Here is a 72089-nt window from a genome sequence, read left to right as displayed (position 1 = left end):
CCGAAGTCGGACGCTTAACCGACCGAGCCACCCAGGCGCCCCTGCCTTTTATTTTTAAATGGTCACACTGCCATGCAGAGAATGGACGCTTGGGAGCAAAAGTGACACATAGTTGGAGTAGGGTTTAATTTCAGGGACAGATACCACAACGTTCTTATATGTTGTATGTGGGATGCGAGAGTAGGACAGAAATCAAGGTTGACTCTTGGGGTCCCTGAGAAACCAGGTGGGTGATAGTATGATTTAGACGACTGGGGAGTGCTATGTCAGGTTTGAGTTGGTCGTTAGAATCCGAGTCTAGGTTTTGAGTTTAGAAAAAGTTGGCTTATCGTAGCCTGAGAGAAAAAGAAACATTTTGATAAGCAGAGTCTCTTCTGAAATAAATTCAGTCTCGGCAGTAGAAAGAGGCATATGTGGCCAAGAATTTATCAGTCTAGATCAAAAATTGCATACAGGTGGCCCAAGGATATGTTTTACTTGGAATTCAGAACGTTTTAAAACTTGGATCTCACATAAAAAATGCTTCTGGCTTCTCTTTAAAAATAGGAAGTCTAGGGAATACTGAGCCAACATTTCCATGTTTGGAGCTCTCTACTTTTCCACAGACTTTACTCTTCCTTGTTCTAGTGCTCCTGTTCAGACTTTATAGGAATTGGAAATCATGGCACTTGAACTAGATTCTAGTCTTCACTCTGCCACTTATGACTGTTTGATACCTTGTGGTTATTTAACTTCTCTGGGCCTCAGGTCCTCAACCATAAAATGTATGCTGTGACTAGCTCACAGAGTTCTTCTAAAAATCACATTAAATAATGGGGATGAAGGCATCTTATACTGATAATGAACTCTAAAACTGTGAAGTATTTTTTCCTTGGAAAAACAAGAGTTCTGGGGCACCTGGGTGGCTCAATCAGTTACGTGCCCAACTCTTGATTTTGACTTAGGTCATGGCCTCACAGTTTGTGTGATTGAGCCTGTGTCAGGCTCTGCGCTGACAGCGAGGAGCCTTCTTGGGATTCTCTCTCTCCCTCTCTCTCTCTGCCCCTTGTCTACACTCATGCATGATGCTCTCCTTCTCTCTTGAAATAAACTTAAAAAAGTAAAAACTAAGAGTTCAGATTATCAATTCATATTGGTAAATTGACACTTATCAACTCATATTGATAAGTTCTCAATTTAATGACTTAGGTATTTTAAAAGTTTAAATTACTTCTATAATAAAGTCAAATTTAAAATAAAACAGAAATGGGGAGGAATTCATTTCCCAAATTGAGGAGAAGAAATTCTTTCAGGGAAGATGTATGCATAAACTACTGAGAATGCTAGACATTTCGGTGGGACAAGGAGTAAAAGGGAAAGCAGAAGAATGAAAGGGCAGAGAAACAGGAGTCAGAAACCACAGATTCTTGTTTTAGCTTCATAACTTCTCTGTGTCAACTTAACATGTAGTTATAAAAGGAGTTCATCCTTCAGGAGTGCTTTACCTACATTATTTCACGTAGCACAACAATCCTATGAGACAGGTAGAACTATTGTCCCCATTTTATACAGGAGGAAATTAAGGCACAGATTAGTTCAGGAATCTGCCCATAGTTATGCAGCAAACAAGTGTGAGAACTGGATGAGTCACATCACTTCTCAGTGTCTCAGAATAAAATGTGAAGAGATGAAACTTTATTTTGTAAAGATTTTCCTAAAGTGCTATAGAGATGTATTCTGTAGACGCATGGATACATATACATGCCTACATACATCAGTATGTACATATACACATGCATCAATACATACAATGCATACATACATCAAGAAGCTGTTATTAATTCCAGTAAGGTATTGCAGTTCTATATAATTCATTTAGAATGCCTATGATATCTTAGAGGCTGTTCTCATGTGATTTATCAAATCTTAGTTACAAACTAAGTCATGAGGTGGCAGTTTATGAAAATAGATGCACCACTAATGAGTTGTTTAATATTTTATTTTAAACTTATTAATGTATGCATCTACTGAAATATATATTCAAAATGTTTCCACAAATACATTTGGCTAACACAACCTATAATTTCTTTTTTTTAATTAATTTATTTTAAGAAAGGGAGAGGGCACAAGCGTGCGGGTGGGGGAGGGATACATGCCCATCTTTATTTTAAGAGAGAGAGAGGCAGAGAGAGAGTCAAGCAGGTTCCACACTGTCAGCTTGGAGTCCCAGGCAGGTCTTGAACTCACGAACCATGAGATCACAACCTAAGCAAAAATCAAGAGCTGGAGGCTCAACCGACTGAGCCACCCAGGCACCCCCAACCTACAATTTCTATGCCCAGCACAGAGCTATGTAATTAGGCAATTTATGTGTCTTTGTTGTTGATGTTGAGGCTCCAAGCACGTTGTACGAATGAGATCTCACCTACTCAACCTCCCTGGCTTCCCCTTTAATGCTAATATGCCAATTCCTTTGGTAGTCCATAAATAAAACATGAGGCTGGGAGATATTGATCTGAGTTCTAAAACTTGCTCTCCTGCTTACCTCCTAAGTGGACTTTGAACAGTCAATATCTCTTTTGGGATCTTAGTTTGGCCACCTATAAAATGAGAGTTAGGCTAAGTGATGTCTACGTCCCTTTCCTCTTAAATTCTGGAATTTTTGAAAACTAGGTATAGAGTGAAATGGTGCCCTTTCATTGTTTTTGGCTAAGTATTGGTTGGATTCCTCATTAAAAATAAATGAGTCTCCAAGAGTTTCCAACAGGACTAGAAGAACAAAAGTGAACCATAGGTTAGTCGTTCTTATTCCTGAAGTCCATGGCTTATGCTTGACTGCAGGTCTTACACATTTTAATAGCCCTGTAGTTCTTCACTTGAATTGCTAGACTGAATGCAGACCAGGGACTCTGGCTGTGCAGGGTGAACCTTGTCTGATTGCATCAGCAGGGTGGACTGGGATGCTCGATTCAGTTCAGAGTAGTCATTCAGCAGTTCAGTGACACATAGAAGGTCATGGACTTCAAAGAGAATGCTGAACGCAGAGATGAAGGCCTGTGCAGAATGGTCCAGTTAATGATCACACTTCATAATTTCACGGTGTGCTGACTCTCCCAGACATTGGTGTTCAGGCTAACTTGTACTACTTTGGCTTGGGAATCAGGAGCCTTCACCTCCACATCCCTCACTGATTCCTCTGCATGTTTAACTGAGTGTTTCCTTTACATAATTTTTTTTTATGCTTAGCGAATTCAGCAAAAGAATGATCCACATTATGTTGGGGCACTTTGCTCCATGATTTGCAAGGTTCTTTTCACATCATTGGTCATTTCTCTGAGCCTGTGAGGTGCACAGGTCATACACAATGGCCTAGACCTTACAAGTAGGGAAACAGTCAGAGAGGAAAGAACTTGCCCTGTATCACATGGCTGGTAAGTGGCACATTTACTTTACATCTTTTATGCACTATGGAGGAACGGATATAATGTCTGCTTTTATAAGATACATTTCATGTCATTTAATAATGACCATTTCTTGCTCCCTTGTAGTATGACTGATGATATTATGATTAGTGTCCATCTGGTTTCCCTTTGTATACAGTGGTTTTCAAGCCATGTTCTCCTACAGTGGGTTTCAATAGGTCTCTTAGGGACCATCAGAGTGTGGTGATGGGGAGAGGGATTAATAGGTCAGTCATAAACACCATCCCCACTCCAACTGAAGCATCTTTGCCATTATTTTCTTTACATGGTGAACTGTCTACTCACAGAAAGCCAACCCCAAATTAGGTTAGTAAACACCTTATTTATTGTCTTACTGAGGATGATAGCCTGGGAGACAGTCTTTCAGATTGCTGTAAAGAACTGCTCTGAAGCTTGTTAGCTACAGGGGATTATATGTATGAAAAGGGAAAGGTGTAAATACTTGCACATCACATGATCTCATTTATTATGGTTGTAATCATTGTTCCATATAGACACAAGAAAGACCCTTAGGTCAGCTGAACACATTATGTTTCTATCACTTCTGATTGTTTAAAAATATTGTTTGTGCCTCTGTCTAACTGGTTTTCCAGTTCTTCCCTTTTTTTACTTCTCCTTGAGATCACTTGAGACAGTCACAGGAGGGTGACATCATCATCCACTGCAATTTTAGTGCACAGAACTTCTTCACTACATTGTGAACAAAGGCATCTTTAGACAAAATGTTTCAAAACCACAGAGTAATCATGTTCTTTTCAAAGGAGGCCATATTTTATTACAGCAACAAGCTCTAATTGGGTACCAGGAAAAAGCACCGGACTTTGGCTTCAGGAAGAGCTGTATTCAAGCTTCAACTCACTTGTTATAAATAAACCTGAAGAACCTCTTCAAGCCTTAGTTTCCTCTTGTGTGAAATGATAACAGGGAGGAAAAGAGGAAGAATTATCTCTGCACTTCCAGATCTTCTAGTTGGACTAAGAATCAAATTGACAGGAGACAGATTAACAGGAGAAAATCAAATTTAATTTTGTACATACAGGGAATCAATCCATATAGACATGGAATTTCAAAGACAGTCAAGAAAAATGACAGGTCCTCTCTCTAAGTTCTTTTTAGACAGTTGTGGGGGTTGTAAAGAGCGTTTCCTGAATCTGCTGTTTTTATTTTTATTTTTGTTTTTATTTTTATTTTTATTTTTTTTATTTTTTTTTTAATTTTTTTTTCAACATTTATTTATTTTGGGGACAGAGAGAGACAGAGCATGAACGGGAGAGGGGCAGAGAGAGAGGGAGACACAGAATCGGAAACAAGCTCCAGGCTCTGAGCCATCAGCCCAGAGCCCGACGCGGGCCTCGAACTCACGGACTGCGAGATCGTGACCTGGCTGAAGTCGGACGCTTAACCGACTGCGCCACCCAGGCGCCCCATGTTTTTATTTTTATTTTTTAACGTTTATTCATTTTTGAGGCAGGGGGGCAGAGAGAGAAGGAGACACAGAATATGAAGCAGGCTCTAGGCTCTGAGCTGTCAGCCCAGAGCCTGACGCGGGGCTCAAACTCACGGGCTGTGAGATCATGACCTGAGCTGACGTTGGACATTTAATCGACTGAGCCACCCAGGAACCCCATGAATCTGCTGGGTTTTGATTGCTTTTAACTTAAAATGATCTTCATGCCACAGTGGCTCAACTTGGGGTGTTCTGCCCTTGTCCTCTACACCTTCTGTATTAGTTTGCTAGGACTGCGATAGCAAAGTACCACAAATAGTGGCTTTAACAACAGAGATTTACTACCTCACAGTTCTGGAGGCACGAGGTCTAAAATCAAGGTGTCAGGAGGACTGGTTCCTTCCAAGGGCTGTGAGAGAAGGCTCTGTTCCAAGTCTCTCCTTAGCTTAAAGATGGCTGTACTCCCCCTGGTGTCACCTCACATTGTCTTCCCTCTAAGAGTGTCTGGGACCAAATTTCTCCTTTTTATAAGAACACCAGTCGTATTGGATTAGGGTCCACTCAAAGGACCTCATCATAACTAATCACGTCTTCAACAACCCTATTTCCAAGTAAGATTCCATTCTGAACTGGGGTTAGGACCTCAACATGTGAATTTGGGGGGTTCAAAAACAACTCAATCTTCCTTACAAGAGTTAGATGAGATGCTACATTTAAAGTGCTTTCCCAAGGACCTAAGCCATAATACCTATTTAGCAGGCATAAGTTTCCTTCCTTTTGTACAATGCTACCCCCATTGCTAACTTTTCTTCCAAACACTCCCTTCTGTTCCTCTTTGCTATAATCTTTTCTATCCTTACCTTTCCCCTTAGCCTCTATTATGACCTTTTAAGGCTACTCACCTCTACTCCTCATTTCTAGGAGAATTTCTGAATCCTAGGTTGAGGTTATATAGGTCCCAAGCTGCACCTTTCATGGGAGAGTATCCTAGGAATGAGCCCGAGACTAATTTTTCAAGATCATTATTGTTCCTCCGTTTTTCTTTTTAAAAGGTGGAGATTGACCACCTTGACCCCGATCACTGCAGCATCTGAGGGAGGCCCTGGGCAGCTAGAAGAGTTGTTGAGAATTCATTAAAATTTGGCTCATGGAAATGCTTCTGACAAAACTTCCCAGAGAGGTAACGTCAGAACTTTCTGAGAAAAGTTCATAAACATGTCTGAGCATGAGGGGGTGGTTTGAACAGCAGATGCCAGATTCTGAAGAAAGAACAGTGCTAATGGAACAAAAGTTCACTGGGGCAAACAAAGGAAGGGAAAATACAACTGCATTTTTTCAGTTCAAGTTTGTCTAAAACCAACATGTCAGAGGTACCTTCCACCAGTCTTTGGTTAGCTATGCCTCTCTTAGAATGTTGAAATATGGCTAACTCCCACAGCAACCTGGCATTCCCTCTGGCACCTGCACAGTGTTATTGACCAAGAGGATTGCTTTAAAGTGACACACTTTAAAAATTCTGTGGGTACTCATGGGTAGAACTTCTCTCCAAAGAGCTGTACACACAACAAATTGAAACATGAAAATTAGAGTGCAGTGGTTGGGCAGATTGCGGGCCTGCTTCTGGTTTGCTGAATCCACCTGACACATGTCAGACAGCTAGACAGAAGCATATCATTAGGAGTGGAGGAATTTTTTTGTGTGCTCAATGCAAGCAAGGAGTCCCAGGACAGAAAGGCAGAAGTTGATTCTGGGGTAGGTGCATTTTCAAGGTGACTGAACTAACTACACTGACAAATGTAAGTCTCCTGCTCCTCAGGCTGCTGTTTGAGAAAACTGGGTCACTGGATTAGGGGTTCCTTTTGTAAACCTGTCCCTGGTGTCTTGATATCAGTGCATACATTTCTAGATGTCTGCGGATGGGATTGGGAGCTTTGGAATGTCAAGGGGAGCTCCTTTTGATGAAGGGATTGGGTGGGTGGAGTTGAAGCTGGAGGCTAATCTCTTTATGCAGGTGTGTGTGTTTATGTCTTGTGTGTGTATGTGTGCGTGTGTGTGTGTGTGTGTGTGTGCATGCTGACCTGGGCTTGGCTAGCTCAGCTGTTGTTTTAGAAGAGAAAACAACAGTTCTTAATTCCCTAGAGCACCATCAACCATCAGCTAATGTTCCAGCTCTGCGATAGAGGTGGTCTTGGGAATCACAGTAGACCACCCACACAGAAAAGAAATGAAAACAATACCTAGCCCCACAAGCAGGTTTGGCACTTTTAATCTCAAAACATTCAGAAGCAGGAAATCTTTTGCAGTTTATGATCGTGAAGTCCCTGGCACAGGCATCAGCAGTTGAGAAGGAGTGAAGCTAGGTCAACATGAGGCTTAATAATATCAATAGTGTACAGCAATAACAATGGTAATGTATACTTTCCATCTCTCTTTGAAGAATTCTGTTTTCCCATGGAACTTTCTTGAAGACAAAAATGCCCTCAGTTTGGAGTGACTTAAATTACTGTTTTGACTCTGGCATTAGCTCTATCACTTTGTGCAGTTACCTTTACTTCTCACAGCCATGTTTTCTCATCAGTAAAAATGAGGCTACACAGACACCTGGGTGGCTCAGTCAGTTAAGCGTCCTACTTTGGCTCAGGTCATGGTCTCACAGCTCATGAGTTTTGAGCCCTGCATTGGGCTCTGTGCTGACAGCTCGGAGCCTGGAGCCTGCTTTGGATTCTGTCCTTCTCTCTCTGACCCTCCTCTACTTACACACTGTGTCTCTCTCTCTCTCTCTCAAAAATAGATAAACATTTTTTAAAAAATGAGGCTACACAAGGAAGCCATCCTCACTGGCTAATTACACAGATGTATGGATGGGTAGATGGATAGAGAGATGACAGATAGATAGATGACAGATAGATAGATATAGATAGATGATAGATACAGAAGAGTAATATCTCCCTTTTGCTTCAACTTTTGAAAATTAAGATTCTCCACTTTAATTTAATTTACAGGGTACTTTACTCAAATTACAATTGGGTCTTCATAATCAGCATTAACAAAACAACCACATTGGTTTATTTCACTGCACTAGGGCTTGGGGTAGTCACAAAGACATATGCAGATGGGCTCGCTAGAGAAGCAAGACCCACACCCAAGAGTCAGGCAGGAAGGAGCAATATTAATGTGTAAACTCACACTGATAATTTAAATATGAAGGTTCCTCACATATGTTATTGGACTCATTTCTAAACCCCCAAAGACACTATGCCCTCTTATGTCTCACTCCATAGACGTCTCCTTTTGTGCATTTCATAAAAGTTTTTGAGGAGTTGTGGTCTCTATATTACAGTACCTTCCTGACAAACCCAGATGATGATTTTTTTCCTGGCATCTCTCTTTTCAGTAAACACTCCTCAATGGTTCAGTGAGGTTTATTCATTCTTTTCTTCATATTTTGGAGAAAGCACTATGGCAGGAATAGCCCAGGAGAATGGTAACAACATACTTGTAGAGACTTTGGAACAGGAAGAGTTGCTATTTAAACATTTGTACAGCCTTCCTACAAAACAGAAAGTTCTGAGATTTTAAGTCTTCATGGATCCTCACTGTCTCTAAACATAAGGGATGGAAAATAGCAAAAGCTCTCCAGTTTCCAATTCCAAATACTTTATTCATGCCATCCTGTGCAGTATCAAAATAGCCAACGACAAACCCTTTGATGGCTATAAACCAAGTAAACACTGATCACAATCATAACTATGTGGCAGCACCCACATGTACGATGAAGCCAAAGCTTCTCCACACCCTTCCTTCACCTTTATAAAAGTGTTTGAGAAAGAAGATTGCAGAATGTAATTGTTTTCAAACCTTAGTGTTCCAAATGCAAACTTGTTCCAAATTTGGATGCCTGGGCCATATCTCCGGGAATTCCCATTCAGTAGCTTTGGGAAAAGGCCCACGAAACTGATTTATGGACAGGTATCTTAGGTAGTCTCATGCACGTGGTCTGGACATCACACTTAAAGAAATACCAACACAGCATCTAAGAGCTTAGGATTTCAAGTAAGAAAAGTGTAGATTTAAATCCCAGAGCCTGTTTTCCAGAGTGGCTGCACCAATTTGCCATCCCACCAACAGTCCAAGAGGGTTGCCGTTTCTCCACTTCCTCTCCAGCATCTATAGTCTCCTGATTTGTTCCTTTTGACCACTCTGACTGGTGTGAGGTGATATCTGAGTGTGGTTTTGATTTGTATTTCCCTGATAAGGAGTGACGTTAAGCATCTTTTCACATGCCTGTTGGCCATCCGGATGTCTTCTTTAGAGAAGTGTCTATTCATGTTTTCTGCCCATTTCTTCACTGGGTTATTTGATGGGGGGTGGGAGGGAGGGGAAGGTGGGTGATGGGTATTGAGGAGGGCACCTTTTGGGATTAGCATTGGGTGTTGTATGGAAACGAATTTGACAATAAACTTCATATATTGAAAAAAAAAATAAAAGCAATTTAGCATCTAAAAAAAAAAAAATCCCAGAGCCTGAAGTTCCTACACATCATTGGGAGTTGTTCAAACTGTTAAAGTTTTAGTTTTCTCAATGATAGAATAGAAATAATAACACTTAACTGAGAGTGGTCATTAACTCACCTTGAAGGGAGGTGATGTGTGCAGAGAACTTGGCTCAGTGACTGCCACATAGTAGGCACAAAATCAACAGTGGCTATTATTTGATATGACTCCTGGCCTAAACTCTGGCCACTTTTTAAAAAGTTTTGACTCCTTGAAGGATAACAAATTTATCCCCGAGTGGAAAACTAATAGCGTTGGGGTGCCTGGATAGCTCAGTTAGTTAAGCATCTGACCTCAGCTCAGGTAATGATCTCCTGGTTCATGGGTTCAAGTCCCTTGATGGGACTTAGGATCCTCTCTTTCTCTCTCTCTCTGCCCCTCATCCACTCATGCTCGCTCTCTCTGTCTCTCAAAATAAAGTTTAAAAAAAAAGAAAATTCAGTGTTATTTTTTTTTACTAAGATGGCAAAGTACAATAGCATGAGTTTATAATTTATTTATTTTTAATGTTTATTTATTTATTTTTGAGAGAGAGAAAGCACAAGCACAAGTGGGGAGGTCCAGAAAGTGAGAATCCCAAACAGGCTCCACACTGTCAGTGCAAGAGTCCAGTGCAGGGCTTGAACTCAGGAATCATGAGATCATCATGACCTGAGCTGAGATCAAAAGTCAGACACTTAATTGACTGGGCCACTCAGGTGCCCAGTTCTTCCCACCCCGGTCAACTCTATACAACCACATTAAAGAATATCAAGTTAATTTGAACATAAAGACATGATACATTTGTCCCTGAGGGATCTGTAATAGAAGCTGAGTGCTGACAAATGTCCTTTACACAGTCATCTGGGGGTATGTTGAAAAAGATTTTGACAGTCATCATAGCATGAGGTAGTAAACAATGTAGAACTGGGGACCTGGGTGGCTGTTCTCCTGGGGACATGGTGATAATACCAGTTCTGTCTTCTTCACAGTAATGTAAGAATCATATGAAGAAATGTAAATGAAAGCAATTTAAAAATTATGCAACATTAAGATAATAGGATAGTTATGATGAGGCGTCTGCTCTAAAATCCAGAAAACATAACACACAGAATAAATAATGGACCATTTCATAAAGAGAGCCCAGTATTAAGGACTGATCATAAGTCTAGCCACATGCCACCCACTGTTGACTGACTGGAAGACCAGATGTCCACATGGTAGAAATGAAGAAGAGCTGATTCAAGAATCAGATAGGAGGCCCAGATTTAGCTCATTTTAAAGTCGAGTGCAGATATCACAAGATTCTAAGAAACACCGCATCTAATTAGACATTTAAGAAAATACAGAAGGAGGGGCGCCTGGGTGGCGCAGTCGGTTAAGCGTCCGACTTCAGCCAGGTCACGATCTCGCGGTCCATGAGTTCGAGCCCCGCGTCGGGCTCTGGGCTGATGGCTCAGAGCCTGGAGCCTGTTTCCGATTCTGTGTCTCCCTCTCTCTCTGCCCCTCCCCCGTTCATGCTCTGTCTCTCTCTGTCCCCCAAAAAATAAATAAATGTTGAAAAAAAAATTAAAAAAAGAAAAAAGAAAATACAGAACGAAAATTTATTCCAAATTTTGTAGTTAAGCTGGCAGACTTTCTAGAAATAAATTTATAGTGAAATATGTATTTTTTTAAAGGCTGTAGTTTTAGGCAACAGCTCAATCAAGCAAGAAAACAAAACCAAAATTACAGACCACGTTGTTTACTAAATGAAAATTCTAGCCTTTATTATGGCTGTGGGACTTGGATCTCTCAGAGCTATCACACCTGGCTTGTTGAGCAATAGATACCTGTGGCACCATGAGTCAGATGGTACTTTAACTGGCAAGTCAGGAAAATCAGGAACATACTCCTAAAATGACGTCTTTCCACCTGTATAGGAACCCTTGCTACCCAGGAACTACTGCAGCTTAATGTAGATAGGAACGGGGAGGGAGGAGGGGGTAAGGGGCCCAGGACTGGGAGCTTCTCTGAAGAAAATGTAATTTCTATTGACAAACCTTCAGGCAATTTATCTCCACCTTCTGTGTTCCCTCAATACTTTATATTCATCTGTACAAACTCATTGGGTACTTGTTGTGATTCCCCCACGAGTCAGGGATATACCTGATTAATACAGTGGCATTGGGCCTAACACACAGAGCCCAGCATAAGGCTAATTGGGCACAATAGCATAGATTAAGAAGTATCCCAGGTCCAGAAAATACCACCAGTTGGTGGTAGAACATATGAGGTTCAGTGGAAACCTCCAGAACAAAAATACACATTAAATTTAGGTACAAAAATCAGGGATCTTTTACAATAAAGGGCCATGCAATCTGATAGCAGAGACAGCATCAAGGTCTATAAAATCTGAAGGTCTCCCTGTGAGGTAAAGAGGATTCATTCTGTGCTGGCAGAAGGTCAAGGACACTGCTCTGGTCTTCCCAGTAACCCTACCCAAAAAGATAAGTGATAACACTTGCTAATACAAAAGGCAAGCCTCAGTCCCCAATTTAGCACCTTGAATTCTGGCATCTGCAGGCACTGCTCTTTTAAGATGACTCCCAAATGTTTTTAGGGACCTCATTTGGTCAATTCTCAATCAGGAATTTCCTCGACCTATCTAGACAATTGGATTGTCGACTATTCATTTCTTTCTGAAACCCAGAACTATGATATTTATGATGTTCTATGGCAGCATTCTCTTCCAGTCTTCTTCTACTTTACAGGCAAATTTGTTTGCAAGTTTTCTTCCTTCCTTCACCAACCCATAATTATTTACCACAAAACTCAGCCTTTGACCCTCATCTTCTCTCTCTAAACAATTACCTTGTAAAGATTTAATTCACTGGCAGAACTTTAGCTACATCAGTGCTCAAGAGACTCCTTCACAATCTCTATCTCTGGCCCTGACTTGTACTCTAGTTGCAGATTTCCAAATGTTTGCAACACGTCTTTTCACAGATGCCCCATCGTCGACTCATTACCTCTCATTACCTCACACAAATTTGGGTGAGTCTCTCCGTTGGTTTTGGTTTTAACTTTCTCATGAGTTAAATAAAATGGTAGAAGAAATGTTTTTAGGTATTCAGTACAGCTTTCAAATTCATGGTGAATGTTTCTCCAAATGAAACCCACAAGTTTTCTAATGTCATTGCATTTTCTATCATTTTTATAATTGTATTCCTAATGCTCAGAGCTAAAAACACAATGGATATTCTTGCCAATATTCAAATTCTCAGACAAATCTTATTATTTTTACCCATTTCAGAATTTGAGTGGCTATGGTTGGACTAAACCAAGAGACATGAACATCAAGAGTCTCAGAAGGGAAAGTCTAGAGCCTGTTATTACCAAATTGATTTAAAACTCTACCTGACATATTATTTCTTCATAGGAGTCCCCAACAAGAGTTGAGGTCCAAGAAGAAAAGATTGACATTTGATTTAATTCTAGTCTCATATTCTAACTCAGTGCTCAATAAGTATTTGTCGAATTATTTCAGTTATCAAGTTCTAGGATGTATTCATCCCCAATTAGTACAGCAGGAGATTGCTTAATTAGACAAGGATATGGAAGTTTATACTTTTCATAGGATTGTGATAGAAGGCAAAAGATCAAGCTCAAAGTCCAAGAGGCCACCACAGAGAAAAGGAAAGAAAAGATCCTTTCAGCCTCTAATGAAGCACAGACTAAAGAAAATAGGGCTGCAACTATTGCTGGAAGGGCAGGGTCCTTTTGTGGTCTCCCTTGTTTTATGATCCCTAATGAGAGTAACTGGGCAATGAGTCAGGGTTATTAGCCAGAAGCCAGAGAGTGGTTGAGGCAGAGAGCAAATCTTACCCTGGAGTTTTGACACATTCCATGAAATGTCTTTCTGACCTCCTTGCTATCGGAATTGTTCAAGCAGAAGCTAGACAAGTGTGGGGCAAGGATGCTGTAAGGGGAGTCTCAGATGCAGAGTCTTAGATGGAATTGAACTAGTGGCCTTTAAATCCTCATCTATTATACTTTTTTTCCCAAACTACTATATTTTTAAAATGAGGCATGTTATTTATTGAGCATTTCATCAGGTACTCTCTCTATATATACATAATTATAGCCAACACATAACATTTTACTATGCACTCAATAGAGTTCTTTGTGTATATGTATTCCATAAATCTTCATACAAGCCTATGGAGAAGGTATTGTTTTAAGTTCCATTCTACAAATGAGGAACTTGAGGCACATTAAGGGTCAGCAAATTTCACAAGGATATTCAGCCAGTAAATAGCAGAGTTGGGATTTTAACCCACGAAGTCTGGTTTCTACTCACTACTCATATTCATTCTACTGCACTGCTGCTCTGAGCTTTACAGTAACTATGTGCCAGTGGAATTACTACTCTTTAGAGATGAGAAACAGGTACAGAGGTATATACAGTGTGCCTTTGATCACTGTGGAGTCTTCTCCAACGTCCCTGGTTCCCCTACATGGTTTAGTGCTGCTCCCTCCATGCCAGAGAACCTGCAAAAGCTTCTTATCCCTACTTCCAACCTCTCCTCCTCCCACTCATCCTTCAAATTGCTGCCTGATGTCATTCAAGCATCACCATTGGCTCCTTGTTGTCTGTAGCATCATGTTCAAATATGTCAAACCTGTGTGGCTTTTCATGACCTGCTGCCCTTATGTCTTGCAAACTTTTCTCTGACTCTTTAAAGTATAGACTCAATTCTCCCTCTTATTTTATCATTGTTCCACTCATTTTGTAGGTCTGGTTTCCTAGAACCAATAAAATGTCTTTGTTAAGGAATATATTTTGTTTACAAAGTCCTCAAATACAAGCTTCTTTTTCTGTCTCTGTCCAACATTCATTCTGGTCCCAAGGTCTCTCTCTCTCTCTCCCTCTCAGTCCACTCTTCCTCAACGTCACTACAGTCTTAGTTCAGATCCTCCTCACCTTCGTATGAATTACTTCTACATTTCTTGCTTTCTTTAATGCCAGTCTTGTGTTCCTAAAAGCCACTGTCAACAAGGCTGATTAAAAAGCCTTTAATTTTTGGTAGATAATCATTTAGCTTACTGGGCCTTAAAAGCCAGGCTAGGGATCTGGATAAGGAAATTTTTCATGTGGTATAAAATAATATTTGAAAAACTCATGCTTTCTTCTAGACTGTATAACTAAGGAGTGTGTTGGACATGCAAAGGAAAAGCAAAGGTACTTGAGAAAGGGCCAGACAAGATGTTTGTTGTTGTAGCTTCCTTTATTCCTCATCCCTGCTATGATTCTGTCTCTGGAGAAGGTTGGTTTGGTAGTGAAAAGCCAAGGGGCAGCAGAGCAAAATGCTGTAGATGGCAGGTGTTTGCACAAACAAAGCTATAAAGCTTTGGTTCAACCTGTCCGGGCTGACCTTTAAGCATGATGAGAGCTTCTGACTGTTATTGTAGCAGGACCTTACAGCCATCCCGCTGCAAAAAAAAAAAAAAAAAAAAAAAAAAAAAAAAAAAAAAAAAAAAATGCAGATTCTGGAATGGATTGAAAAATAGAGAAATCTTATGTGTCTTGATTCCATTTCCGATCTCTTATATTTTGTTTCTGTTTCATGAAGGCTCTTTGGCTTCCTCCACACCCTCAAAGTGGATCTTGACACTCTTCCTCAGATTTAAACTACTTGCCCTCTTTCTTACAGCTCCTGCTATTAAAATTATGCATGTGTTTCACCTTTTGTAATTACTCAGCAGTTCTTGAACGTTCTGGGGTGGGTGTTGTTTTATTATTTTGTTTTTCTCTTTGCTTTGCAGTTTGAGAAGATTCTATCAATCTATCTGCAAGCTCACGGATTCTTTCCTCAACCTTGTCCAGTCTCTGATAGGACCATAAATAGCATTTTGAGTTCTGTTATAACATTTTTTACTTCTATCATTTACTTTTGGTTCTTTAGAATTTCCATATTCCTGGGCGCCTGGGTGGCTTAGTGGGTTAAGCATCCAACTTCAGCTCAGGTCATGATCTTACAGTTCATGAGTTCAAGCCCTGCATCAGGCTCTGTGCTAACTGCTCAGAGCCTGGAACCTGCTTCGGATGCTGTGTCTCCCTCTCTCTCTGCCGCTCACTGCGTGAGCTCTCTCTCTCTCTCAAAAATAAATAAAGATTAAAAAAATTAAAAAAAGAATTTTCATATTCCTGATTACATTACCCATCTGTTTTTCTCATGTTGTCTGCTATTTCATTTCAAGTCCTAACATATTAATCATAGTTATTTTATTTTTTATTTTATTTTTTTAATGTTTATTTATTTTTGAGATAGAGAAAGAGAGAGAGAGATACAGAGTATAAGCAGGGGAGGGACAGAGAGAGAGGGAGACACAGAATCTGAAGCAGGCTTCAGGCTCGGAATTGTCAGCACTGAGCCCAATGCAGGGCTCGAAATCATGCACTGTGAGATTATGGCCTGAGCTGAAGTTGGAAGCTTAACCAACTGAGCCATCCAGGTGCCCCAATCATAGTTTTTTTAAAATTCTTTGATACTTCCAACATAGGTGTTATGTCGGAGTCTGGTTCTAATACTTGTTTTGCCTCTTTAGCCTGTATCTTTTCTTGCCTTTTGGCATATCTTATAATTTTTTACTTAAAGCTGGATATCATGAATCACATAACAGAAAGTGAGGTAAATAGTACTTTAGTATAAGGATTTATGTTAATCTGCCTAGGAAATGGACTCTTTAATGCTTGTTGCAGTTTTAAGTGCCAGAGGCTTCTGATTCCAGTCCAGTCTTTGTTTTATCTCCTGTCTTGACTTTGAGCTTCCCTAAGTACTCTTCCTCAGAGATAGCATATGTCTTGTAGCTCTTTTAGCTGTAATCCACTGTTATTATGCTGGAGCTTATTGGTGGTAAAATATGGGGGAGGGAAATCATTCCATAATCCTGTGATTAGATTTCAGTCTTTTAATGGGTCTTTGTTTCTGGCCATGACCTTCAGGAGAGTTGCTTCCTCTCCCCACCCACTCAGGTGTTACAGGAAGGCTAGAGGGGACTGAAGTGGGAGGAGTGTTCTCCCTCAAGTAGAATAAAGTTTTAGTAGTCCTTTATTCTTGAGAGTAGACCTTTGTTACTGGAGAATGCTTGTATATTTCACAATGATTATACTTCCTCTGCCCTGCCAGAGACAGAGCATCTTTCTTGGATCTTCGATTTAAGAACCCAATGGGGTACCTGGAAGTAAAATCTACAAAAATGTGGGAATTTACTGAAGACTGCAGCCCCTAGGAATTTCTCGTTCTCATGATAGTCTACACTCAGACTCTAGCATTTCATTAAAATCATCATTTAAGTGTTCCTATTAGCTTCGTACCTTCCAAATCAGATAGGTGGGTCAACTGTGTCTCTCTGAATTTATGTGTTTTTCCAGGGTGGTAGTTTTCCCTGTGATCTCGCCTTTCTGATGAGTCCAAGAAAAAAATAATTGATTTTTAATTTGTTCAGCTTATTGTTGTTGTTGTAAGGACAGGAGTGATGACTTGTAAGATCTTTCCATTGCCAGAGCACAAGCCAGAATTTGTTGGATATAGAAGGAATGTCTTCAGGAAAAAGACATGTATGTGCTATATGTTATTGAATGTTGCATTTAGCTTTATGCTCAGAATAGAGTGGAAACTCAACAGATTGTAAAGTATTAGTGTTGAGTCAACAGAAAGGGACAAACCTTCCTACATGTTAAGAAACTGGTATAATTAAGTTAATCACTAGAATCAGTGAATATTTCTAACCATAATAATTGCATAAGTCATAGAAGACACTTATACAATGCAAAAGCATAATAATATTTTGCAGTGTTAGGTGTACATTTTTGAATAAAATTACAACATTAATACCAAGTACATTATTATTCATACTGCTTATAAGTCTGAAACTCAAAAGGGCAACCTATAAATTTTCACCAAACAATAGCACCCACATACTGTATTCACATGTCTGTTCATTCCCAAGCACCATATTTTACATAGCTGCCTGGAATTTTGGCAGAGAACTTCCCAGATGCTGCCAAGATCATGAGAGAGGAAATGGGTCTTAACCTAGCTGATTCCAAGTTTCAGGAAGCAAGAGATCATGCATTTCTGAGTATTCAGTAAATGTAGACTTGGGGATGAGAAAAATGGGTGAGCAGGAGAGAATCTCTTCATTACTGAGACAGAATTCCTAATAAGGCATGAAGTACTCATTAGAATATAGCTTTATGTTACAGTCCTGTGTTCAATAATAAAGGAAACAAATATTTGTATATGGGTTTCTTTGGGTAGCTCAGCCTTATATCCCTATGTACATCAGCCTCAGCTCTTCCCTTCCCTTCCCCATCTACTGGAAACGCTTTTCATGGTATGACTCTCCTCTTGCCACTTAATCCATGCAAAACCTGTGCAAGTCTTCAGCAGAGCTAAGGCTTTGGGACCTTTATGTTTTTGTTTTTATTAAAGAAAGAGTTCCTCTACCATCAAAACCTAACCATTTTAGATTAGAATGGATCTTATGGTGTTGAAATAGGATCAGAGATACCAGTATGGACTCTTGATGTTCATACACACACACACACACACACACACACACACACACACATACACACACACACGTAAGTATAGAGGCGTATATATGCTTAGTCAGTATATATACATATATTTCTAAGATGTTAACATCAGGAGATGCTTGGGGATATGTGGGAAATCTTCACACTAGTTTTGCAACTTTCCTACAAGTCTAGAATGATTTCAAGATAAAAAGGAAAAAGGAAAGGAGGGGTGCTTGGGTGGCTCAGTCCGTTAAGCATCTGAGTTCAGCCCAGGTCATGATCTCGCGGTTTGTGAGTTTGAGCCCCGTAACGGGCTCTGTGCTGACAGCTCTGCTTTGGATTCTGTGTCTCCCTCTCTCTTTGCCCCTTCCCCCTCTCTCATTCTGTCTGTCTCTCTCTTTTCTCTCTCTCTCTCGAAAATAAATAAACGTTAAAATTTTTTTTAAAGGAAAATAAAAAGGCTAAAAAAGGTCATATGACATGTTAAAATGTTTAAACAAATGAAAGAACTTTCAACCTTTGCCAACTCCCCACCAGGTGTCATCTGTCCTTCCCCCCATCAATCGTTATGGTGGAAATTATATAACAAAGTTTCGGAATTCTATTACATAATTTCAGAGATACTTTTCTAATCCTTAATGGGATGAGTTAAGAAGAAGCCTAGATAAGAAGGAGAAACCTGGTTACAGTCTAAAAAGTGACCCCTCACTTCTTCCCTGTCGCATACATGGCTAGATTTCCATCAGGAATTCAGTTGAGTCCCAGAACAAGTTTGTTAAGCGGTCATTCTTTCCCAGCAGCTGTGGAGCAGAGAAGTTTGACTGTGGGAAATGCACAGATCTGACTTGAGACAGGAATTTCGGAGTAGATTTTAAAGGGAGCTTGTGCTCCCAAAAAAATTTTTTTTCTCAGAATAAAACAAAAATGGATCTCCTAGAAGTTGGAATGTCCCATACCTTTTGCACCCAAACTACAAGTTCAATAAATAATTGTGAATTTTATATTGGGAAGGAAATATATTCTAGCCAACAAGTCTGGATTGAAAATCAAGAATGTCTAATGAAACCCAGCCAGGTCAATAAATTCCAGATGCTGGTGTGCTGCAATCCCCCATATGTCCCTTTCTAATAACCACAAGTACCTTTTTCCTGAAAGAAAGAGTTATCAGTGTTGCTCTCTATAGGTGTAGTGTCTTCATTTTTCATTATTGTAAGGTTTTCCAGTGTCTTTTATTTGTCTTTTATTGATGGACATTTGCCTATCATAACTACATCACAATGCATGTTCGTGTACTTATAGCCTATTTGTACACATGCAATAAAATCTTAAATCCTACCTTTTATTAACTTTTGTGTAAATAAATATAGACTAAACAAGAAAAGCAAAACCTATTTACTGATAGTTTGCTATAGCAAGGGAGTCAGCCACTGTCACTTGCATTCTGATAGAGACTAAAAGGCAGGCACGGTGGGACAGCTTTGTAGTGGAGAAAATGGAAGGCTTCAGATGTGCTAAGATTGTAGACTATTAGCCTGCAGAAGCTGTAGGTGGGCCAACCAGAAGCGAGGTGGCAAATCATATGTGATTGGTGAGGGGTGCATATTTGACTTTCCCTGGTTGGTTGGAAGTTGGAAGTGGGGAAAATTAAGGAAACTATCAATTAATAATGAAGCCCTGGTCATTTGGAGTCAATTATTAGAGGAGTTATTGTTTAGCTTCCTGAATTATTACTAGAGATGGAAATAGGTCTTCCTACAAGTCTCCATTGTAATAGCAAGCTGGCTTTCTGGGCTGTTTATTATAGACAGTAAATTGATTTCCTGGGCAAGTTGCTGCAGGTTGTGTATCAGTGCTCTATTTTTATACATGGCCTGGCTATTGTCCATTTGTATATTCAGTCTCTAGCTTTTATGATTTAGGTTTGGTCATCTAATTTTCTTGAGCCTAAAGGCATAAAAATAAAAATAAAAATAAAAATAAAAATAAAAACGTCATCATTTTTGTGAAAGTTGAATAATATAATACATTGAATAACTATCTTACTCTGTGACACATAAATATTCTCTTCTTTATACGTCTTTCAATTTGGTAGATGCTTGGCCTATCAATGATCTTCAAGCAGCATTGCATCAAGTGTAGATGTTATTTAAACGTATTCCAGCATCAAATATTGAAAGGTATCTTGTTGTTCCTTCCAATCCTGAGAGTCCATGGCCGTGTTCTCACTTGTAGCATCTTTGTGTTCCTTGCAAGAATAAAGGTCCTTGGGTAAATTAATACATTTACCCAAGGTCATAAAGCTAGTTAGGATAACTAAACTTAAATCTAGGGATATCTGATCCCAAAGTGTGTGTGTGTGAATGTGGGTGTGGGTGTGTATTTTTTTTCTTTCTTTCCTGTATATAAACACCTCCCAACATTTTAGTTACATTCTTCCAACTTTCCAGACCACAGAAATACTTTTAATGTTATAATGTACCGATAGAAACCCAATAGAGAACCATGAGCTATAATAAATACTTTGAATACAGTCAACACTAAAAATGATTTCACAACTGAATTGCTGCAATAACTGATTAAAAAAATTGTTTTCAAATGTGTTCCTTCCAAGCTTATAACAGATGAAAATGGAGAATTCAAATTATTTCATATTTTGTGAGTACTACTGAATATGAAAATCATATTTTATATATATATCCATTAAAGTAAAGAGGAAAAAAATGAAGTGCTTAACAATAAGCTGATAGATTTGAATTAAGCTTTTTCAAACATCATCAGTTCATACATCTTGGAAAGATTATCACTATTCTGACCATCTTTTTTTTTCCCCAACATGATTTAAAAATTTTTTTTAACTTTTATTTATTTTTTGAGAGAGAGAGAGAGAGAGAGGGAAAGAGCACAAGTTGGGGAGGGGCACAGAGTGACAAGGAGACACAGAATCCAAAGCAGGCTCTAGGCTTTGAGCTGTCAGCACAGAGCCTGACACAGGGCTTGAATCCATGAGCTCTGAGACCATATCCTGAGCCCAAGTCAGATGCTTCACTGACTGAGCCACTCAGGCACCCCTCCAACATGATTTTTTTTTAAAAAATCTCTAGTTGTTTAATTTCAATTTGAGTAAATCTGATTTTTGCTTATTCCATTTAGTCACAGTGTGAGAGACTCAAGATTTTTTTTTAATGTATTATCCTTTTAGCCACAGAATCTATATTTGTGTAACCTAGGTATTCAAGATAAACATAAAAGACATTGCAGTTTTGGGGCGCCTGGGTGGCTCAGTGGGTTAAGTGTCCGAGTTCGGCTCAGGTCATGATCTCCTGGTCCGTGAGTTGGAGCCCAGTGTCAGGCTCTGAGCTGACGGCTCAGAGCCTGGAGCCTGTTTCAGATTCTATGTCTCCCTCTCTCTCTTACCCTCCCCCTCATGATCTGTCTCTCTCTGTTTCAAAAATAAATAAACGTTAAAAAAATTTTAAAAAAGACATTGCATTTTTTCAATAATAAAAGAATACAAAGTATCTTTGTTTTTTAATGTGGTATTAAACATAAATTATAAAAGGAAAATACTTCTCTCATCTTCATTTTGTAAGAACACTTATTAGCATTTCCTCAAGAAGGATCTTTGAGAAAATACTATTAGAATAGAGCTACAGGCACCAAGCACTCAGCATTAACAACAATTAGGATGCATTGGAATTTTCCAACCCTGTCAACTCTTTTATAGCTAAGATTTCTCTCTCCCTGTATCTGACCAGTTGTCCCAGAGAACTTGAGTTTTTAAAATAGCACTAAACTAAAAAGGAAGAGGCTTTCAGCATATTGAAATATTCCAACTAAAACATCTGCTTGTTTACATGTTTAACATACAGAAGCACTAAAGTTAGCTGAAACTCATAGCACTGAGACATTTCTCTATCTCATCATTTTAGAAGAGGATTTTATGCATGTCTCATCCATAAAAATTATACCAAATGGAATTATGAAATCCTTTCCAAGGCTTAGTAAAGCTTGCCACCTTGTTACTGTCCTTTCAAAAAGCCCAGGCCAGCTCTCGTCCAAACCCCATGGAATAAGCTGGCTGATGCCAGTCACCTCCCTAAAAACCTGAGGAAGACTGCAGCTCAGAAAGGTCTTTCTTTAAAAAAAATAATGTTTTATTTATTTTTAAGACAGAGAGAGACAGAGCATGAGTGGGGATGGGGCAGAGAGAGAAGGAGACACAGAATCAGAAGCAGGCTCCAGGCTCCGAGCTGTCAGCACAGAGCCCAATGCGGGGCTTGAACTCACGAACTGTGAGATCATGACCTGAGCCTAAGATATATACTGATATTTGCAACACAGATAGTATACATTCTTTTTGAATAATCATACATTTAGAAAACTTAATCATTTATAAAACTATTAAAGTAAAATACTGCAAAATTGAAATTGAACATCTGTGATATTTATTCATAATGTCCTAATGCGAAATATTAGTTTCTAAAGTTTAACTAGAAAAAAATTCAACCATTTAAAATTTGAAAGCAGAAATAGGGGTACCTGGGTGGTTCAGTCGATTAAGGATCCCAGTCTTGATTTCAGCTCAGGTCTTGATCTCAGGGTCATAAATCAAGCCCCATGTTGGGCTCCATGATGGGCATGAAGCCCATTTAGTAAAAGAAAAAAAAAAGCAGAAATAAATATATTCAGTTATTTTAGAAAAAAAAAAGCAACATACAAACCTAAAAAAAGCAGCCAGGAAAAGATAATCTCCACAGAAATTAACAGATAACTTTTTAATAACCAGTATGAGATAACATATCCATTTTTCTATACAAAAATATCTACCAATCTAGAATTCTATACTATTACTCATGAATATGATAAAAATAAGGACATCATAACAAAAAGAAAAATAGAGCCAGTAGATCTGTAGCTGGGGAAATATGAAAGGATGATCTTCTATGGAAAACAAAGTTATCCCAAATTGGAGGCTGTAGATACAGGTGGTAAGTCACAAATAAATTTGAAAAGGATGGGGGTCAATATAAATGAGTATTGTCCAATTAGTAGTAGTATTTTCTGAGTTTACAGCATAGACGGGATTGAAGTATATTACAACAGTGGTGTCTAAGTCAAAAGGATCTAAATGCAGTTAAAAATTTCTTTGCTACTTGTAGAACACAGATTAAAAAGCAAATGGGTATTAGACTTAATAAATTAAGGAATCATACTTGAATCTCTGAAAGAGTAATCTAGCATCCTTTTTAAAAATGTTTATTTATTTTGAGAAGAGACAGAGAGAGAGAGAGAGAGAGAGAGAGAGAGAGAGAACACATGGGGGGAAGAGGGAGAGGGAGAATCCCAAGCAGGCTTTGGGCTGTCATTGCAGAGCCTAACAAGGGACTCAAACTCACAAACCATGAGATCATGACCTGAGCAGAAATCAAGAGTCGGATGCTGAACAAACTGAGCCATCCAGGTGCCCCAGAATATCTAGTATCTTAAAGAAGAGTTAGAGAATACATAACTTTCCTGCTACTATAAACAGGAAAATGGAGTAAAAACTAAAAAAAAAATTCAAAAGAAGGGGACAAAGATACAATAAAAAGATTGGGATGAATTATAAGATATAGATTTAAACCAATTATACTAGTGACACAATTAAAACATAAGGATATAGAAGGAATGAAAGTGCAAGGTTGGAAAATACATACCATGCAACTATTAACCAAAAGAAAGTCAGTGTAGCTATTGTGATATTAGACAAGTAGGTTTTTTTTTTAATTTTTTTTTTCAACCTTTTTATTTATTTTTGGGACAGAGACAGAGCATGAACGGGGGAGGGGCAGAGAGAGAGGGAGACACAGAATCGGAAACAGGCTCCAGGCTCTGAGCCATCAGCCCAGAGCCTGACGCGGGCTCGAACTCCCGGACCGCGAGATCGTGACCTGGCTGAAGTCGGACGCCCAAACGACTGCGCCACCCAGGCGCCCCAAGACAGACAAGTAGATTTTTAAGGCAAAAGAACAGTCACTTGATATGATGTAAAAAGTCACTTGAAAATGATTGAAGATTTAATTCACAAAGAAGTTATAATAATTTTAAATGTGTATGCAAATAACATTTACTAAAAATACAGACTCAAACTATATACGGTACTATAAAAGCTGTTTAACAAAACACTAAAAATTCTCTATGAATATTTGAAAAATGTAAAAACTTGACCTAATTAACGTGCATGAAATACTATACTCCAAACTTCAAAAGGTGTGTTTTTTAATCCCTGAAAAAACACTTATAATAATTGACTATATTCTATATGATAGAGTAAATCTCAGTGAATTTCAATGGACTGACATCACAGTGTGTATCCTTTGACCAAAAATGAAACTAAAATAAAAATTAATAATTAGAAAAAGAGATAGCTACAATAAAAATTGTCAGTTTTTAAAATTTTAAAATGAACTTCATGGTGCAGCCATTATGGAAAACAGTACTTGAAAACATTAAAAATGGAAATACCTACCATATGATCCAGCAATTCTACTTTTGAATTTTTATTCAAAAAAATTAAGCAGGGGTCACCTGGGTGGCTCAGTAAGTTCAGTGTCTGACTTTGGCTCAGGTCATAATCTTGCTGTTCCCGAGTTCAAACTCTGCATCGGGCTCTGTGCTGACAGCTCAGAGCCTGGAGCCTGTTTCAGATTCTGTGTCTCCCTCTCTCTGTCTGTGCCCATCTCCTACTTGTGCTCTGTCTCTCTCTCTCTGTCTCTATCTCTCTCTAAAATAAATAAACATTAAAAAATTAAAAAAAAAAGAATCAGGATCTCAAAGAGATACCTCAGTCCTGCAACAGCACTATTCATAATATCTAAGATATGGAAACAACCCAAGTGTCCACTGATGGATGAATGGATAAAGCAAATGTGGTATACACAGATGAGGAAATATTATTCCATCTAAAAAAGGAAGGACATCTTGCTACTTGTGACAACATGGATAGACCTGGAGGACATTGTGCTAAATAAGCCAGCCATGGAAAACCAATACTGTATGATCTCACTTATGTGTGGAATCTAAAAAGCCAACTCATAAAAAAGTGGGGTGCTGCTTACCAGGGACAGCATGAGGGAGGGGGGTGGAATGGGAGACACTGATCAAGGGCACAAAGTTTCTGTTATATAAGATGACTACCTTCTAGAGATCTCACACACAGCATGGTGACTATAGGTTACAATAGTGTACCATACACTTTTTTTTTCTCAATTAAACTGTTGTTTTAATGGGTTTCAAAAAAACAAGAGAGAGAGAGAGAGAGAGCTTCAAATTAGCCCATCGAGCAATGAAATAAAAATGGAAGTTAGAACATATATTTAACTGAATGATAAAAAAAGTTCCATGTTTCAAAACCTAGATGATGCAGAGAAAGCTGTGCTTAGAGGAAAATTTTTATCTTTAAATTTATGTATTAGGAAAGAAGAGAGAAAATCAATGAACCCTAGCTCATTTATCTCAAGAAGGTTTTTTTTTTTCCCCTTAAAGAATAACAAGTTAGGGGCACCTGGGTGGCTTGGTCAGTTAAGCCTGCTTCGGATTCTGTGTCTCCCTCTCTCTCTGTCCTTCCCCCACTTGCACTCTGTTTCTATCTCAAAAATAAATAAACATTTAAAAAAATAATAATAATAAAAGAAAGAGTAAGTTAAATCCAAATAAAGCAGAACAAAAGATATAGAGAATACAAATATCAATTAAATTTTAAAAAATTATACTGCAGAGAGTATCTGAAAAATCAAATATTGGTTGTTGGAAAAGACTAATAAAATTGCTAATCTTTGGTGAGATTATCAAGGGAAAAGAAAGACAAGAAGGAAAGTGGATTTGTTTCACTTTAATGATTGGAAAGAAAGAGCCAAGTTAGAATGAAGGAAAGAATGCTATCATGGGCAGTGTCTTTTCAAATGCGGGTGGGTAAATGTTTTATATGTTTTTGCAAAGCAGTTTTTTATAAATGATCCACTTTTTCCACAGAGATTTACCATGGCAACTAGATTTATGACACTCCCCTTACAATTTTCAATTGCTGATTAAAAAAATAGTATTTATCCTCCCAGAACATTCTAACACATAATACAGAACATAATCTTCTCTTCTTCCTTGAAGTTCCATAAAAAGACAAGAATTCCCCAATTCTCTATCAAGTGAATTGAACTAAAACAGTTGAATTTCTCTTTATGCTCAGAACAGGCAGGAGAATGTGACTTGAGTTACTCTGACATGTCTTATGGCTTGTAATGAAACTAAGCAAATTTGCAAACATACAGGTATGGATATATTTACTTTTGTGCCCAAAGAATTTAAAGTATAAAAAGTGCTGGTTGCTTAAATCTTTAAGCAATAATCCAGATGTTGATATTTTAAGCAGAAACACTGGCTAGATCTTATTCTTGGATTTTGAGTGTTGTTATATTTCATGTCTAAGTATTCTAGAATTTGAACCTGACATCAAAGTAAATGGCAAGATATAAAAATATAATAATAAACACTGCTATCTTGCCTTAAAAATTTCTTTATTGGCTATCAGATCAGAGGCCCATTGCCCATTCTAATGTTCTAAATTTTCACAAAATGGTCCCAGCCATTTTCTCATGTTTAGCTGTTTACTACTTCTGGTCAGGAGAATCCAAAGGCAATAGACTATTCTGTGCCCCCCACAAATATCCCTGACAATCCTGGGATATCTTTGTTCCTGCTGTTCTTATATTTTCATGATGAAATCTTAATTGTCTTTCAAGGCTTCTCCATGAAGTCTTTTCTGAATTTTATAACAAGATGTGATCTCTTCCAATTATTTGCAACCACGTAACGCATTTCTTTTATTTCTTGTGTAACTTAAAAAATAATTCAGCTTCATCATTTGTGAAATTTTCTAATTTTGAACTTCTTAAGGATTGGACTGTGTCTTCCAAATATTAATATCCTCATTTGTCTAAAAAACTTGGCTTGAACTAGGTTGCTGCATAGTCAGAGCCCCGATTAAAGGAGACCATGATGTTTTGCGATCATAATTATCAAATTGTAAACATTATGTTGCCCCTGATTGAATATAGTTTCAGGCCTTTTTCCTTCTTTCCAATGTAGCTGCAATGATTTTATAAGAAATTAAGTCTGTGAGGAATGAGACTTAGCCAGATTCAAAGTATGATTTCCATGGGCTATAAATACTAAAGGCTGTATATTTTAAAATTATGCAGTGGTCCAAAGGGCTTGAACAGTACAAGGTTTTTTGACCACCAGCGTTGCTGAGAAATTGCCATGACTGCAGAAAGGGAATTGTATGCACTGCAGAGAAGTCTGGCAATTAAAGATGAAGCTCATACTGGTACTCTTTGCTCAGTGATTGTACAAACAACAGAACAAAGAAGACCCTGCTCACTAGAGACTTTTATCTGAACACCATTTGTATATTGCTGCAGCTGCACCTACCCTCATGTAGTCTGTCTAGCCAGAGGCAGGTGCCCCACCCATCATCATATTCAAAAAGAAAGAGTTAAATGCCAGAGAGAATCCACATTATAAACAATCATTAGTGGTCTATGTTGGGGAGTACACAGTTCAAAGTCAGTTTTTGGTGTCTTGGTGTGTGTGTGTGTGTGTGTGTGTGTGTGTGTTGTTGATTATTTTTCCTTCTAAATGGTGTCTTTATTCGGTTTCAGTGGTGGGTTGGAGTCTTAGTTCTTGCAAAGAACATTCATCAACTAATCCATGATAATAGCTTTGTTATTTTGTGCCAATGGAGATAGTCTTTGTCTTAAGAAGTAGGACAACAGTGTTAGACCTTAAATTCTTTGGTTATAGTAGCCCATTTCTCTCCCTGACAGTTTTACAGTCTGGAAAGTGTCTGCTGATAGTTGACAGTTGATGAAATGAATTAAAAGTCAACCAGTAACCCAGGTCCCTTGTTACCAACAAGGTAACCCAGAGTTAGCAACAGCTGGAAGTCTCTAACATGCCATGGCTGGAGGGACCAAGGAAGGAGGTGGCAATCTAGGTGCCTAGGGTCCAGGGTCTCCTGGAAGAAGCTGGAACCATAGGAAATGGGAACTAGATCACAGAAAAGAGACGGAGTCAGAGAGGCTGACTATGGCCGGGAAGGAAGAGGGAAATAGCTGGGTTCTCCCTTCCTACATTCTCCAATCTCCTATCTCCCATTAGTAGAAACAGTAGGAAGCCAGCTGACATATAGCCTGGTTATCACAATCTGCAAAGTTTAGCCTCCTACAATATCAAGCAGTACATGGGAAGAGGGAGGGACTGATCTAAGGGGATTGGCAAAGGAGGTAGGAATGGATGGGTGAGGGGTCGCATATTTGGAGGTATTTAAATAGTTCAGTGGCTTAGACTAAGGTAGCAGCAGAGAAATGGAAAAAAAAATAGATGATTTGAGGCATATTTACAAGAAAAAAAGAGCATGACTTAGTGACAGATTAGATTGAAAAGTATGGGAAAAATATATTGTGAACAATTTTAACCATTTTCACTGAAGGGGTTTATTTTGTATTTTCCGCAGAACTATAAAGCTGCCACTCAAAATAATCCCTGAGTGTTTAACCAAATTATTCCCCCAATTATTGACAAGCAAGAAAAAGTGGTCAGCGGTTGGTTGGACCTTAGAGAAAGAAGGAGATTGGCTGCTTCTGGGGTTACCACAGTTATTGTCATTGGTTATTGTTATCAGGAACCACAGGAGAAAGCAGCAAGTTATATAACCAAGGAACAGAGGATTTACAAAGTAATATATTTCCTGGATATCTCTTCAGGCTGAAAAGCGGTATTGTTTTACTGGTTACAGAGACCATCTCCCTAAAAAAATGAGAAGGATACCATAGCAAGCAGTTTCGGTAATAATTGCCAGGAGCGTGTGTGTGTGTGTGTGTGTGTGTGTGTGTGTGTCTGTGTATTAAGAACTTTGAGAAGTTCTATAAAGAGTCAACTAGGCAGTCCAAAAATAAGCTTCTAAATTCAAGGTATCAGAAGAAAGGTGGAGTCTAAGGTGTGGCTAAGGTATTCACGGGTCAAACACAAATGGCTCCAGACTTGTTTCATTCACTTGCCACTGCGTCTAAATGGAGTGGGGGAAGTGGAGCGAACAAGAGAGGTCAGGAGTCCCTAGACTCACCATCAGCAGCTATTGCCAGCTAAGTTCTTAGCAGAAAGCTGGAAACATGACATGAGATCCTTCCATTATTATTATTTTATAAATTTTTAACTATAGTAACAGTGTGAGCAAAAGATAATTGAAGCAATTTTATTAATAATAATCCAAGTGTGTAATGAGAAAGCATCTCTGTGGCCCAATGAGGAGACATTATTTAAGGGCTTACCACATCCAGGCCTTTTTACGCCAGCTCCTGAAAGGATGACAAGGAAATATAGGGCAAATTTCAGCACAGTTATGACAAAAGTCTTTCATTTTTAATTTTAGCAACATAATTTATTAGCTCTAGTAGCACTGAAGTCCAAGAAAATTCACCTTTCTCGTATATATTGATATCTCACATATACTGAAGCTTCCATGTACATTCATGGAAAAAATCTATGAATGTATGAATTTTTGAATCAGAAAAACTTAATATGTATGTATAAAGGTTGTAGAACTTGAATAGATAATTGTAATGTGGATATTATCAAACTAGAATGAATGAGAAGTCTAAGATAGACAAAAGAGATATTAAACAGTCTTCTCAGAAAATCCCCCAAATGCTATTCTAACCTGCACAGGATCTCTGAAGACCAACAAGATAATTATAGGAGATATATTTTTGTGCCAAGAATAAGGAAATAATTGGATGATCTACAAAGGCAAACAATTGAAAACCAGTTAGGAAATCAGGTGACTTCCTGAGTTGGGGGCCTGAAGAGCAGGGTGTAAGTGTCTGGATAAAAAAGATACGAAAGGTAAATTGAGATTGAGGTCTTTGATTTTGTGGAGGATATTAACATCTAACTTGCATTCTATGTATACAAAAACAATTGAACTACATTGGAAGATAATGAAAAGATTTACAGGTACAACCAGGATTTTGTATAAGATACTTGATACCTACTATCAAGAGTCCAATGAGGAACTTTGACATTCTAAACAAGCAAGAAGCAGGTCCTCAAATTAAAAAGAATTTTTGGACAGTCATTCAGGAAAGGAAATGAGGAAAGGGTGGGGTCCTCAGTAGATTCAGAATAATGTTCAATTCTCCTTCTCTGGAAAGTTCCCTGACTTTTGCCTTGGGTTTTCAGCTTTATTCAACTCCATAAAAGGCTAAGGGAAGTCATTTGTTCTGGAGCTTTGACAAACTGGTCAATGGGAGGAGGAAGATAGCAGAAGGAAAGGTGTAGAATATATTTATGAGGTCAGGAGGAGACTTAAAATGTCCACACTCTTTAAAAACCATTTTCCAATTTGGAGCCCTCTACCTTGTGATGTTTAGGCCAAAGTCTGGCATTTGTGCATCATCCTGTAGATAGCAGTTTGGCAATACGTATGTAGGATTATAAAAGTATTCAGTAATCTCATTTATGTAAACGCAGCAAAGAAAATTTAAAAGTAGGGAAAGGGCCATATGCAAGAAGATGATTACCAAAGTGAAAATGAGAAACAATTGAAATGTACAGCTGTAAGAGAATACTTAAGTAATATGTCCCATTTTTAATGGACAGATATTAGGTGATAAAACAGTAACTATGGAGACTAAGCAGAAGCATGTAAACTATTAATACAATAAAATGTTGAATGAAATGAGTAGAACACTAAATTAAAGGAATATTCTGGTTATAGCAATGAAAAAAATCTTCTGCCATGGACAGATACTGGACGATGGTAAGCATCTTTCTCTCTGTTGGCTTGCTTTTCTGCAGCAGCTCATAAAAGAACATCTATCATCTTGGAATTTTGGGGGCAGGGGGAAATCTGCCTTCTATTTCCTTCACCAATCCTTGCCTATGAGAGATGGGTGATTTATCTGATTGGTGATTTGGGGAAAAGAGGTCATCGCACATGTATAATCTAACATTTTCTCTTTTTTGGGTCCTGGCCAAGGCTCAGCCTTCAGACATTCTTTCTTCCAGCATCCTCCAGTGGGTAAGCATCTTGGGACAGGCCCTGCCCCTGCAGAGAATTCTTGACATTTTCTAACTCCACTGCCTATGACTAGGTGCATAAATCAATTCTATGGGGTAGAAATAGGATGTTCTTTTGGGCCCAAGATGTTCTTGATTAAGTATTTTCTAATCAAGCTTTACAGAAAAAAGCTGATATTTTTATTTATACGAGAAGCATGGGATATTACTTTATTTTATGATCTAGGTAGAATGAGGATATTATTATCACCTTCAAGAAAACCAGAAAAGACAGAGATGCAAAAATAATAAAACACTAGCAAACTCAATTCATCAGCACATTAAAATGGTCATATGCTATGGGCAACTAAGATTTCTCTGTGGGATGCAAAGATAATTCAACATATACAAATAAATAAATGTGACCATCACGTTAACAAAATGAAGGCTAAAAATGATATGATAATCTCAATAGATGCAGAAAAAGCATTTGACAAAATTCAATATCCTTTCACGATAAAAAATTCTCAACAAATTATGTATAGAAGGAATGTACCTCAACATAGTAAAAACCATAAATGACAAGTCCAGAGTGGACATCATACTCAATAGTGAAACACTGAAAACCTTTTCTCTAAAATCAGGAACAAGTCATGGATATCCATTCTTGCCACTTCTATTTAACATATTACTGGAAGTCCTAGTGCCAGCAATTAGGCAAGAAACGTGGACAAGAGGGAACCTTTTTTGTTGGGAATGTTGGCGGGAATGTAAATTGGCATAGCCAACATGGAAAATACTATGGTTATGTTGATAACTAAGATCGCTAAGTTATGTAGATCTTCCAAAGGGATGGCTCATTTCATTTTACAACATTGACAAATTATCTTTGTTAATACTACCAATCTCATCAGGAAAGTCTAAGTATTGGTGAGCTGTCAAGCTCATGGTGGCAGATACATATTTTACAAATTGCAAATGGCTATACAGTTTTATTTGAAAGTGCAAATGGTATCATTGGCAACAAATACTCTCAGTTGTTTTCCATGAAGTGAGGCTGTTGCTTATTTTTTCAAGAAAATGTTTGCCTAATACCCAAGTTCGAATAACCATAGTTTGTCTTTTAATCATTCTTTCAGGTAAAAATGGTGTCCCATGAAAAAAGCAGCTGGTTCAGTTTTCAACTCAAATAACCATAAAATTGCTTTTCCTTCAGACAGCTTTCACACTTTGGTATGGAGCAGAGTGCTTTATGCAAACTTCTCATTTCATCACGTAGAATGTGTACTAGGCTTTTAGCTAAAGGTTGAGGTTTAACAAAATCAATAATTCTTAGCACTTCATGAAGGATATTCTTCGATGAATGAATGGAACTGATGTGGCAGAGAAGAATACAGTGACTACAAATAAAGTTTGATGTCAAAGCATTGGTTCATGCTCATACACCGAAAGTTTTGTACCATCAGTGGAAAAGGCACACTAGTTTTGACTTCAGAAGACTGCTGAACAAGTCCCAGGGTTCTCCAGAAGACTGAACACCAAACTCTGAAAACCTATGAATTTAGGTAATTGTGCTGTAGAACTGGAAAAGATTTTAATTTTATGATTTCCTTTAACACATTGATAGGACGATCCTATTTGTGCAAAGATCCAATCTCATTATATCGGAGAGACCCAGTCTTACCATGGAGAGTAAATGTTGATAACAATACCAAAAGAAGATAAATGTAAATGGAAGTTACCAAGTTGTCTAAATGATTGAATAAAATGTGTTTTTTTTGTAATTATGATACTATTTGTTAAGAGGAATGTCTTCAAATACTTGATTACATTTCACTAGAACAATACATTTGCAAAATATTTTATAAAAATTCAATTTGAATGATCAATAATTCAATTTTTTTTACAAATTCTGGTAAGTTTTTTTTAAGTTTTTTTTTATTTATTTTGGGAGAGAGAGAGTAAAAGCTGGGGAGGGAGAGAGATTGAGAGTGAGAAAGAGAGACAGAGACAGAGAGAGAGAGGATCCCAAACAGGCTTTGCAATGTCAATGCAGAGCCAACATGGGGCTGAACTTACAAAATGTGACGTCACAACCTAAGCCGAAATCAAGAGTCAGATGCTTACCCAACTGAACCGCCCAGGCATCCCACATTCTGGTAAGTCTTACCTTTCAGTTACATATAAGTGAGAACTTTTGCTGAACCAGTCGCAAAGAATATGAGAAGATAAACTAAAATATATGTTTTCCCCATGCCATTATAAAGAAAAGAATAATAGTAGGTAAATTTCCTGAGTGACTATTATGGACAAGACATATAACTATTTAATACTAACATCAACTCAAAAAAATTTGGTACTCATAATTCCCAGTTGAAGCTGAGGCAATTGAAGCTTTGAGAGGATTAATGACCTCACCAAGGTCACAGAGTAGTAAATGGAAAAGACTTAATCATTAAGGTATATTTAAGTGTCATTGTGGACTCCAGAACTGGTTAGGGAGAGGTAAGAAGGCTCATGTCTAAGTGGGTGCTCCTCATTCTTAGAACTGTAGCTGGCATTACTATTCATTGGCACTGACAAGCCTCACAAAATCTAATGCTTGAGTATGTTCCCAGCAAGAGTCTCTCCTGAGAGGTTCTCAGGCACCAGTGTGTCTTTGATGTGATCTATGAGATGAGTCACAGTTACAGAAAGCCTGATGATGTAGGCATAAGGCCTTGAGGCTGGGCAGAGAGAGAAGGGCCTGATGTGAGCTTTAGAAATGATGACAGCTTTCACACTTGGTTAAGGATCAAGACTGACAGGGGATCTGGAAGGTAGTTTTCTGGGGACTTGGCAGGAAAAAGAAATCTCTAGTGACAAATGGAATATAACCTCATAATGTACTGAAAGATAATTCAGAGAACAGAGCTTACTGGGGAGAAGTTTCTGACTTATGACATCCATGGCCCTGCATTTCAGTGAGCTTCTTGCCTTTGGAGGTAAAAGGGTTGATCACTCATGCAGGATGCTGGAAGAAGGATTCAACATAGTCTAGATTGCACCATTGACCTCTAGGATCTCATTCAGGTCAGGCCTACATGGAAGAAAATTTTGAGCAAAGAGAAACTACTGCCTTCCTACTCATCATTTTCATTTCCACAAGTTCCCCTCCTGGTGGTCAGTTCATCCCTGGAATTATACAAGCATGTAACTAAGCAGGGCATTTCATCTTCTCTCCCATGCCTCTACCATCTCACAATGAGTATCTTAAAACAGAAATATAATACTATATCTTATACAAAGGATGTGGGAAAAACCAGACAGAAAAAATTATTACTGTTCTTCTTTGTTAAGAATCCATGGAACAAGGTATAGGCCAATGTTAAAGGAAAAGAAGAAAAGTTAATTACTAATCAAGAAGTCATTGAATACCTGCTCTGACACAGTTGTAACAGCTGGAAATACAGCAGTGAACAAAACAGAAAAATTCTCGGGGTGCCTGGGTGGCTCAGTTGGTTAAACAACCAACTTCAACCCAAGTCATGATCTCATGGGTTCAGGCCCTATGTCAGCTCTGTGCTGACAGCTCAGAGCCTGGAGACTGCTTTGGATTCTGTGTCTCCCACTCTCTATACCCTTCCCTGGCTTGTGCTCTCTCTCTCTCTCTCTCTCTCTCTCTCTCTCTCTCTCTCTCTTCTCTCTTAAAAATAAATAAATGCTAAAAAAAATAAAAACAACAAAAAAAGAAAAGTTCTCCATTTCTATGAAGTGTGCATTCTGTCGGAGACAAATGATATGCACATGAACAAATAAGCATATACTGCATCTATTGTAGATAAGAATTATGGATAAAAAGCAGATACGATGTTAGACAGTGATGAGGGTCTGGGTTACATGTTGTTGTATTTAGATTGGTCAAGAAGCATTTTTGAACAAGGTGACATTTGAGCAAAAACCTGGATGCAATGAGAGATGAATTAACCATGTGGATAGCTGAAGGAAGAGCTATGTCGTCAAATGGTATGGCAAATGCAAATGTCCTAGGTTGGTAATATGGATTTTGTAGGGGAAAAATATTTGTGGTTAACAGAGAATGAGTGAGGGAAAGGAGATGACATCAGAGAGGGAAGCAAGGGTCATATAATACAGAGGTCCTTACAGACAATGGGCCAAGGTATGGGATTGGAATTTTATTCCAAGTAAAATGTAAAAACTGTGGAGGGTTTTAAGCACAAGAAAGACACTTATGATTTGGGTTTTAAGATAATCATGCTGTTGCCTAGAAATTGGACTCCAAGTAGATGAGGATTAAAGCCCAGTGAACAATGAAAAGGTCTAATAAAACATCAGTAGTCTAAATGAGAGACTGTGGGGCTTGGAGTTAGGCAGTGAGAGTTAGATTTGAGAGTTAGATTTGAGATCAATTTTGAACTGCAGCTCACAGGATTCAATGATGGATTGGATATAGTGTGTAAACCAAAAAATGCAGTCAAGGATATAGCTAAGACTTTGGCCCATAACACTGAAGAGGCAGTCACACTTAGACTGAATGGAGAGACCTTCTTAATTTGGTTTGCTTTGGTATCAGGAATTTGGTTTTGCCCATGTTTTGTTTTGAGATTTCTATTCGACTTATGGTGGAGATGTTGAGTAAAGGCTATATGTCAAGTTTGGGGTTTTGGGGGTGGTGCCTGAATGGCTCAGTGGGCTGAGCATCCGACTCTTGGTTTTGGCTCAGGTCATGATCTCATGGTTTGTTCATAAGTTGGAGCCCCGTGTCAAATGCCTACTATGTGCCAGTTACTGAGCTCCACACTTTGTTAGATACTCTGACAGTCCCAAGGTTGAACTTGGGGTTGGCAGGTCCACAGCATTGCACAGAAACTATGATTCAGTTACATTCATCCGGATGCAGGGAATTAAAAGATTTGTGAGGTGCAATAAACCCAGGGGAAGAAAAAAAAAGCATGAATGTTACAAGTTTCTGAGGAAAAACAAGTCTTTATAAAAGTGATTTTCCTTTCTTCAGGGAACCTATAGCTTAAGTTTCACTGAGAGGATTAATCTTCATATTTTCTTTAAAGGATTTTTTTTTCTTTTTCCTGAGCTAGACTCCCCCACGGTGAAGTAGCAGTTTAAATTTTAAAAGATTAAATAATACAAGGAACTTCATCTCAATCTACTTAATTTCCTAGGATTCTTGGCCTAAATACTAGGCTGTTTTGTTAATGCCCAACAACCTAAGATCATGGGGCGGTTGAATCTATTTGTGCAGCCAGCTAAGCGATAGAGTAAAAAAAGACCAGGATTTGGATTCAGATGTTCTAAGCGTAAATCTTGGCTCCATCATTAATTTTGTGAATTTGGTGAAAACTCTCCCCCCCCCACCATCTTCCCAGATCTCACTTTATCTATTTTTATATGAGGAGATTGGTAATTATATTAGGACTCTTTCAGAAGCAAATGACAAAAATCTAAGTCAAAGCCATTAAGAAAATAAAAGGGGCACCTGGGTGGCTCAGTTGGTTAAGCATCTGACTTCAGCTCAGGTCATGATCTCTCAGTTTTTGAGTTCGAGCCCCATGTCAGGCTCTGCTGACAGCTCAGGGTTTGGAGCCTATTTCAGATTCCGTGTCTCCCTCTCCCTCTGCCCCTCCCTTACTCTCCCTGTTTCAAAAATAAATAAACATTAAAGTTTTTTAAAGAAAAGAAATAAGTAGTGTACTGGCACCCAAAAGTCCGGAGTTACAGCTATTTTTGGTGTGGCTGCATCTACGGGTTGGCATTACGTTATTAGGCACTGTTCCTCTCCATCCTGCAGTGCTGCTTTTCTTATAGAGATGACCTTATTTATTATTTATTTTTTGGCTTTATGTTTTTCTTTTTTCATCTAACAAATTATAGAAAAGGAGAGTTTTCCTCACTAATAATTATAATAAAGAATGAACAAAAAGAATGAAATCTCTTTGGCCCAACCTGGTTCATATGTTCTGCCTTAAAATAATCATTCACTTGATTAATGAATTTATTTACTAGCCACTACTTGAGTTATACTACAGGGTAAACTCTATGGTCCTAGACTCTATGATCTAGTGGTGAACAAACATAAAACTTACATAAATATATAAATCTCCTGCCTTCTTTGGGTATTTAATCAGAGGAACAGTCAGGCAATACACTAACACATGAATAAGTATACAGTATAACATTCTGCCCTTGCTGTCGTGTTAGGAAAAATGAAGCAGGACAAAGGAATAGAGTGATGGGGCACCATTTCAAATAGGGTGATTAGATAAGACTTTTCTGGTATGGTGAAATCTTGCAATTCTGAGAAAAGTGAAGCTCAGAAAAAACCAATAAATTAAAGATGCTTGCTTGTTGCGTTACAAGGATGACAATGAGACAAGAGGCTGGGGCAGAATGATTTAGGAGGATAGCGGTAAGTTACAAGGATGGGAAGACACCTCGGGTCAGATTTTATTTTAAATTGTTTGGAAATTCTGGAGGATTGTGAAGAGCAAAGATAGGAGAATTACCTAACTTATGTTTTCAAAAGATCCATCTTTTTACTATTTGGAGAATAGACTGTAGGGCACAGGACTGGAAGCAGGGAATCATTTGGGAGGTTCTTCTACTGGTCTTGGTAGGAGATGACTATGGTTTGGACTGCAGTAACAGATGGGGAGAAACAACCTGATTCAGGATGAAATTTGAAGGTAAAGTTGACAGGGTTCATTGATGGATTAAATCTCTTTCTTCAAGAGAAATATTAAGAACCATAATGTAGGAAGAATCCATCAGACACACCAATCTTCCTAGTGATGAAATGCAGATGGAAAATTGGATATGCACATCTAAGGGAGTCTTGGTTATTTTTCCTCTATATTCTATAATAATATTCATAACAATTATTACAGCTTTGCCAGAAATATGGAAGATACTGATGTTCAAAAACATTGTAGATATTTATACACCTATGTTTCTATCCTGTTGGGTGGTAGGATAGGCCATCTGAACAATACTTACAGAGAGTAATATAGGATATTTATCTAAAACAAACCATAGTGCCATTACTAGGAGGAGTGAATACTGGACATTAAAAAAAAAAAATCACAAGAGATGTCCAGTATCAAAAGATGTCTAGTGCCAAATTTTCTTAAACTCTAGAGCTTGTATCAGATCTTCCCTTTAATTCTCAGAGAAAAAGTTATTTAATCTTTGTAGATAGGGAAGCACCTACTCAAATTTCTTAATCTGAAACTTGAATCTTTGCATATGCCTTATCTTTATTACACTTTCTTTTCACTTTTGCTTTAAGTATGCTGAGTCGCTTAGCATAACTTATGTGTTTTGTTCACCACATTGCTTGCCCTTTCACCTGTGCACACCTTGCTCTCCACTGGGAATGCCTTTCTTTGTTTTGTCCTGACCATGCCTTGGTGCTTCTCTACCAGCTTTCTCAACTCTCTAAAGTTATTAACTGCTCCCTGCTTCTGGGCTTCCCTTAGCACTCAACACCAACAGTTTCACCTCTTATATGCATGCAATCATGGTATGCCCAGGTATTTGCTATTCAAGGATTTCTATCTCAAGTTAAAATTGCCAGATCACAGTGAAAGGAACAATTCTCCTAGATGTTTTGAAATTGGCTTTCTATAGTTAGTGGTTTACCAGTTCACACTTGTAAATGAGATTGAGAACCCATTCCTTCATATCCTAGACAACACTTGGTGTTTTTAGGTTTTAAGACTTTTACCACTCTGAAGAATAGGAAATAAATGGTTTTTCTCTGGTCATTAGTGGTCATTCAAGGTTTCTCTCACAACCTGAATTTGTATCCTAGTTGATTAATTTTTTATTTCTCTCATAATTTCTGTTTTTGAAGCCTCTGTGTATGGCCTTCTGGGCTATCCACTGCGCAACCTCTATGGTACATCATTCATGTAGACCACAGTGAGGATGGTATCATTCTGGGTTTTTGCAAAAAGGTGGCCCTGAGGCAAAGGCTATGTTTTCCTCATCTCTATACTTTCTGTTTGGATCAGAATTTGGCACAGAGTAAGCACTAACGTGCAGAGAGGACAGTTTCACTGATAACATTTCAACAAAATTGCTTTGCTTCCAACATCTCATGAGGATGTAAAAGAGTAAAGTTGCTGTGTCTAGACATTTTTAATGTTATGTGCATTTTATGTTTTATCATTTTTTTAAGTCACATCATCAGGAAATGTGCTTGTCTATATGATGTATTATGCTAACCTGGCTTTTTGATTCTGTAATATGGGTCTCTCAATTCTAAGTAGATATATTATTGTGAAAGACAGACACGGAGGTTGGTTAATATATGAAATCAGAGAAAAGACCCTACCCAATCAACTGTGCACTTGAAATTGTGAAGATAATGGCTCAGTTAAGCGTCTGACTTGGGCCCAGGTCATGATATCTCAGTTTGTGAGTCCAAGCCCCAAGTCAGGCTCTGTGTTGACAGGTCAGATCCTGGAGCCTGCTTCAGATTGTGTCTCCCTCTCTCTCTGTGCTCCCTCACTTGCGCTCTCTCTCACTCTTTCTCTCTCTCCCTCTCTCAAAAATAAATAAACATTAAACATTTTTTAAAAATAAATAGATAACGGTTTTCCTTTTTCCAAGAGAATTATGCCTGAAAAGCATAATCCCTTATATTTGTTCAGTGTTTTTGGTTTACAAAGGACATTCACATTATGTAATGTCATTTGATTTCTACTAAAACTCTGTGGGTTAAGTCACACACATGTTATTGCTGAGGTTGAGAGACATTAGTAAATTGGCTGAGGTGATCTAACTAATGAGACAAGCAAAATCTGATACTCAGGGGCAACAATGTGCTCATCTGTGTAACTAAACTTCCCAACTTGCTGTGGAATGTGACCACAGGAACACCATTTTAGCTAATGGGACATAGAAGTGGAAGCCTGTTGACATTTCTTTGTTTTATAACACATTTCTTTATTGTCTTTTCCAATACACTATTTGATACAAACAAAAGAATATATATGTAAGTTTTAAAGAATAATAATTATATATAATGAATACCTGTGAACCCTCTACCAAACCCAGGACTAGAACATAGCCAACAACATCCGTGTCTGTAAGCTCTTCACTGATCTCACCACAGGCCTTCTTCCAGATGTAACACTGTATTGAATTTTGTGTCTATCATTCCCAGGATTTTCTTTCTCAATAGGTTGTCTCTTATGTATATATGCCTTAACAATATATTACTTAGTTTTGAGTTTTATAAAAATGGTATTATACTCAGTGTGTCCCTGTGGGACTTTTTTTTTTAATCACTCAAAATCACATTTCTAAATAACATAATCATTGAATACATAAAATACTTTATATTATGTATGGCTGTACTTTTTTCATTTTCACTGCTACAAGATATTCTATTGTATGAATACACCACAATTTATCACACTGTCACCAGTGAACATTTGAAAGAATTCCAGTTTTCTTTCTATTAAAATTACTACATTGGTCAATTGTATTCATGTGTACTGGTATATATGTGATTTTTTCTAGTAGTTCGTTGTTATAGGAGTTTGGATGTTTAAATTTATAATATAACAGTATTTCAAACTTGGTTGGACCAATTGAGAGACTCACCACCATTGATCAACACTTGTATCATTAGACTTGTAAATTTTGCCAATCTATGGAGTATGCCTATGGCCTAAATTTGCATTTCACTAATTTTATATATAAGGTTTTTTGTTAAGGTTATTAATAAAGTTGGGAGTATTTACATATCTTTAATGACCTTATATCATTCATCTTTTGTGAAATACCTTTGCATGAGTTTTGGCTATTTTTCTATTGAGTTATATATTTTAAATTGATTTATTGGTGTTCTTTTTATATTCTGGATATAAAATTTTTGTTTATTATATGTTATGTCATGGTTTCTCCTCCCAATTATGGACTATCTTTTTATGTTCCTATCATGTTTTTGATGAACAGAAGTTCTTCATTTTAATGTAGTTGTATATCTCCTTTTAAAATGGTTTCCATTTGTGTTTTATTTAATAAAAAAATTCTGTAATTAATGGTAAAGAATCTGTTCAATTTTTTTTCTTCTGAAATTTTTTAAGTTTTTGTTTTCATATTCAAGTCCTTAACCCATATGGAATTCATTTTTGTGCTAGATTAAAAGAAAAATATCCATTTTGGGAGAATAAAGTACTTTAATTCAGGTCAACTTAGTTAAGAAATACTTGTCCAGTTTTCAAAATTTACCTTTTCCAAATTTTATATGTGTGTGTGTGTGTGTGTGTGTGTGTGTGTGTGTATTTACTTTTTCTTTTTGTGGGGAAAGAAAATCAAGACAAAAAGTCATAGAGATGATGAGAAAACTGAAATAAAATAATTAATCAATTAAAAACAAATGAAGTAAAATTATGATTTAGCTAAGGACTTTCTGAAAATTTCCTGTAGCAAAGGAAAATAACTCAGGCTCTGTTTTATAATCATTTATCCTCTTGAGAGAATGTTATTTTTAAGTAGAAGGCTGTTCTTTAATAAGTAATTTCTTTTGCATTAATGGCTACTTTGGAGGGTTACTTAAAAATAATAGAAAATGACAAGAAAAGAAGTTATTTTTCTAAAGAAATATGAGAATAACCTCTTAAAACTGCCTCCCTTTAACTCCTTCTCTCCCCTCAGCAAACAAACACATACCACCACCAACCAAAACCCTAAAACTGGAAAATAAAACCACAATATTAGAGAAAGGGTAATTAGACAACAATGTAATCTATGAAGTAGTTGGGTGTATGTTTAGCCAGAAAAATATTTTGAGCATTATTGCTAAAGGATGACATTGTCCAGTGGTTTACAACCCAGTTCATGCATTGGAGTCTCCTGGAAAGCTACTACCTGGGACTTCCTCTCAGAGGTTCTGATTGCCCTGATCTGGGGTAAGACCCCAGAAATGGGACATTTCAAAACCATAGGTGAATCTGATTTTGTTATGGATAAGAACCATTGCATGGGGCCAAGCTCCTCATTTTACAGATTAAAAAAAAAATCAATAGAGCTCTCCATAGCTCACTGTGGCTGATCAATGGTGGAACCAGTGCTAGATTCCAAGTTTAGTTCTCTTCCCACGTAATAATTGTTCACCCTGCTCATTATCTGGATAGGGTCTTTTTTTCTTTATTTTATTTTATTTTATTTTATTTTATTTTATTTTATTTTATTAATGTTACTTAGTTAACATGCAGTGCAATATTGATTATAGGAACAGAATTCAGCAATTAATCAACCACACTCAACACCGAGTGCTCGTCACAACAAACACCCTCCCTGATATACATCATCCATCTAGCCCATCTCCGACATCCCCTCATCATCCCTCAGGTTTTTCTCTATCATTAAGAGTCTCCTGTGATTTGTTTCCCTTTCTTCTTTTCCCCTGCCCTTTTCTATATGTTCATCTACTTTGTTTCTTAAATTCCATATATGAGTGAAATCATAAGATATTTGTCTTTCTCTGGTTGACTTATTTTTCACAAAAAATGGGCACATAGATCAATGGAACAGAATAGAAAACCCAGAAATGGACCCACAACTATATGGTCACCTCATCTTTGGCAAAGCAGGAAAGAATATCCAATGGAAAAAAGACAGTCTCTTCAACAAATGGTAATGGGAGAACTGGACAGCAACATGCAGAAGAATGAAACTGTACCACTTCCTTACACCATATACAAAAATAAATTCAAAATGGGTGAAAGACCTAAATATGAGATAGGAAACCATCAATATCCTAGAGGAGAACACAGGCAACAACCTCTTTGACCTCTACCAGAGCTACTTCTTACTAGACACATCGCCGAAGGCAAACGAAACAAAAGCAAACATGAACTATTGGGACTTCATCAAGATAAAAAGCTTCTCTACAGCAAAGGAAACAATCAACAAAACTAAAAGGCAGTCTTCAGAATGGGAGAAGATATTTACAAATGACTTATCTGATAAAGGGTTCATATCCAAAGTCATAAAGAATTTATCAAACTCAACAGCCAAAAAACAACCAAATTAAGAAATAAGCAGAAGACAGGAATAGACATTTTTCCAAATAAGACATTCAGATGGCTGACACATGAAGAAATACTCAACATCACTCATCATTAGGAAAATACAAATCAAAATCATGATGAGATACCACCAGGACAGGGTCTGTTGGTACCCTACATCACTTAGCCTTGTCTGCATTCACGGACACTGGACTTATCATTGGTGCTCAGTATTAATTGAGTAAATTCATATCTCAAGTCCAATTGCCAATACTGGCCATATTGGAAAAACCTGTCAATGGAAGTCTAGTATACAAAATGCCATGAGGTTTGCAGAAGTTCAGAACATTGAGAATGTTTTTGATTATTTTTGGACTCAACAAGCTATTCCCCATAACCCTAGAATCTACACTGACTTCTGTCAGTTTCCATGGTACCAGCTAACTGTAGAGATTTTAGGGCAGGCTGGGGACACATGGAATATGTCTAGGCTGGGAGAGGAGGGTACTACAGAAATCTTACGTTTCTGCCACATGCAGAGAGAAGGGAAAGTATCCACTACTGGATTTTATTAGGATATTAGCAACAGGTTTACAAATGGGGAATATAAAAATGGCATGGAGTTTTCCCTGAACCAGACACACATCTACATAGGAAGTGCTAAAAGATGGGGGAAATTGCATGGTTTGCAGAAAAATGGCATCCAATAAGGATGAGCTCACACAGAAGTGGGTGTCTACTTGGTATGATTTACAATCCAGACTTTTCCCTTCAGAGTTCTTGTCAGGAGCACCTACGCATTTTATCTCCTCTCAAACTGCATGGGCCTGGACCCTACCCTCAGAAATTTAAATTCTACAGAAAGAGTTGGGATTCTGTTGCATCTGCTCAAATAGTTTAGATCAAACTGACTGACAACCTTAGTCTCTCACCCATCCTGTTGATGTCTGAATTTCCACACAGAGTTGCAATCATTTGTTTACAAGCCTGTATCTTTAATATGAAAATTGCCCAGGGAGGGGTTACAATTAAGGCTTTATCAATTATTGATATTTTCAGATAATTAGTGAATGTGTTTCATCACTTGCTTTCCTCAGAGGTAGTTTTGATAATAATCATCACAAAAACGATAATGAATTTCTAGCCTACCGTCTGTCACTCTTCCACCTTCTGAGGAACACAACCACCTTACGCTTGCACAATACTGTACAATGGCTATTTTACCATTTAGTCATCTTTTGTAGCATGTCCCCTATTTGTGGATGAGGAAAATAAAGCACCTTCTCTTGGAATTCTCTTCTATCACCAGCCTTGATGAGGTAGAAACTCAGTTTGAGAGAAATAGGCCATTACAGTGGGTAGAGTTACTCAACTACTTGATAGATGGCCCAGAGGCACAATAGCACTTTCCCAGGAACGTACAGTGAGTCAGATCCTATCCTAAACCATAACTTCTTCCAACCATGACAATCTTGAAATAATTAGAAAAACAAGCTATTTTTTATTAAAAAACACAGTTTATTGAAAAAGAGTAATGCTTTATACAAATTCCCATTACAAAACTCCAAAATATCTATTTGTCTGTTTCCAGGCACAGAAGAGGAGTACAAAAATAGCAGAATTGGATAAATTCTGGTGTACCAATTCTGTTGGCCATTTTAGACTATCAATTTCTCTGTAGAGTTTAGCAACCAGTAGCCACATACATTTACACTCAGACATCATTAGGACGTATGTAAGTAGAAAGTCTCTGATTTATACCTTCTAAGAACATAGAGTTTCAGATTTGGAAGACACACTAAAATTTTCTGGTTCATATCCTCATATGATGCAGCCCTTTGGATAACTTCTCCATGTGGTTTCACCATGAATTACCATTCCCAATTCATTATGCCAGCTAATAGCAACACCTTGTATATGCTGGCCAGTTACTATAATTCAAAAAATCTTCCATATTTTGCCTTTGCTAATGCTTACACTCCTGTTTTACCCATTACATCTGCAAACTTGTGCTAAGTCAAGTCTGCATTACTGAAAGGAGAAGAGCTTAGCCACAAAAAGCATCAGGCCATACTGACTGAAGAAACTAAGACTTCCTCAGAATCTTTTCCATTTAGTAAGCTGAATTCCACTTTAGTGTCCCATCATGTGAGAGATTAAGGCAAGAAAGCCATTTCTTAAAATTTCTCTCTTTTCAGTGATTTGAAAAGCAACCCAAAACCTATGCACTCAAATCCTTAATTCTTTTTTCATAGAGTATTTTTCTTTTTACCTTATCAAACCATATTTACATGTATCCCATATTACTGGATCCCCACAACAGCCCTGTGAGGTAGGCAGGTCAGGAGTCACAATCCCCTTTTTACAGATGAGGCAATAAATCTAGGGCAGCAAAGTGCCTTGCCCAAACTCACGTAGTAATTGATAGCACCAAGATTCAAATCAGGTCTCCAGACACCAAAGCCAACACCCTTCCATTACATCATCTTGCTCAAGTGAAGTAGTAATTTCTCAGACAGGAACACGAAGAGCAATTGTTAAAATGGAACAGGGAACCAATAGCATGGCATACACAGCTGATAGAAAGGAAATGGACCAATAGAGAAAGGAAGGTGCTGGGCGATGTAAAGGCATTGTAGAGGTTGGGTTCAGTGACTTCTTAACAGCCAATTGAGCAAATAAAAACACTACTTAGGCATAGTTCATGTTCAAAGCATGAGAATGATATCAACTAATTGATACTCACACTGCCTCTACCAGCTGGTTAAGTATCATTATCTCAATTTGACAGATGGGAAAAAAGGAGAAAGATTAAGTGACTCGCTTACAGCTAGAGAGGGAATATTCGTCATCAGCTTATCACTACAGGAAGTTTAGCACTTCATTCAGACATGTGAGACATTTTTTTCTAGAAAGAAGTAAACTATATGATAATTACATATGAGAAAACAATATGGTTGAGGGGGTGTGGGGAGAAAAAGATAGTTTGGGGGGATATACAACTGTGAATAAGTAGCTTAAAAACTCAATCAATAAAATTGTGTTACAACACCTGGGAAAGTAGCACACAGCAACTCAATCAGACAAATATTTTCAAAGCAAATAAGAGTGTTGTAAGGCAGAGTACAGAAATCGTGTGGGAAGATCAACAGGAATATATCATCTGGTCATACAGAAAGATATTCTCCTAATGCTCTGATTTGTAAGAGATTCTTACTGACTCTAGGCATTAAATTGTAGGCATATAAAATGTGTTATCAGATTCAATATTAAGCTCAACCTAATGAAAAAAAACCAATAAAGACATGAAAAATGACTGATGACAAAGCACATAATGTAAGACTATAATAAAAATAATATAAAAGAAGCACATGAAAAGGGCACATGTGAAGAAGTGAAAAAAGTCATACTTGATAAAATAGATTAGGGCTTCTGTCAAAGACACTAAAAACTCATGAAAGAGGGAAAATGATACTTGACCTATTATCTATGTGTTCATAAAGAAGAAGAGAAATATACCAAATAAACTGCTTTTTTCAATCAACATAGAATTAAATATATTTTTCTTTTTTTCGATATACTTTAAGTATAATGGTACCAATATAATGATAAGAGCTTTTGTTATCGAACTTTTTATAGAAAAACATGTATATATACATATCTATATATATTTATGGAGCGCCCCCTCCCCACATTTGAGGTGATTACTCAGTGGGAAGCAGTAATAAAAATGGAAAAGGCTTCCCTCCTGTATTGAAGGAAAGGAGATAAAATAAGACTGAGCCATTTTTAGCAACGGGTATTTTTTTTTTAAATATCGGGTTTTTTGTTTTCGGGTTTTTTTTTTTTTGGTTTTTTTTTTTTTTTTTTGGTTTTGTTTGGTTTGGTTTAGTAATACCACAGTTCAGACTACAATAGTCAAAAGTCTAAGGTCAATGACAGTATTACAATGTCCATTTTCTACTTCTTTCGATAGTGCTGTCTCCTTTTGCTTCTGTGTCACACGTAGTCTTTCCCACTGGAAGGTGCAGGTTTTGGATAAGGCCGTGGCGTTGGGTAAGATGTTGTTTTCCGGGGACAGGAACAGCAAAGTAGGGCACCTCCCAGAAGGCAGAGAGAAGCAGCAGCCCAGCCAGTGAAGAGAGCCTGACCAAATTCATACCTAAAAAGAAAAGACAATGCATTTGTTTAATCAATGAACCATTGAAAATTTTTATAATATAATTAAGGATGGAAATCAGTATCATATCCATTTAATATTTTTCCAATTAAAAACAAATCCCCCATGATCCCTTGGGGGAGGTACTCTAAGGTTTATGAATACATACATATAAGAATGTTTACGTTACAGTTGTAGACACTTTGCAATAGTAGCTCAGGCAATATGGCATGCAACACCAGGTTAATCACACAAATATTTCCAAAGACTTTACCACATGTAGGAGACCTGTAAAGCATGTTTATGACTTGGACCATGATTCTCAGGCTAAAACTGAACAATTATGCTCTTGCCAAGTAGCAACCGTATCCTGTAAAGAAACTGCTAGAGAGCGATGGAGACTATTAAAATTTCAATAGTTGATCCTAGATACCTACATACACTGAAGTCAGAAATGTATGGTTTTCTTAAAAAAAAAAAAAAGACTTCTAAGCAATCCACAGACCATTCAGATTAGCTGATCCAGGTGGATGTATGAAGCCAGACTCCTGAGGAGAGGATCTGTGAATGATGGTGGACCACAGAGTAGAGGAGGGCTGGATCTAGAGTGATGAGGCCTGGATTCTCCACTGTTGCACTTTTGGCTAGTAAGTACCTTCACGTCCCAGCCCTAAGTTTCTGCTTCTCTTAAAGCAGGATAATCTCGTCTGCCTCAGTGGATGGTTTTCAGGATCATGGAACACCATGTAAATAACAAGTATACAGTGCCAAGCAATTTATGAAGTGCTTTCACATGCATTACTGATAAAATTTTAGCCTACTGAGACTTTGCAATTTCCGTCCCTATATTGTAAGTCTTAGGGGATGGGCTCCAACAGGATCATGATCACTGCAGTATGTGTTCTCCTAGATGTGGGTGATTACAAGAAGAGAAGCACACCTTATCTCTCCAATCACTGTGATTCTTCATCCATTCATCCTAGCTCTAAACAAACAATAATTATACCTTAACATCCTGACTTTGAATGCAGTCATTAGGCCTTAATGATGTGAACACAGTGAGACAAAGAGCCTTGTCGCTGATCAAAGAGTGTTGTTACATGAGAGCTAAGAATCAGCTCTGTTATTTCTACAACTTGCAATTTTAAGAAAAATGACCTTAGCAAAGCCAATTTTATAGCTGTTATGGAACAGAAAATTTCAAAGTAGTATCTCAACTTATTTTTTTCATAAATAAGTTATTTTTTTTTCTTAAATAAAATTAAACTGTTGGGATTGAAGTACTATTCATTAACCTCTACAGTAGTACTATTTTTTCAACCAATCATAAACAGTGTGTTAACTTACAAATAATCAATCAATCAAGTGCAGTAAGTATTGGGATATACTTCAAAAAGCAAATGTTAAATATGTTAACATCTTTATTGATATTAAAAGAATAAACAAGAAATAAAGGTCCAGTATATACTTGAAAAGTATAAAGCTTGGAAATGTTCTACTATTAAGCGAATTTTGTCATCAATATAGGCTGTTAAAACTCATTTTAACATCAGTTAGAGGCCTTTTAGATTATTTTCAAGTTTGACTAAAATTTCATAAACCTCCCAGCAAATCTGGGAAGTTACAGCACTAGTTGGACTTTGAAGAACATAAAAAGGGAATTCTCTCAGAGAACAAACTATTTTATGCATGAATAGAATTACCTGGCATTGACCGGGGTCATGGGATCATAAAATTCTTGAACAATTCTATTGCCATACCATGCTGTGGCAACTAAAACAGCCAGACCTACAGAAATTCAAAACAAAAGACTGTTAATCATTGTGGAACAATGAACATAAAATATACACCCATTACATTTATAAGCATTTTACAAGAATTGAATCTCACCAATAGTGCTGACATTTTTAATTTAGTCAATTTTAATTTAGACAAGTTTAACTGAGGGAGCCTGGAGATTCAGACATGATTTATTCCAAGTATTCTGTTAAGAGAGGCAAAAATATTAAGTTGAAGTTGGGCATGGTTTACACTCTTCATATCATCTTATTCACTTACAGTCCAAGGTCACAGGTACAAATAACACTTCATTGGGAAATAACTCAACAGCTTGGTGTCAGCTAAGATCTCCTTCAAAGATATTGTTACACATTAGTGTACTAAACTTTTTGATAAAGCCAATGTCCGTATTAGTATAGACAGTCACTTGCAAAAGAGAAGATGAAAACCCTTCTCCATTTTTCTTGACCCAAATTCGAAATTTACATTTCTACAGGACCAAAAGGAAAGTAAACAACTAGATAGCAGGGAAGAGCAGGACCTGTCTCAGTATGGACCAAATCCTACTGCCCCACTGGCCAGATATGACAGATTTTGTCTTGAGAACTGGTGAGGTGCCATATGCTAGATCGATTTATGTAGCATGCCCTCAATTTCTCACACACCTCCTATTTCAGTAATACCAGGGAAACTACTTACTCAACATAATTACTTCTATCATTTATAAGAAGTATAAAATATCTCAGTATTTCTTATCCAAAGAGATTAAGTAGCTTCTTTTTGCAGTGATTCTATAAAACTATCACTATAAACAGATTAAATATGTCCATGCTACTCCCTCCTTCCCCTTCCCCTTCCTACTCCCCGCCAAAATTGGCCCAATCTAATTGTCTCTAACACTTGACAGAAAACACTATTGCTTTTGGCTACCGAGACAAAGGCTACCGATGACAAGGCTCCGGAACCTGCTACCCTCACTACCATAAAACAGAAGCAGGGGTGTTGCACTTACAGAAGTTATAAGAAGGTAAGCGAAGAAGGGGCACTATGCAGTTTATTCATAGCCTTTGGGACCAAACTGTTGGGAATAAAATGCCATCCGTGCTTTTTCTGACAGGAGCTAATTTGAATAAATTCAAAGACTGATCCCTTTAGCCAAATCTTTAGTAAAGCCACAGACACTTCCTTCACTATTGGTAAAATCCACATATGATGCTGGGCTAAAGGCCCTACAAAGTCTTTTGTCAAAGAGAAAATGAGAAAAGAAAGTCTAATTCTAGCTCTTCCTAATGTTAGATTATATCACTAGTGTCATTTTAAAAAACTATAATAGACTACTACATATACTATATAAGGTATATACACTGTTTATAATTTATATAGTAGTCTATTATTTTATATACACACATTTATACATATTTATATATGTATACATACATATAAACAATCTTATTTAATATAATTCTTATTATAGGCTTAAAAGTTTTTTTTAATGTTTATTTATTTTTGAGAGAGAGAGAGAGAGAGAGAGAGAGAGAGAGAGAGAGAGACAGAGTATGAGCTGGGGAGGAGCAGAGAGAGGGAGACACAGAGTCCAAAGCAGGCTCCAGGCTCTGAGCTGTCAGCACAGAGCCTGACGTGAGGCTTGAAGTCACAAACTGTGAGATCATGACCTGAGCTGAAGTTGGACACTTAATGGACTGAGCCACCCAGGCACCCCTTATTATAGAATTTTATAATGGAACCGTCCACGTCTTCTTCTGGTACTCATTTTCTCAAAGGTCACATATGTAACACATCAATCAACACTTGAATGAAGCAACAAATACATGTATGTTGTCTATGGAAAACAAAACTTCATTACTTTATCAAGGCTCTCTCTTTCTTATCTCATCTACCTAATTTCCTGCCATTCCAACGTTCCACCTCTACTCCATTTGGCCTTTCTCTTCACTTCTCTATAGTACTTCCTATTTATTCTGGAATCAGATCTGTCTGCCTGGAATGTTGTCCTCATTTTTCTCCAAAAAACCTCAATCCCATCCATTGCTCACAGACCTGTACAATTCACACAATCTTCACGTACTCTCTCTGTCATTACTCCCCATCTCTGCTTCATAGTGTCTGTGGAGACACTACAGAAAATTTCTGAATCATATAGAATTGTTCCTTAGTGTTTGCCAAATAGAAAATACCTCTCTTCACCTGGAAGAGGTTGTAGCAAAACAGCCGGCACCTGGGACCTCAATGAACAGACCTGCCCCCCACCCTCCGCCGCCATGAGCACAGATCTCAAATTTTCATTTGGATCCTATCTGAGAGAGTGAAAGTCGACTCAAGGTTTCTGTGTCTTCGAGATCTTAAAGGAACCGAAATACATCCTTCAAGATCTGAAAGGAGCTTAAATAAATCAGTTTAAGTGCAACCAATCCAATAAACTCTCAGGAAACCGAAACCGAGGTCTCCAACTGTGCCAGAGACACGGGGGGCAGGGGGACGGGGCCACTCTTACCTGCAATGAGAAATGTCACACCCCCAATGACAGCCATCCGCATCTTCTGCACCTCATCGTCTTCCATGCACTTCATGCACTTCATGCCAACAGTGGCCACAAAGATGGCTATAAGTCCCAGAAGGATGCCAATCACCATCAAAGCGCGGGTTGCTTGCAAAGTGCCTGGAAGGAAACATTTTACAACATGGAAAAAGGAAGCCTAGGCCAACAAGAGGAGAATGAATGAAGGCCAAGTATATTCCAATATTGTAGGGAAGAGAGAAAAATGAACTAGGAGTCAGGACAGCCCAGTTCCAGCAATGTTTCTGCAGGTAACCAACAAAGTTTCCTCTCCAGAAAAAGAAACGCCTGGCTGGATGATGAGTAAGAAGTCCTCCAGCTCTCACATTTTATGTTTTCAATATGAACTTCAAATTCTCTAGAAAAATAATTAATGACCTGGTTGAATAGGTTTAGCAGAACTAATACATCTCTAATCCTCACTAGCAGAGTATTTTAATTCTGAAATAACAATCCTATGTATTATCCTTAATGTTAAACCATTTATAATTAACATGGCTTACAATATACTTTGGTAATAGTCAATGGCTTTATACTCCAGTCATCAAGCTTCAGAAAAAAACAGGTGAATTTAGAAGACGAGTAACGAATTTCTCAAAGATAATCATGGCTGAATAAGTAACATTTGTGTCTCCAGTGATTGGGCTGGGGGTGGGGGATATCAATGGCATTTTCTTAGAACAAAACCAAATAAACTTTGAGATCTTAGTTTGGAACATAGTAGTTTTATATTTTCAGAGATATCACCAGTGTCCAAAACGATTAAACTGTCAGGTTGTAAAATAGCAGACAATAATTTAATGTAGCATTTCTCAAGATTCCACTAATTTTCTCATATCCTGTTATTGTCCTTGGTGTACTAAATCATGAGCAAATAGATACAGTCGGCTTTGGGAGATTATACCAGTATGTTACCTAAAGAGTAAAAACCATGATACCATCACTGTGGAATGAAGGCACAGATTGAAAAAAAAAAGTTTCTCCCCTTCAACTTTTTCACTCACTTATGGGGAAATGACTTTGATTAATTGTAGATTTTTTTCCTCCTTCAGATAAAGATCTTTATCTTATTGACAGTGTTCACATGTGACAATTATTTTTGCAGATATAAATATTATTTACATTGTAACATACCGTGCCATCTTGGGTAAGCTGCTTATTATTCTTTGGGACCATGCTTCTATTATGGAAAGTGTGAATGACGATATCTCTAGCCAAGAAGTTGGAACACCTTACTTCTTGATGGTCTGCAAAAGTGGCTGACATGATGGAAAGGTTTTGTATCTCATTATCAGACTGATACTTAAGCTCAGTCTTATTACGTTCAAGGCTGAAAACTTACATTCCCAGCCGCAGTTAACTCTAAAGATTTCTAAAACATCATTCAATTTTAATGTTTTAATATTTATATCCAATCTCTGATAAAATCACAAGAATCAAAGGTATTTTATTTTACTGTATCTGAGAGATATTTTGGAAGCCAAGATAAATTTGTATTTGATTAAAAAAATTTAATGTTTATTTATTTCTTTATTTGAGAGAGAGAGAGAGAGAGAGAGAGAGAGAGAGAGAGAGAAGGAGCAGGGGAGGGGCAGAGAGACAGAGACACAGAATCTGAAGCAGGTCCCAGGCTCCAAGCTGTCAGTACAGAGCCTGAGGCGGGGCTCGAACTTGTGAACCACGAGATCATAATCTGAGCTGAAGTCAGATGCTCAACCGACTGAGCCACACAGGCGCCCCATGATTTAATTACATGCCAAAATGGAAACACCTTCCCCCCCTTACATATCCACGTCCTTATAAGCGTGTGTGGGCACACATGAACCCTACCCACACACTTCGCTTAAGATTCCAGGGTAGTATAAGAACTGCTGAATGAAAACACATGTTCCGTATGCATTTCCCAGGAACTGAAGCTGCTTATAAGATTAACGTAAATCTTCTTCCTTGGAATCACAAACAATCCTGAGGTAAGAGGAGGAAAGTACCAAGGATCCACTGTTACAGTGTGTCCTTCCTTCTCATTTCCCAACAATTTTTGTAAGGACAATCATTATGTAATAGAGAAATGAAAAGCAAAATAACTAAGTTCTTATACATAACACAAATTTCAGATTTGGTCCCAAATGCCACTGAGAGCAAAAGAATACCGGAAGAGGAAATACTGAAATTCACAAAGATAATCCATATGCCAGGAGGATAGGATGACTCCTGTCTGTTTGCCTGGCACTGTCTTTTTTTTTTTTTTCCAAGTTTACTTATTTATTTTGAGAGAGAGAGGGAGAGAGAGAGAGAATCCCAAGCAGGCTCCATGCTGCCAGCGCAGAGCCTGATGTGGGGCCTCAAACCCACGAACTGTGAGATCACGACCGGAGCCAAAATCAAGAGTTCGACACTTAGCCTACTGAGCCTACTCAGGCACCCTACTGTCTTGGTGTTAAAACTACAAGTCCTACCTCCTGAGAAGGACCTGAATCCTGGGCAAATGGGGACAGGGGGTCACTCTACTGGAGGATGACAGAATGTGACAAATAAAATGAGGTGGGTTTAGCATGGTGGTCAGAAGGCATAGATCATGCAGGGTTTTGCAATCTGGAGTATGGGGTTCGGTGTTTATTCTAAGTGTAATCAGAAGTCATTGTAGGGGCTAAAAGAAGGGGTGGCAGGATTTTTACCTTCAATATAGAGAGCATAGTTAGCAAATATTCTTACCATGTCGACCCTTAAATTACATGCAGCCTTCCACATCTCTCAGCCTCTTCTGCCTTTTTCTCTCATAAACAGTTTTCCAACCTTTATTAACCACTTTTATTGTTAAACTATGATGTCTCTCCAAGTTTTCCACTTTGTTTGTCTTGTAGGGCCCCCAACCTGACTCAGAGACTGTAATAATCATCCTGATCTGCACTTCATGTAAAAACACCAGGCCACCAGCCCAGCAGGTCTGAGCACTTGAATCACAAGGTATTCTTCACGGGGAGTCTACTGTGTCTCAGTCTCATGAGTCACACTTGTATAAAACCACCCAGACAGGGAGCACACATAGATAAACTACTCCACGTCTCCATCTGCACTTACCTGGAATGATCGAATATTCACAGTTTTCATCTCTAAGTTTTCCCCCTTCAAGTCCTCCGGGAAAGCACAGTTGGTTCATGCCATACCCATTTGATTCTTTCCCCTTATTTCACAAAGCTTCTAAGGGGGAGGAAACATTTTCTTCTGTTCATTACAAAACCCCCTCTGTTTTATTTCTTCACAGAATAATGAATTATTTGTACAATGCACAAAAAATAATGGCGAAAATAGAAAAAAAATTGCTTGGGAATCATATAAGCTGAATGGAACAGAGATCATGTTTCATTTTTAAAGATCTGATAAAGCAATAGTGTTATTTTGCAAAGCAGTATTTTTCTCCTTCTCTCTTTTCATTTATGTCTCCGCATCCACTGACTTGCACAATTTCTATGTTACAATACTGGATGCACATCAAACACACAATCTCATCTTGCTTCATTGGAGACATTTGGATGAATTCTTAACTATATTGATATGTGTGGGGTGGGGGGGTTGTTAAAAAAAAGGCTGAGAATCATAACAACATGAAAACTCACTAGTTAGGCATATGTAACAATGGATTACAAAGTCAAAGTGAGCAAGTGTTGTGTTACAAGTTATGAGAATTTTATGTGGAGATAGAATCTAAATTGCACAATTTTAAGCTGGAACCAGATGAATCCTTCAAATTAAGGTCTTATGGAAGCCTTTTAAGCCAGAGGTCTAAAATATGTAATTGTGAGCTCCTTGAGGTCTTGGGGCAGATATTTGTTCCATCCAAAACACTATGAACAGTACCTGGCAAGCTACATGGGTTATTCAACCTGTGTTCAACGAATTCAAATTAGAACATGTTTTTATTTTTTCAAATTTGCACTAATACAATAGAGAAAATACTCTGGTGTTTAGCTTAGTCTTTGATATACTCATGAGCAACGCCTCCTTAGTGAGCCTGGGTAGAGTAAAAATTCCCTATATAAAGCTAGACTTAGTTTCAATCATTAAAAGCCAGAAACTTATACAAGGAGGGAACAAATCATATTTTGTGCTTAACTTCTTTATTTTTTTAGCTTTCAAAATTTTAGAATTCTGCATTGAATGAGCTTCTGAGCTCATTCTTTCTTTCTTTCTTTCTTTTTTTCTTTTCCTAGTAGAATAATGATGAGCAGGATAAAGAAGTTGAGAAATCTTTGAGAGCCACAAAACTGCATTTTAGACCAGATAGATACAGTATAGCCTTGAACTATTAACTCTGAGCTGGCCTAATTGGATCAACTCTGGAAGCAAACTGTTCCTTTCCTGGCCCTTTAAGTTTAGAGACACCTCTACAATATTCTTATCACTGACTAAAGATGTCTGTGGGGAAAATGGTTAGCAAACATTCAGAAAGTTACACTATTGTTTCTCATCATTATTCAGCAGTAAATAGAGGAGGCAGTCTTTTAATTACACTTACCTAGACCGATAATCTTGAGATTAAAGACCCCCTAAGGGGTTCTCACCACTTTCGACCCGAAAGTATAATTTGAAAAAGTACTTACAAAGACCTCTACTTACAAGACAAGAAATGAGTGAGAAGTTACTGATCGACTACAGTTGGGTTAATCAACATGAGTGTAGAAAGACAAGTATAGACAAGTATGTCCATTTTTTTTAAAGGTTTCTTTTTTTTTTTTTTTTTTTTTTTTAAGTCTTACTATACAAGCAGCAAAGTCTCCTGTAGATACTTGGCATTGTATAATTGTGTATGCTATTTACTGGCCATATTGCTATATCACTACCTTACGCAGTATGTATCAAACAAAATCGATTTTCATTAAATCCACACCCTCATGTGGTCCCCCTTTGCATGAGTAGTTGCTTAATAAGTGTTAGGCAAGTAAATGAACCGACCATTGGGTGACTGAAACAAAAACGCTCTCTTCCCTGCAATTAAATGAGCTCATCACAGACTCACAGAACTATATACTCCCATGGCTTTTTCACTTTTACTCAAGTTCAAAGTTTCTCAAGAGTTCTCATTGTTATGATTTCCATTTTATTGACGCCTAAGCTGGTGGCCACTGCGTATGACCTCAGAACACTGCCACAGTCACTGAAGTGGTCTGGGAGGAGTAAGGACTTAGCACTTCTCAGGATGTCCTGAGTAGTCTCGCTATCTTTTTTGTTTGTTTCTTAGAGAAATTGCCTCATGATTGAATGTAAGCTTCCATATTACCAATTACCCATCGCTCCCATCAGGGAAACCTAAACTATGCCACTTGCTTCTTTGCCTTCAATCATGGCAGTCAGTAACAAAGAATGTTGGCACAGGCAGGAATCAACACTGGCACCTTCTAAATCATTTCAGCTGTATCCCTGGGAGCAAGAATAGGGCCTGGCTTACATTTGTTGAGTTGATGAATGAATCATGGATTCATCTCCCCATCCCCCTCGCTCTGCCCTATTTTATAAGTGGGAAAACTACAGCCCAGAGAGATGGAGTGGCTTACCATAATATACATAGCTACTTAGCACAAAACTAGAGTAAGCATTGAGAGCTTCTGATTTCAAGCCCAGATTTTTAATTTTTTTTTTACTTTCATCATTCCAAGAGTCAAAACTAATTCATGAAAGAGAGTCGAACACCAGTGGCCCCTTGAACACCCCTTGGTTGCAGCATGCATTATGTAGACTGGGGAAATGTGAGTACCTTCCTCTCTGCCTATGCTTTAAAGACTTAAAATCCAAGTCAGTGATTTCGTCTCTTTGATTGAGCCTGACATCATGGGGAGAGTGCTGGGAAACCTCACTGACAACCCATACTCATTAAGCACACCTACACACATGTGGGTTCATGCAAAGCAAGTGGAACAGGCTAGAGGAGCTTATAAACAAATTACAGAATCCCAAAGTTACATGAGACTTAGGAGAGTCTAGCCTAACCTTCCATTTGTCTGGTGCTTGGATTTTCCCTACAACATTCCTACAAAATGCTTACTTCTCTACTTGCACACCTCCCACACTGCAGCCTACTTGGACAGCCCAATCCTTTGGACCGCTCTCGCCACTAAAATCAAGCAAGAAGAAACAATGAACTAACAACTAAAATAGACACAAGCTCGCCAAAAGCTTGAGAACTGGATCAACACAAGGCGAGATGTACAGTTTAATCAGGAAAAGTCTACTGCAGCTGTATCTGGCACTCCTCATTGTATATGCCAATTCTCAGCTGCAGGAGTCATCTTGTCAATAAGCATCTCATACCTGGGATGGAATTGAAATGGTTTCGGCCATAGTAAAACCACAATACACAGTGTAACATTTCCCTCCCCCACCCCCCCCCCCAGGAAGTTTCTCAGTTACATTTTAATAAACTACTTTGCAAGAACCACATAAAAAAAAAGCCCTGTTGTATCCCATTTCCTATACTGGTTTCAATACCCTATATTCCTTTAGATATTTTATGAATGCCACATGCTTTTTATAGCTGACACTAGCTAGAGCAGGGGATCAAGGGCTTTTAACATGTCTGTTGTTACAAACCTTGATAAATTTCTCTATCTCCACCCTAAGATGCCAAGTGGGCTCGACTGGCAAAGAGAACAAGGTACAATTTCAGGAAACTTCTAGTTAAGCTATAAGCTAAAAGCACTTCCTGGAATGCAACCCTTTACAAGGGACACTACTTACACATAAGATAATCATTCTCTTCTAGATGTTACAAACTGTATCCAATCCAGCCAATGAATCACCACTACCCCAGGTCTCTACATTAGGTGAGGGTGAGGACCACAGCCCAGGCAGAGAAACAGAGACAGGTTCACTAGGCTTCATTCAAAGGCATCTGGTCAGTCATTGGCAGGTTGGGAAAGTACCTGTGAGTCAAGGCTCCCTCTTCTGGGAATCAGTTTTGAGAGAAAGGCCTCACCTCCACTTTGGATAAACCCTGGTTTCGACCAAAACAAAAAGAGGAATCTGATCTGGACTTAAATCATCAGGAAGCAATCTCTAAAATGTGCAGGGGAGTGTATTTAGTTCTTCCACAATAGCTTCAAAAAACCACAACTGCTATATTAGCAGGGAATAAATGGAAGTAAAACATTTTGACACTTTATCATGTATAGCAATGACCTACCTGTTGGAGTATTTACAACATGGATCAATTTGGTCATGGATTCTATTTGGTGGCTTAAGGAAGTAAAAGGAAACCTAGTTAAATGTGTTGAGAATGAACTGTTTTGATCAGAAGAATCAGAGAGCTCTCTGGAATTGCCCTTAAAACCTTCTCCATCTGCCAAGTCCTTAGCATGACATGCAAAATGCTTGACATCATCTCCTTACACGCATTCGTCTTTTCATGGGGAGATTCAATGATTACATAAGGGAGCGTACTTAATATACTTCTTATATTTGGTATAAAGGGATCCTAACAATATGGGAACTTTGAAAAGTTGAAACGAGAACACTCAAAACCACCATGCACATTGACGGACCAGGTGCTCAAGCTGTTTGAACAGATTCAGAACAGATTTAATAACTCTAAACTGTATGGTTTCTGACAAAACCACACACAGCAGGTGGACAGGTCAACAGAAGTAAGTTTGCATGATGACAGCGAGGCTTACCCTCAGAACGCAAAGGGGGCTGACGGGCAGGCTCGTTTGTCCAGGTAAAGACAGAGGAAACTTTTCTTCAAGTTAGTCCAAGGACATACGAGGCACACAGGTGCAGGACAACTAGTGGAGTACCTCAAGGAAGGTACTCCAGCCATGAATTGTTATGACCTAAGTAAGTGGCAATTTAATGCATTTCTGAAAAGGCACTCAAAAGCTTTTACCTAGAAAAATAAAAGTAAAAAGGCCATTCTATCATCCTTCTCCCCATCATCCTTAGAAATACATCTCTCAAAATAGTTCTCTCTGCATAACCCTCTCCCACTTGACCGAAGAACGGACGTGCGTTACACAGACATTCTTTTGAGGAAGACGGAAGCTTGGAGAAGACCTACTGTGTCTCTCACTACCTTCCTCCCCGGCTGAGTTCTGCCTTCCTCAACTGTGTCTCCTCTGCCACATTTTCTCCATGCCCTCACTCTTCCCTCCCTGTTATGATGGGAGCTTATTTAGAACTTTTCCTTCTTGTCACCCTTTTCCACCTGCCACCAGCCTACACTTTCCAAAATGGTATGACACAATCTGCCTCCTCTGCAGAGTCCAGCTTGAATGCAAACCCCGAGTCAAGGAAGAGAATGCGATGGAGCCTCCCCACACTTAGTGGATCTCAAAACTCAAAAGGATCAGAGCCTTCAAGCTCAAGTGTGGGTAGTACTCACTGGGTTGGGACAGTCCATGTAGGAATGTGACTTTTACTATGGAAACTCATAGTAAAGATAGATTTTAGAACCCTCACAATTCATCTAAAACGTTGGGATTGTCTAGTAATCGTAGAATCTGGAAAAGCTACCAGCCTCTGAACTTTTCAAAGCACAGGGTTTTCTTGCCCAAACCCAACCATTCTTCAATTTACACTGAATCTTATACAATGTCCAGGAAAGGCCTTCGATCTGAAGTTGGAGGTTGGCCTTCACCCACTCAATCTCCACTTCACTCTCAAGGGAATTTAAGGTAAAAACACACTTACAGGAGAAAAGTGTCACCCAGGGAGTTGGAGGGAAAATCAGAGCTGAGCCCAGGGCGTCTCTTTTCCCAAACCACAGTTCTTTTGCTTCCTCACCACAAAGCACATGATCAGAAGACCTGATCAACTTAAGTTTCATCATGTAATTACATCACGGAATCAACTGGTAGCCTCTACCCAAAAAAGGAGCCCCTGGGGGCCTGGGGTCTCAGGTTCACGGCCGTGGGGGTGGGGAAGGCACTCACTGTTCAGATTCAGCAAGGAGTCGAAGACTTTGCACTGTATCTGCCCGGTGCTCTGTGACACGCAAGACATCCACAGCCCCTCGTAGATGGCCTGGGCAGTCACGATGTTGTCGCCGGCGTAGGAGTAAATCTTCCATTGGGGCAGTGCCGTGCTGACGATGGAGCCGATCCAGCCCAGGAAGGCCAGGATGAAGCCTAACAGCTGCAGCCCCGCGTTGGCCATGGCTCGCTCCGGTGCCCGCGCCGGCTCGCTGGTGGCAGGTGCAGAAGGCGGAGCTGGCAGGTGCGCACCTGGGACTCCCCGGGGTGACGGAGCCGCGCAGAGAAAGTGATTGCGGGGAGCCTTGCTCCTGGTGCTGCCCCTGGCGAAACTGTGGGTCAGGGTCCGGTCCGGGTCGGCGCTGGAGTTGGGAGGCGAAAAGCTGCGCGGCTCTCGGCTCGGGACTGAGACGCCAACCTGCTGGGCGCCGCGATTTAAAGCGGCTCCGCCCCCGGCCCGCCGGCCGCCGCGCAGCGCCCCCTGGCGGTTTCAGGGCAGCTCACTAGGAAAGCTTCGGGGAGCACAGGAGCCCTCCTCGCTGGCCCCTGCGCCCTGGGCAGGAACGGTGTGGGGATTTACTGGGCAGGCTCAGGGTCCGGTGTGCTCCTGACTCCTTCTCTCTCATTTCTCGCCCCCCCTTTTTCCTCTTGTGAGACTTCTCAGGCTTTCCATCCATTCGATCTACATTTACCCCAAAATGACTATATGTGGAAATGCTAAAAATGCATAAAAGATGAAAAGCAGAGGCCTCAAGAGACCCCCCGTTTTCATTTTCAACTTTATTTTACTATCTCATTAAAAGGCATTTTCTGTTTATTCCCACAACAGTTCCCCTCCCTCACACACCCTTGTCTCTCTTTTGTCCATCTTTCTCCACCTTCTTTCCTCCCTCTGTCCCCCTTTTCCCTTCGTGGTCTCCCCTAGAATCACGTATTTCTGCGTGGGTTGTAGGAAATCTTTATAGTTTATAGGTTGGGAAACTGAGACCCAGAGAGGAAACAAGATTTCCCTATGATCACACAGCAAGTTAGAAGCACTTCCAGTACTTTCCACTACAGAGTGGTCTGATAGCGACCTGAATATATACCCTTTAATCTATTATCACCGTTACGAAAGTGCTGCCTACCCTCCCCCATCCCTACACACACACACACACACACACACATACACACACGCACACACACACACGCACACCAGTCTCTTTCCTACAGCAGTTTGTCTTAAAGCAGTGATTATTTCTTAGGGGGACCTGGCCAATGGGCACCCCCATCATGGCCCAAAGAGTGTTTCATCAATGAGTTATCAGGCAACTGTTCATCAAAGATGAGAGCATATAAAAGCCTTCCCTCAGGGGCACCTGGGTGGCCTGGTTGGTTAAGCGCCTTGGTTGGACTGGGGTGGTGGCCTCAGGGTTCCATGGGTTCAAGCCCTGTGTGGCTCTCTGCTTCGGACCCTCTGTCCCCCTCTCTCTCTGCCTCTCTCCTGCGTATGCATGCTCTCTCGCTCTCTCTCTCTCTCAAAAATAAATAAACATGAAAAATAAAGTCTTTCCCCAGAGAAAAAAGAACTGGGCTAGCATTCAGGAAGTCAAGGTCCTGGTTCCATTTTAGAATCCCCCTCAGGTTTCTGTCTAGCTGAGACTTCAGTTTCCCTCCACAGGTCTCTAAAGCTTCCTTCTTTGTAGTTACTCAGAAGTGACCTTGTGGTTTGGAATAATTAAAATGTTTTCCCAACTGATTTCTGTATGTGGTTTGAGTGTGGTAGGAGGAGAAGCTTCTATGATTTTAGTAAAACCAGAAGCACATCGGAGGCAGAAGTAAACATAGAAAACAAGGATAAAGCAAGAGGAGAAAACAAGATAGACTTCCATATTTACCATGGGAGCTGCCAGTTTGTCACAAGGAATGAAAAGTAAAAAAGAAAAGAAAGGCTCAGAGTGTGAATGAGAGGGATGAAAATGACTCTAACACTTGGGAGGTGCTAATATGGGGCTGTGCATGTGTGGGGGCAGGTGGTACCTGAGAATCTCTGTACCTTCTGCTCAATTTTGCTGTGAATGTAAAACTACCCTTAAAAAAGTTTTTTCAGGGGTGCCTGGGTGGGTCAGTCAATTAATCAACCGACTTGGGCTCAGGTCATGATCTCACGGTTCTCGTGGGTTTGAGCCCCGCATCAGGTCTGTGCTAACAGCTCAGAGCCTGGAGCCTGCTTCGGATTCTGTGTCTCCCTCTCTCTCTGCCCTTCCCCCTCGCTCTCTGTCTCTCTCTCAAAAATAAACATAAAAAAATATTTTTTTAAGTCTATATGAAAGTGAAACAACAACAACAACAACAACAACAAACCGAAACCCCATCACCCTCACTTCTACCTGGTTATCTCCAGACACCTTTTGAAGGTTTAAGTCCAAAGGACAGGTCTGCCCAGAAATTTGGGGACTAGCCATGAAGAGGGTACCACATGAGCTGGATAAAGGATTTCATTTGGAATAAGCCTGATTAACAAGTGAGTGTGAAAGTCTTCCAGACCCCAGGAAGGCTCTCAGTCAGCTCTGAAGGGCGGGACCACATCCATGTTGAGTCCCCAGAGTCTGGGCCTGCAGGTAGTAATTCTTTCTAGGTCCAGGTGGATGTTCTGCGGGCACCTGTGGGTGTAGCTGCAGAAGTATCAATCACACGTGATTTGTCTATCCTCCAGGAGTATTCAGCTCAAAGGAGGTTCTCAGAATTTGCTGTAAGTCTAGACCACTACCATGTGAATCATGATCTGTTTTGTTGTTGTTCCAGTGGATTCAGAATTAAAACTGTTCTTGGAAATGTTTTTTTTCTTTGTTGCTCAGATTGGATTAATGAAGACAAGATATGCGTTCAATGAATACACTCATGCTTGGGTCCTTTTAACCTGCAGGAGGGCCTGTTTCTATCAACCTACAGTTTGCAGGCAACCAGAGGTTTGAATTCTGTGGTCAGTATGGCCCCATGTTTTTGTTTTCATTTTGTTTCGGGGCTGTGTGAGGCTGATTACTTCACTGACCGCAGCCTTATTTGTGAGGTTGTGGTAAATGCTGTTTACTGCAGTGTGTCCCATGCCCATCTCTGGTATCCCTAATCCTGTCTAGTTTTCTGTCCTTCCCTCAGTGCACAGAGGTGAGATCATGGCTCAGCATAAATCCATCCACTTAAGAGGAAAAACAACTCACAAACATGGGCCTCTAATATATGAAGCATAAGCAAAAGAGGCATCACTGTGACCAAGAAGTTTCTAGAAAGGTTGGAGATGGCATGGCAAATGTCTTGGCCGGTTGAACAGGAAGATCTCCTCTGTACCCTTAGACAAATTACATCTTTTCTCCTCTCAATTTCCCTACCAATAATAATTAGGAATTGACTTCCAAAAGGTCACCCAAATATAAAGCTCAATGACCCTAAGGAATAAAAGCTGACCTTTGTGGGTAACATGCTATCATTACTAGACTTTTATATGCTCTGTCCTCTATTACCCAAGATCGTATTTGGTAAATGGAAGCTCTGGGATCCCAAACTACACACCATGGTCTGGAGCACAAGCCTTTAAGCACACTTCTACAGTAGTTCCCTGTGTAAATGAAATCCATTGAGGACCATTGGCTTTCAGGGCTTAGCCATCCTTACCCTGTATTTCTCCTCCAGTGAGGTGTTCCACACTGTGGCTACCCTCTGACTCCTTCGTGTCCTTTCTCCATCTCTTCTTCTGTCCACTAAAATCCACACCTGGGGGATCAGATCCTGTGGAAGAGGTGTTGCTGCTGAAGACAGAGGTCTGGACGAAAAGACCAAATAGACTGCTGGTTTACTCCATCCATGTCCGTCTGTACTGATGCTTAGGCTCAGCTATAATCCTGAGGACCGGAAATAAGTTCGAGAGATACACCAAGAGTGGAGAGTAAAAGTGAGACGAAGGGTCATAGAGTGCAGGCAAAGAAACACAGTCCCAAAGGGCAGCATGAGAGGCTCTCAGAAACTAGTGATAAGAGTAAGAAAGCCTTCAGAAGGGACATTTTCCCCTTAGTGGCACCGCATGGTAACACTGGCTTTTTGCACTTCTCGGGTTGTGAAAGCAGAATGGATGGATACATTTCTAGGCAAACAATCTGTTGTGTAATTATTCAGGGCTTGAGAGAGGAACCAGAGTACAAGTGTGAAAATTTAGCATGAATTTTAGTGTTAGAACATGAAGGTTCTAAAAACCATTGGTTCATGCCTGTCATAACTGCTAAAAACAGTCCTTTGAAACTTCTTTCAGTTTTTAGAGGGTAGCGAGGTGTAAGTGTTTAAAAGCAAAAACTTTTGGAGCACCTGGGTGGCTCAGTTGGTTAACAGTCCCACTTCAGCTCAGGTCATGATCTCACTGTTCATGGGTTCGAGCCCCGCGTCGGGCTCTGTGCTGACAGTTCTGAGCCTAGAGCCTGCTTAGGATTCTGTGTCTCCCTCTCTCTCTCTCTGACCCTGCCCCACTCTTGCTCTATCTGTCTGTCTCTTTCTCTCTCAAAAATAAGTAAGACGTTAAAAACATTTTTTAAAGCACAAATTTTTGAACCCTGGTTCTATTGCTTACTAATTGAGGAATCTTGGAACATTTGTATAACACACTTGGGCGTTAGATTTTTTCTCTTTCAATGAGTTAAACTTTATCATATTATGATCATTAAGCAAGTTTATATGTGTGCATGACTTGGAACAGTAGTTAGTACAGAGCAAGCACTTGAAATAATAGTTGTTATTTCACACAGAACAGACATATCTAATTTGCTGATGCTGCCAATTACAAACGATCCTCACATTTGTTCAGAAACTCTCTTTTCCTTGCCTGGATTCTATTAGAATCCCATTTAATGTCACAGTTAAATCAAGGTGACAGGATATGCAGGGTTTCTAGCAGCCAGATGCAATTTTGTATTTAGAAATGGACAAGGCAGCAACGAGAGGGATGGGGGCTTTGAATGAGATGTTCACGCCCCTTCTCCTGGCCCTGGACAGGTCCCCCTTCTGGTAGTTTCTATGACAGGGACCAAAGGCTGAGGGGCTCTTTCTGAGAAGGGGTGGGCCAAGAGCAGAGGGAGGACAGAGGCTTGGTACCAAGTAAGTATCTTGCAGATCAGTGTGGCTTATCAGATGTTTGGCAGCGACGGGTGTGGGGGGAGTGGGGGTGAATCCTTGGTTTAAGATTGTTATTAGCTCTCTGCTGCATCATGTGGAGATGAGCTCCTCCTTACGCCTTCCCCTTGCTCACAGCCTGGCAGTTCTGTCTCTTCAGAAAAGGGAAAAAAAGATGGTGGAATTTCAGCCATAAAATCTACAGTTTGAATTATAAAAAATTTATTTTGAAGCAAGTTAGTGAAGGACTATTTCCTTATTTTATCCCTTTGCTTGATTTTTTTGGGGGAAAGGTTTACTTTTACCCATTAGAGACACTAGAAACCCTCCACCAATTTCATCATCAAGAATCAAGGTCAAATTACTAATGATATTTTACTTTTAATCTGCATAATGTAATTCTAACTATGTTAATTAGGGTTCTCCATAGAAAGAGAACCAATAGAAGATATGTATATATCTATATCTATATCTGTTTCATCTATTTCTCTGTCTCTCTCTTTATTCTCCCTTGATATACATCCCTGCATTAGACAAGATATTAGACATGTTACAGAGAGACAGAGACAGAGAGGTACAGAAAGAGACAAAGAGATAAAGAGATTAATTTTAAAGAATTGGCGCATACTATTATGTGAAGTGCAAAGTTGGAAATTGGTAGAGCAGGCCAGCAGGCTGGAGACTCAGGTAAGAGTTGATATGGTAGTCTTGAGTCAGACATCTTGCAGTCTTGAGAAAAATTCCTTTCTCCCCAGAAACATTAGTCTTTTTTTTTCTTTTCAAAGTTGATTTCAACATTTGTTTTGACAGAGAGATAATATGAGAGAGCGAGACAGAGAGAGAACATGCACAGGAGGGGCAGAGAGAGAGGGAGAAAGGGAGATCCCAAGCAGGCTCCACACTATCAGCACAGAGCTCCATGTGGGGTTCAGCTTCATGAACCATGATATCATGACCTGAGCCAAGACCAAGTGTTGGATGCTTAACCAGACTGAGCCACCCAGGTGCCCTACTAGTCTTTGTTCTTAAGGCCTTCAACTGATTGGATGAGGCCCACCCACACTAGGGAAGGTAATTTGCTTTACTCAAAGTCTAGTGATTTAAATGTTAATTATATAGTAAAATATCTTTACAGCAGCATCTAGACAGGTGCTTGACTAAACAACTGGCCACTACAGCCTAGTCGTATGGAGACGTAAAATTAATCATCACAGTAAGTAATGCTGACTGATTATTTAGATTCTAAGGGCTTTATTTCTATGACCTCACTTAATAATCACAAAAGCCAATGAGCTGGGTAACGATCGCTACAGATGAGGAAACTGAGGGCTAGATAAGTAAAGTAGTTTACCCAAGTAACACAGCTGGACTAGGACAGAATTGACATCCAAATTCAATAGGTCTGGCTCCTGAGGCAAATACTTTATGCAGTGCACTCTACCCACCTGAAGCACATGCTTCTCTTCCACCACCTTTGTGACTTCCCACACCACCCAGCAAGTGCAATGACAGCCACAAGTTGAGCTCTCCGCAAGTCCCCAAATCAGAGTCATATCAGAGGGAATAGTAGGTATTTAGTAAGAGTCAGTAATGAAGTGAATGAACAGATGGATGAAGTCTCCAATCTTTATACTGAGGTATCTGAGGCACTACCACCCGACAGGAAGTAAAAACAGTTTGGGCTCTTCAGGAGATGATGGTTCTTACGGTGGTGATGGTGGTGGGGGGAGATCAAACAAAAAGAAATGACAATGTGATAAAGATGATAATTTTTAATACCTTGGCCTTTAGGATAAGACAGAATTTAAGGTAAGTCACTGCTTTCTCCCTGCCGTAGACATGATGCTAAACAAGGTCGTTAATCTCTCTGTGTCTCTTTTCCCCCATCTGTAACATAAAATAAATATACATAACTCAGATTGTTATAAAAAGTAAACAAAATCAGTTGGGATAACACCTACGAAGGGCTGAGCTCTGCCCCCAACACATGGGAAGGGTGTGAGAAAGGGTAGCTGCACTGGAAAAACCTAAGTGAGTGTCCTGTGGTCAAATGTAGGCAAGCTGTGATTTCATCATGCGGAACTAAATATTTGAACTAAACTCCCAGCTGCATGAGGGACATTTTGGGTAGAGGGAAGGATTCATACTACAAATATAGAACAAATGTACGAACATAGGAGCTGCAGCTCATATTTGGCCTCAACATGCATTTTTGTTTGAACTTCCCAGTAATTTTTCAAAAACTAAATTAGCTTTGACTTTGAAAAATTGTGAGATTTCGCTGAAAATTTTCTAGATTCTGATCAGAAAGAGATGGAAGTATCTTGCAGCTCTAGATGGGCTCTCTGGTTTCCCATTTCTCCACAGGGTCCACTCTTCCTATTCATTTATATTATTTCTCTGGATCCTGTAGGCTTTTGGGGTCAACGTATGCATAGGATGCGCATGTAGTAAGTGATTGAATTGACAAGACTTGCGTGCCATGCTCAGGAGTGTGGGCTTTATCATGTATGAGGCAATGAGAAGTGATCACTGGATTTTAAGCAAGGACTTGAGTATTGAGAATTTCAAGCAAGGATTTGTGTGTCAGATTTTTCTGGGCTCAGGAGGCAGAGACAGAAGTCAGTTAATGCAAAGGCTGTATTAACAGTATAAGAATAGGTTGGTGAGAGGGTTTGAACAATGTCAAAGGCAGCAACATTGGAGGCAGAGAGCGAGACCTGCCAGAGATGGGTGGGAACGAAGCTTGTATGCCTTTATGAGATTTTACACATTTATACTGAATCAAGATGATAATAACTTTTGGAAATGCTGGATGGTTTTGTCCACCAGCACAGGGCAGAGGCATGTGTGCCCTTGATAGAGAACATTGGGTGAGAAACAGAACTCCCCCTCTCTGTTTTGACCATTTCAGAGATGGAGGAAGAGCTGGGCTTTTGGATTTACACATTTACACATGAGCCACATAATGTGGCTCCTTCCTATGAGCTGTTTAAGGACAATTACATTATGCATGATTGTAGTCTGTGAAATGCAACACTACTATATGGAAGGGAGGAATAATAAGACTTAGGACAAGAAGAGTTGGTGAGGAAGAATGGGCATTAGAGATTATTTCCAACTAATATGCAGGTGTGAAGGATGAGTTCTACCTAGGGATATTCGGATTTTTTTCTTCAGGGCAGTAGGGAGGCACGAAAAATTTTTCGGTAAGAACAAGAGCTAATGAGGTTGATTTGATAATGTTTTTAACAATATTGCTCTGAGGAGTGAAGAATGGATTGTGGAGGGGATTGGGCATGGGTACAACACTGTACTCTGGTTAGAAGGATGTGACTATAATCTGGGGGGAGCTGGAGGCCAGGAAAGAGGTGGGGTTCAAATTGAAAGGAAAATGCGAAAAGCCAGTTGAAAAAATATGATGGGATAAGATCAGCATACTGCTGGAGACCAGTTAACTACCTAATTAAGGGATTATTAACAGAGATCTCAATCTTTACCCCCTCAATCATGTGTATACACACACACACACACACACACACACACACACACGCATACACAAACACACACACACACACACACACATATGTTGCAGAATGCAAGATTATGTGTAATTCTAGTTTCTTGGTCTATAAATGTTTCCCAATTCAAGAATATGATACCTAACATTTATTGATTCTTGGTTATATGTTCACCATTCTAGGTCCTCTGCCTGAGACTTTTAGAGACATAAACTTGATTTCCTTCTATCTTCTGAAAAACTATTCTCTTACTGACAAATCATAGCTCTAAAGAATAAATTACTGGGGCGCCTGGGTGGCTCAGTAGGTTAAGCATCTGACTTTGGTTCAGGTCATGATCTCGCAGTCTGTGAGTTCGAGCCCTGCGTCAGGCTCTGTTGGAGCCTGCTTCGAATTCTGTGTCTCCCTCTCTCTCTGCCCCTCCCCTGCTCACTCTGTTTCTGTCTCTGTCTCTCTCTCTCTCTCAAGAATAAATAAACATTAAAAAAATAAAAAAGAATAAACTATTAACTTAGTAACTACACTATTTTATGATACTAACAAATTAATTGTCATCCATCTTCTAACTGATGCCCACTGGCTGTGTATCATAATCAAGTTGTTGAAGGCAATGTGGCAAAAATGACAAAGAGCAGGGACTGTATCACCAGATTGCCTCCATTCCAATCCTGGCTTCCTTGGTTGCTAGCTGTGTAGCATAAGGCAAATTACTTACTATCTTTTGGATCCTGTCTTTGTCTGCAAAATAAGGATACTAATATTACTGCCATCGTTGGGTGGTAGTAAGGAGAGAGATACTACATGAAACACATGTAGAAAAAGTCCTGGCACGTATTAACTATCCAACGAGTCTTATCTCTTATAATAATGGTGTGGGAGGAAGATGATGAGGATCTGAACCAGAACTTAACAGCGAGGACGGAGAATGGGGTGGAGGTAAGAGATTTCACAATGAGAGAAGCTGCCTTACTCTGCCATAAAATGAAGTATAAATAAATAATTAAGATCCCATAACCCATATAAAAAATCAACACTAACTGAAATTAGTTTGCAAAGGCACGTGTATATGTAGGTACTGTTACGTTCAAGTTAGAAACTAGACTCTCAAAAGGAAATCTACCATTGTTTCAGCCCTCTCCCATCCCATCTTTCCCCCACCTGAGAAAGGCTTTGAAAAGATTACTTATTTTAGGAAAGTTGCACAAGGTAGAAGTTAAACCAGGTGGAAGCAGAATCAGGGAGTAAACATGAGAAATTGGAAAAGGACAAAAAATGTGGTATTGCAAAAGTCCCACAGCTAGGAGTGAATTTGAAACTGCTTTCCTGTAACTTTGACCCATAGTAACACACACTTGTGGGGTCAGGACCACTAGATGTGAGCAGTTTACGGTTTGCATGGCCCTCATCTTACCGCTGCACAGGCCTACCCAGATGGACTGTGGCTGCAGATTTGTCTGAATTTTGTCTTCTCTGCCTCCTTAATGTTAATGGTGGTTGCCACCACATTCCCCCAAGCTTTGTTAAATATTTACTGAGTACGTTGTCTGATAAACAGGGCTCCAGTACTTAGAACAGGCAAAGACTTGTTTCCGATTTGCTCCATTATTATTCTGTGAGAACTGCCTTTCAATCCCTTGGCAGGATATAGGGGAGAAGCATTTAATTATAATCCAGATAATAGCCGTGCTGTCCAGTTTGATAGCCAATAGTTCCGTGTGGTTCTTTAAATTTTAATTAATTAAAACAAAAATTAAAAATGCATTCTCTTTCTTGGTCTTGCCACATTCTGAGAACTCAGAATCGTGAACGGCCTCACACTGGACACTTGCACATGTAGAACATCCCATCATCTCAGATTCTTCGACTGTTTAGCACTGTGCTAGAGTGTTCTGGTCACAGTTCTGCAATCCAGTTGGCCAAAAACAGAGGTTCTACCTTTTTTTTAATGTTTTTGTATCCCTCTAACAGTGAATTATTTTTCTATGGACACTGTAACAAATTACCACTAAATTAATGGCTCAAAACAAGAAACTTATTATCCTTTTTAAAACATTTATTTATTTTTGAGAGCACGCAAGTGGGACATCAGCAGAGAGAGGGGGACAGAGGGTCCGACAGGAGCAAGGAGTCTGATGTGGGGCTCGAACTCACGAACCTCAAGATCATGACCTGAGCAGAAGTCAGAAGCTCAACCGACTGAGCCACCCAGGTGCCCCCCAAAAACTTATTATCTTAACAGTTCTGTAGTTCAGAAGACTTAAATGGGTCTCACTGGGCTAAAATTAGGTTGTCAGCAGGGCTTGGTACCTTTCTGGAAGTTCTGTTCCTTTCCTTTGCAGATCCTAGAGGCTACCTACACCTTTTGGTTCTTGCCTCTCTTCCTCCCTCTTCAGAGTCAGCAGCTTTGGGCTAAGTTCTTTTCTCACTGCCAACTCTCTGCTTCCCTCTCTTTTGCTCCCTCTGCCACATATAAGGACCCTAGTGATAACATTGGTCCCACTGGGACAATGCAAGTTCATCTCTACATCTGCAGGTCAGCTGATTAGCAACCTTAGTTCCATCTGCATCCTTAATCCTCCTTTTGCCAGGTAATGTGACATACTCCTACGTTTGGGGAATTAAGGTCCAGACATCTTTGGAAAAGGCTATTATTCTACCTACCTGGATAAGTAAATGTTTTTAAAAAGTAACAGTGACTTTCCTTAAAGAGACAGCTGTGTAAATATGTTACAGATATTTATTTACATGTTTCTGGTTTAACAAAAATTATCATTACATATAATGAAATAATGTAATGAAGCGATGGTCACAAGATAAATAAGA

The 72089-nt window shown here is 39.0% G+C and overlaps 1 protein-coding gene across 1 annotated transcript; it reads right to left on the bottom strand.

The window, feature by feature from the left end:
• Window positions 1-44637: 44637 nt before the first annotated feature.
• Window positions 44638-61035, bottom strand: CLDN1 (claudin 1). Its single transcript, XM_003991794.4, has 4 exons — window positions 60577-61035; window positions 51593-51757; window positions 49005-49089; window positions 44638-47304 (listed from the first exon to the last, which is right to left on the bottom strand). Exons 1-4 carry the CDS (start codon window positions 60797-60799, stop codon window positions 47142-47144), a joined length of 636 nt encoding a protein of 211 aa, XP_003991843.1. The 5' UTR covers window positions 60800-61035; the 3' UTR covers window positions 44638-47141.
• Between the last annotated feature and the right edge of the window lie 11054 nt (window positions 61036-72089).

The sequence above is a fragment of the Felis catus genome, chromosome C2, assembly GCF_018350175.1.
Source record: "Felis catus isolate Fca126 chromosome C2, F.catus_Fca126_mat1.0, whole genome shotgun sequence".
NCBI lineage: Eukaryota > Metazoa > Chordata > Mammalia > Carnivora > Felidae > Felis > Felis catus.
Note: the sequence above shows the minus strand (reverse complement) of the source record. Positions and strands in the feature narration are given on the sequence as shown.

What these genes read in the sequence shown, in the direction of transcription:
- CLDN1 (XM_003991794.4), bottom strand. Translation starts at nt 60,799, where the DNA reads ATGGCCAACGCGGGGCTGCAGCTGTTAGGCTTCATCCTGGCCTTCCTG. An exon ending in CTCCTTGCTGAATCTGAACA is followed by an intron (nt 51,758 to 60,576) that starts GTGAGTGCCTTC and finishes GTTTCCTTCCAG; the next exon opens with GCACTTTGCAAGCAACCCGC. An exon ending in TGTGACATTTCTCATTGCAG is followed by an intron (nt 49,090 to 51,592) that starts GTAAGAGTGGCC and finishes GAATTTCTGTAG; the next exon opens with GTCTGGCTGTTTTAGTTGCC.